The sequence below is a fragment of the Pteropus medius genome, unplaced genomic scaffold (assembly GCF_902729225.1).
Source record: "Pteropus medius unplaced genomic scaffold, Ma_sr-lr_union100, whole genome shotgun sequence".
NCBI classification, from domain to species: domain Eukaryota; kingdom Metazoa; phylum Chordata; class Mammalia; order Chiroptera; family Pteropodidae; genus Pteropus; species Pteropus medius.
The window spans coordinates 2825684-2897772 of record NW_024344437.1 but is presented as its reverse complement, the minus strand read 5'-3'; the positions used below and the strand labels follow the sequence as shown (position 1 = coordinate 2897772).

Sequence of the window (72089 nt, the reverse complement as noted above, 5' to 3'; positions counted from 1 at the left end):
TGTTCACTCTCACCATTTTTATTCAATATAGTACTGAAAGTCCTACCCAGAGCAATTAGGCAAGAAAAAGAAATAAAGGAATCCAAACTGGAAGGGAAGAAGTAAAATGGTCTCTGTTTGCAGATGACATGATATTACATATAGAAAATTCTAAAGATTCCACCACAAAATTGTTAGAACTAATAAACAAAGTCAATAAACTTCCACAAAAATTAGTTGCATTTCTATACACTAATAATAAACTATCAGAAAGAGAAATTGAAAAAAAAATCATTTGTAATATCATCAAAAGGAATAAAATACTGAGGAATAAATTTAACCAAGAAGATGAAAGATCCTTATACTGAAAACTACAAAATGTTGATGAATGAAATTAAAGACAACACAAATAAATGGAAAGATATTCTGAGATCGTGGATTGGAAGAATTAATACTGTTGAAATGCCCATCCTACCCAAAGTGATCTACAGATTCAGTGTAATCCCTATCAAAATTCCAATGGCTTTTTTTTTTCACAGAAATAGGACGATTTTAAAATTTGTATGGAACCACAAAAGACCCAGAACTGCCAAATCAATCTTGAGAGATAAGAAAAAACCTGGGGGTATCACACTTCCTGATCTCAAACTATATTACAAGGCTATAGTCAAAACAGATAGTACTGGCATAAAAACAGATAGATAAGTGGAACAGAACATAGAGCCCAGAAATAAACCCATGTATTTAAGATCAATTCTTTTTGACAAAGATACCAAGAATATACAATGCGGAAAGGATAGTCTCTTTAAATGTATTGGGAAAACTGGACCGCCACATGTAAAAGAATGAAGCTAAATGCCTATCATACACGATACAGAACAATCTATTCAAAATGTACTAAAGACTTGAACATAAGACCCAAAACTGTAATCTCCTGGAAGAAAACATAGGGGGCAAGCTCCTCTTACTGTGTGATTTTTTAAACACTGAAAAATAAGCAAAAGCCAAAAGCAAAGGGAACAAAAATGAAGAGAAATAAGTGAGATTCCGTCAAACTAAAAAGTTTTTGCACAGCAAGGGAGACCATCAATAAAACGAAAAGATAATCTATGGAATACGAGAAGATACTTGCACATCACATAGGCATAAGGAATTAATCTCCAAAATATATGAGGAAATCATACAACTCAATAGAAATAAATAAATAACCCAATTTTAAAAATGGGCAAAGGACCTGGACCTGAATAGACATTTTCCAAAGAAGATATGCAAATTGCCAAATTTTAAAGGTAAATTATAAAGGTACTCAACATCACTAATCATCAGGAAAAAACAAATCAAAACCACAATGAGGTATTACCTCATACTTGTTAGCATATTATCAAAAAGACAAGAAATAACAAACGCTGGCAAAGATGTGGAGAAAAGGGAACCATTGTGCACTGTTGGTGGGAATGCAAACTGATACAGCTGTCACTGAAAACAGTGTGGTGTTTCCACAAGAAATTAAAAGTAGAACTACCATACGATCCAGCAACCGCACTTCTGGGTATGTATCCAAAGGAAACTAAACCATTATTACAGAGATTTCTTTACTCCCATGTTCATTACAGCATTATCGGTGATAGCCAAAGTATGGAAACAACCCGTCAATAGATGACTGGATAAAGAGTGTGTGTGTGTGTGTGTGCGCGCGCGCGCGTGCACACACGCGTGTGTATACACACAATGAAATATTATCCAGTCTTTAAAAAGAAGGAAATCTTGTCATTTGCAACAACATAAATAAAGCTGGAGGGCATTACACAAAGTGAAATAAGCCAGACTGAGAAAGACAAATACTTCATGGAATCATTTACATGTAGAAAAAAAAAACACACAAGAAAAGTCAAGCGCATAGAAACGGAGAGCAGAGGCTCTCTCCCCGGGGTTGGGGCGAGGGTGTGGAGGAAATGAGGAAAGGTTGATAAAAGGGTAAAAACTTTTAGTTATAAGATAAATAAGACAGTCTGGGGATCTAATATATAACGTGGTGACTATAGTTAATAACACTGAATTGCATAACAAATTTGCTAAGATAGCAGAAAAGTGTCCTCACTCATGCAGAACCGGTAACTCTGTGAGGTGACGAATGTGTTAACTTGATCGTGGGAACCCTTCCACAACGCACATGTGTATCAAGTCATCACGTTATACGCGTTAAATATATTTCAGTTTTATTTGTCAATTATACCTCAATAAAGCTAAAACAAACAAACAAAAGATGGTAACATTTTTACCAAAATTGATACCTGCCAAATTGATCACGATTAATCTTCCCCTTAGTTAAGGAGGATATTGCCATGTGGAAACAGCAGATGGAATTGCTTCTGATCTTAATCTGAGATTGCCTCAATTTTTGGAGTCCGATGGAGGCTCAAAAAGCAACTCAAACTTACGCAATTTATTTAAATGCTTTACCCTATAACGCGGAAGCTGAGGATTACCCGCCCAGACGTCGTGTGTGGCGGTAACCAGCGCGGGGTTCGCCCCAGTCTGCCCATGACCTGCCACTACAGCCGTGCTTCCCTCACTGTCTCCCTGGTCAGGGAAATAAAAGTAGGAGAGAATGACAGGGCAGCTGGGTGGCAGAGGCAGAAACGTCTCTTCCTGGGAGGAGTGTTTTACTGAGTCATAACCCGCTCCCCAGCCCCAGGGGCAAGAGGCGAACATATTACCTTGATAACCTTTGGTTTCTAGATGCAAAAGCAGACTGAAGGAAATTGCCAGGCACTGGCTCATGAGCTGCAGGTAAACCCGGGGCACGAGCCTTTCTCCTGGATGATGGCGGCGACTACTAATCACTGGCCACCTAAGAGTGACGGCAGAGGCTGCAGGGGCTGGGCACCTGACGTCAGTTCCAAGGGCGGAGGTCGTGACTAGGTCACCGCAGAACAGGGGAGGGTTAGGCCGTGAGGGATCAGCAACCTGGCTGATCAGCGCGGTAATCAACCTGTGCTGCACTTTCTGCCAGGCTCCCCAGATGGAAATGGCCTCTGTGCCCTCCTATGTCCCCATCAGGGCCTCTTTAGGCTCCTTCTCACTCAGAACCGGGCTTATCAGACTCCACGGCAGCTGCTCACCCGGCCCCGCCCCCGCAACATGCAAAAGGTCTGTGCGAACGCAATAAGGGGACGCATATTTCCATGCGGGAATTCACGCCGGACGCGATTTTCACCACATGATTGAATTAGGTAAATACAAAATACTCAAAGCCTCATACATAAATAGCTTTGGGGCTTTAAATTGTCAAAGTGAGTTATGACTTTCCTGACTCCACATAACATTATACCTACCTACGTTTCGAAGAAGTAGAGAGAAAAAAAACAGTCGTGAATATCTTAGACTCCATGTCATCAGGCCTATTAATTTACTCTTCTCTTACTCATCAACACAATTGGCTTCATCTGCGCTTCCCTGGGTATCTTTCTGCAATTAAGAGTCTCTGGAAGGAAGAATGGATAAAATGCAATCCATGCCGGTGTGAAAAACAAGGGTTACAAGAACTCGTGTTAAAAAAAAAATAGATTTAGGTTCCAAAATTCCTCAAAATACCATACTTTAAAACAAATGAAGAAGTTTGTAATGAGAAAGCAAAAATGTGTTGACGATAATGAATAAAAAATGAGACCTTAATTTCTAAGACATAGGCTTTCCGTTTTAGATCCTCGAAGAAAACTTAAGAAATTTTACAGAGTTCGACATTGGCCTTTTGCTCACAGGCGTTGACGGCTGAAGCAGGTGCCGGTGAACACGGTGCCATTAGGAAGGGCAAGGCCTCTTCGGTCACAAAGCCTTTGAGCAGTGACCTGGGTGAAATTAGCCAAGCAAATTTCTGGAAGAAAATAGTCATGCAGAAGGAAATGCAAATGCAAAGTCTCTGAGGTAGGCTGCTCAAGGACACCCAGGTAACTGCTGAGATTGGAGCGGAGTACGGAGGGGAAGACTCGTCAGAACTGGTGGGGAAAGGCTGCAAGGATCAAGGTCATGCGAGGTCTCTTAGACCCATGGTAAAGCATTTGGTTTCACTGAACGAAATGAGAAGCCATTGAAGGTTTGCAAAGGAATGACATCTGATTCAAATATTTAAAAGGTCACTCCGGCTACTGTGTGGGAAAAACGAAACAAACAAACAAAAAACCAGGTCGTTTCGGGGTGAGGGTGGAAACGGGGAGACTACTTAGGAGACTGCTGCGCCCCAGATGGGAAATCCTGGCAGCTTGGACCTGGATGGGTACAGTGGAGCGGGGCGAAATGCTCGGGTTCTAGCTTTATTTTGAAACTTGAGCAGACAGAATTGCTCATCGATCAAACGCAGGGTATGCAAGAAAGAGAGAGGTCAAGGAAGAGAGTTTTCCGGTGTAGTGAGGAACAGATTTGCCATTCCCCGAGAGAGAGGTAGAGGAAGGTTCTGGGGAAGGTACTTAAGACTGTGGCTTTCTTTTTGCTTTTATTCATAGCCCTCTCTTTAACCCAGTGTCTTTTCACACGTTCATTGGCCCAACTTCACCATCTTCTCCTGATCCAGCTCCTTCCCGTTTCCATGATCATTGTGCATCTTCTCATTAAGCAGGAAACATTTGCCAAGTATTATTTTCAGAAGTTGGTACCATAAGAACATTGGGATTATTCTTTTTTATTTTAGACGTCGGCCACTGAGAAACACTGCTCTCACCTGAGCAATTCCGGTTTCTACGCAGGTTCTGATCTGCTATAGAGAAAGGAAGAGAACTTTAAGACTCTTTGGAGAGAAACTCCTGGTCCCGCAGGAGGCCGAAGCTGAAAAGAAAGGCCTGCGACACTTGCTGGGAGCCACCGACAAACATTCCTATCTTCCTGTAGCTCCTGGTGTCACTTTTTAATCATATCAGGCCGAGAAAGCTGCTTGTTAAAATGGTGAAGAATGTCCGTGGGAGGTGTCAAAAGTCACTTATTACTAACAATAAAGATAAGCTTACAAATTATTTTTTTGAAAAGTGAATTGGAGCAAACTAAAATGTATTCCTATGTTAATGTCACTCTCCCTTGCATTCTAGAGAGAATAGGGTCCAATTATAGCCGGCTCCTGTGCTGGGAATGTCAGAACCTTGAGCATTCCCACGAGAGCTGGCGCTCATGTGAATGGCAGCCATTGTGTGAATCGCATCAAAAAGACTGAGGGCTGCTGACTTAGCTACCTAAGGACAGCAGTGTGCAGGGACTCAGAAGAAATAGAGGGACAACCTACCTGTCTTTGCAAAGCTTAAAATTTTATTGGAGACTCCAGATGTAAAGAGACAAAGGCCAGTTTCATGCTAGCATCTCCTACATCTGTGCGGTGCTGGGTTTATAGACCTGCCACTGCCTTTTCAGTGATCGCTCCCATCTCTTATCACCTCCCTCCCCTTGCCTCATCTCACACACAGGAGCAGCAGCTATCATCAAAGTTATTGATTGGTGCCTGGAGCAGGCAGGAAGTCAAACAAAGCAGTCCGATAAAGAAGCAGAGGCAGCTGCTTACCCAGTAGGATTTGTAAGGAGGAATTTATGGCACAAAACTGATTTGCCCCCAACTAGCCTCAGATGGGAACCACAGTGACATCATCATCAACGATAATAGTAAAAGTTAAAACATAAAAAATGGTTACCGTGTGCCGGGCTCTTTCTCTCATTTAATTTTACCACAGCCTTGAGAGGCAGGTTCTCTTCACTCTTCATTTTCACAGATGAGGAAACCAAGGCATAGAGGGGTAAAATAATCTGTTCATAGTCACCCACTAGTAAATGAGGGAGCTTGGACTTCAAGTTAGGTGTGTCTGACAATTCAGTGTGAACATGTAAGCTCTATTCTCTTAGCAAATTTCAATTATACAACACAGCAACTGTCAACTATAATTGCCATGTTACATATTAGATCCTCAGACCTTATTCATCTATTACTAGAAGTTTATACCCTTTTACCACCCTCTCCCCACTTCCTCCTTCCTCCACTCACCCCCACCCTCCCTCGCCCCAGCAACCACTTTTCTACTCTATTTCTATAAGCTCGATTTTTTTCTTCTTCTTCTTCTTCTTCTTCTTTTTTTTTTTTTTTAAGATTCTACATATGATGCCATGCAGTATTTGTCTTTCTCTGGCTTATTTTACTTAGCATAATGCCCTATACACAGAAGTGGAATTGCCGGATCATATGATAGTTCTATTTTTAATTTCTTGAGGAAACATCACACTGCTTTCCGTGGCGGCTGTATCAGTTTGCATTCCCACCAACAGAGCATAAGGGTTCCTTTTTCTCTACATGCTTGTGGGTGTTTGTTATCTCTTGTCTTTTTGATAACAATCATGCTAACAGTGAGGTGATATCTCGTTGTGGTTTCAATTTGCCTTTTCCTGATGATTAGTGATGTTGAGCACCTTTTCATGTACTTGTGGCCATTGGTATGGCTACTTTGAAAAAAAACATCAATCCAGGTTCTTTGCCCACTTTTTAATTCGGTTGTTTGGGGGTCTTTTTGCTATTGAGTTGTCAAGTTCCTCATATATTTTGGATATCAGCCCCTTATCAGATCCGTGGCTTGCAAATATTTTCTCGTGTGTTGCGATTTCATTTTTAGTTTCCTTTGCTGTGTAAAAGCCTTTTAATCTGATGTAGTCTCATTTGTTTATTTTTGTTTTTGTTGCCTTTGCTTTAGGAGTCAAATCAAAAAAAAAAAATCAATACCAAGACCAATGTCAAGTTGCTTACCACCTATGATTTCTTCTAGGATTTTAGGGTTTCGGGTCTTAGGTTCAAGTCTTTATCCATTATGAGTAGATTTGTGTGTGTAGTGTAAGGTAGGTTTCTGTCATGTTCCTGGATTTAAAATCTCCCGTTTCAGCCTCATTTCCTGCCCAGAGTGCTGTGAAAACCAACGCAGAATCAAATATTTAGATGTGAGTAAAAAAATGTTAAAACTTCCATTTCAACCGAGTCATTTAAAAACACTTGTTACCAAGGGGAAAAAAAATCTTTGTAATGCCAGAAGTGCTAAGAATAACAAAATTAAATGCAAATAGTAATGCAAAACCTTACAGCTGGAGAGTGTTACCATATGTCACTCCAACATGTATGTCCAGACAATCCATAGGTTTAGCACTGCTTATCAATTGCCTTTTGATGGATCATCACCGTCCCATCCTTTTAAGCTTCTCATGTCAGCCTCCCACCATTACATCTTGACATCACCTATTTGGACCCAATCTCCAACCCTACTCTGAACCCAGCTAAAATTGGTTTGGTTTTCTGGCCTTGAGCATGCTTTTTGTGTCTGATGAAGTGTTCCTTTTAATACTTCAAAATTTTGAAACTTCTATGTATTCTCAGCCATAAATTATCCTATTTGAATTTATAAAATTACAGTTGCTTCCCAAGGCTATTTTTGTTGTGAGGTTGTTATTTTCTGGGCCTAAATTATGATAGCTGGCCTAATTATTGCAGGTCCAACACTGAGCTTGATTTATTATTGCTTTGTTTAGCTCCATTGAGGACTGACCTCAAATGCCTTTTCTTTTTAAAGCTGGAGAATTTAACAGTGTGATTGGATTGTTGCAGTAGTTTTTACCAGTGTCTCTGCCTTCATGTCCATCCTCACCCCAACCCCCCCCACCCCAACCCACAGTCTGTTCTCAAGGGAGCAGCAGAAGTGAGCCTTTGGGACAAAAATTATATCATGTCACTCTTCTTCTGTTAAAATCTTCCAAGGGCTTTATTTCACTCAGGAAAAAAAAAAAGGAATAAATCCTTAGACACTATCATGCCCTATGCGTTCTAGCCCCTGCTACACACCACGACGTGAATGAATCTCACAAACGTAATGTTGGGCCAAAGAAAACACACAAAAAATACACATGGTATTATTCCAAAGGAATTTTTCAAAAACAGGCAAATAATGTGTGCCCTGGGGGTTGGCACGTGGTATGCTCACTCTGTGATAATTCACGGTGACTTGTGTACCTACTCTTTGTGCTCCTTCCAGTAAAATGTTTTACTTCAGTAAAAACGCTTGCTAGAGAAAGAACAGGAGGTGAAGAAGTACAAAAGTAAAGCATAAACAATTCTTCCAAAGAATTTTACTCTAAAGGAGAAAAAAAAATGGAGCAGTAACTGGAAGGAAGTAGAGTTAAAAAAAGATTTTTTGGTTTAGTTTTTTTTTTAAGTGGGAGATACTAAAACATATGTATTGTGCTACGGGCTCTGTCCTATATAAAGGAACTATTCAGTGTTTGAGAGAGAGGAGAAAATTGCTAGAGGAATGTCCTTGAGTAGTTAAGAGATGAGACCCAGGATGGGAGTGCAGGGGTGGGCCCAGGCAGGAGCATAGTCTAAAGGATTTTGCTGAGCATGACTGAATTCCAGGAGGAGTCTGGGTTCAGAGTAGGGTGGGAGACTGGGTCCAAATCGGAGATGTCCAGAGCTGCAATGGTAGGAGACTGACATGAGAAGCTTAGACTGCTGGTGGTGACTGAATTAAAACAGGCACGGAAACAGCGACTGGACTAGCTAGTCCCCATGGGCTTTTAGGGGAAATTGGGCATTTATAAATTATAGCCTCTTTGGGGATTAGTCTCTGCTTATAGTGGTGGGGCTGATTGTGTTGTGATAGGAGGAAGGAAAAACAATGGCTTTCTCCGTGGCCCTTATGTCACCTCTGGAGGAGGAGGAGATCTTGAACTTATAATAAATCCCTAGACATGGAATTGTGGAGTTAAAAGTACGTACACTTAAAATCTTGATGAATGCTGCCAAAGAGGTGATGCGAATTTAAACTTGTATCCACATGTGTCATAGTCGTTCCCCAGGCCCTTGCCAGCACTGTGGTAAAGTTCATAACGTTGGCCAAATCTAGTAGGGGGAAAATAGCTAATTTTTTAAATTTGTTTTATCAATGAATATTGTAAACATCTTTTCAAGTTTCTTTGTGAAATGCTGTTCATGACCTTTGCCCATTTTTCTTCTGGGTGTCTGTCTTTTCCTTGTTAAAGAACTCTTTGTTTATTAAGGAAGCAAGCCATTTGCATCATACTAATTGAAAATATAGGGGGTGTGTGTGTGCGCGCGCGCGCGCGTTTGTGTTTAATCACAAGGTCTGGGTTTCATTGGCATTCTTTAAAAGAAGTCATCACTTCATGTTTATAAAATTATATTATTGGTTTCCTTTAATGATTTTTGTTTTTTAATTCCGAAATCTTTGCTATATCAGAAATTAATTTTGTCGAGTGAGATAGGAATACAGCTTTATTACTTCTATTTTTTTCTTCCGAAGAGGAAGCAGTGGTTCCATCGCTGTTTCTGAAAGAATCTGTTTTTCCTTAACCTACTTGAAATGCTAACTTCATCCTCCCCAGTTTTAGATGCTCCTACGTTCGACTCAGGAGGAGGGTCCGTCCGCGCCCAGGCACGCCCCGTTGCTCCATCACCGCCTCCCCCTCCGTGCGCTGGGTACTTGGCGCTCGCTCCAGGGTCTGAATTGTGCCTGGGGCTACATTACCGAGTCTCTTAGTGCATCTGTGTCTCTAATACAGTAATTTCCTACTGATTGCTGTTGACTGCAGATAAACGAGTGATCAGCAAATAATTAATGAGTCTGCTTTCTACATCCGTTATAAAAACAAATTTATTATCATAGGAACACTCTCTTAAGTCACTAGAAACAGTTGATCTTTGAATATATTCGCCGATGGCATATTCTTAAAGTCCTCACACATCCTCTCACTCTCTTGTGCTTTTTCTCTCTCTGTACATTTTCTAATCAAGTGCGATCTTTCTTAGTAATATCACTGAAGCTATTCAGTTAACTGACCATTAGAAAATGTCTATCCAAATTATTAAAATACATGTTTTAATGATATGTTTTCTGGAATAGTCACATGAATAGGATTCTCAATTGCCGACGAGGCTGGATAAAGGAAGCCTTGCTGTAGTCACTGGTTTATGCGTTCTCTCAGTCACCTTGTGTGATCACATCGTACTTTTCCACAAAAAAGGAAGAACACCTGCAAGGTTATACCAACAGCAGCACCCACTCACACCCACACGCCGAGTGTCCCGCTCTCTGACCTTTACACCCGATCTTACCCCCTGCCTTATCCTAACTTCTTATCCCTCTGTCCCATGCTTTGATGCCAATGATTTTTCAGCCACACAGGACCGAGACCTTGATCTGCTGCCCCATTACCCTGCTAGCCACAATGCCCCAATTCTTCACTATCGCGACTCTTACACGGCCCTCGGCTTCCTGGCTCTATCTTCTTTGCCCAAAGTGCTCAGTGAAACCTTAGTTAAATCTTTGCCTATTCAACACCAGCATCCAGGCAGCTGAATCTGCCTGGAAAAACACACACAGACACACACACACACACAGACCGCACACACACACACACACACGGTCTGACAGGTCCCACTTCAGGTTCATGACCACGTACTTCAAGTGAATTCATGGGCTCCACAGCAAGCCTCATTGCCATAGCTTATTCGCTCTCCTGCTCTCCTGGGCCATTATTTCAAACTTTCTCCTCCCTTCTCCAAGCTTCCCTAACTCCCACCATCACGGCTGCCATTTCTCCTGTGTCTGAGCCGTGTATGCTGCCTTCCCTCCGGTGACGGGGATGGGCTGCATCTGCTCCACGACCCTCTGGCCTGCTCGAGAACATCGCTGCGGCAACTGCCTTCATCTCTTTGCATTATAAATCTTTCCTCCTTTACGGGATAATTTCCATCAGCATACAAACATGCAGAAGTTACTCCTACCATAAAAACACCCCATTCTAACCCCACGTGCTCCCAGCAACTGCCCCATTTCTCAACCCTCGTTCATAGCAAAACTCCAATAAGAGCTGTTGATTCTTGCTGTGTCCACATCTTCTCCAGTTCTCGCTTGGACCCCTCCAAGCAGGATTGTATCCTCACCGGGCCACCAAAACCATTATTTTCAATAACTGCTTTTCAGATGCACAATGAAAGCACCACCGTCAGTTGCTTAGATTACAGAGTTCTGATCTCTCTGCTTCTGGTCTTGTTCCCCACAGTCTGTGCTCTGCCCAGCAGGCAGACTGGTCCATTCAAAAGGTCCAACAGATCATGCGCCTCCTCTACTCTGAATTCCTTCTGGTAAGAAACCGAAGTTCTCACAGTGGCCTCTGAGATCCACATGGTACTGTTCCCCATTCTCTCCTCCCTCACTCCACTCCAGCCTCACTGCCCTGCCCCCGCTGCCGCTCCACGAGTGCATCTAGCTCATTCCCACCCCGGAGCCTTTGCAGTCCTTGTGAATTTTACCTGGAACGCTCTCTTCCTAGATCACCGAATGGCTTACTCTCTCATTTCAGTCAAGCGTCTTCCAAATGCTAACTTCTCAAAGAATCTCCTCCGGCCGATCTCCCTGTCTAAAATAGTATCCAACTCTACCCTGCCCCTGCTTCCTTCCTTCCTTCCTACCAGGAGAAATTTGTTTGCTGAATATATCATGCGGATATATTTTCATAACTGTGCAAAGATCTAATTATGATGTTTATTGTAATATTGTTTACAAAAATTACAAAATAAAAAAACAATCTCTGATACTGGGAAGCTAGTTAAATACATTTTAAAATAGTCTTAAAATAGAACACAATGTCGTTAAAATGAGTGAAGTCTTGACATACTGATATGGAAAATGTCTACAAATAAGTGGGGGGAAATGAGTGCAGAATAAAATGATCCCAAATTTTGTAATAAACCTAAATGTTTCTATATTTGCACAATATGCTTTTATATTCATAAAAAAAATCTGGAAGAAAACACACCATTTTGTTAAGTGGTCACCTCCAAAGAGTGGGATTTCAAAGGAAGAGTTTTTTTACTTTATACAATTTTGTTCTGTTTCAGTGTTCTAAACTTCCATTACTTTTATAATGCAAATTAGAATCTTTCAAAAGATAAAAAGATTAATGTTGTTTGTTGATAGTGCCTATGGGTCTGAGTAGGAGGCAGCGGCAGAAGTAACGGGATGAAGAGTGGGACGCTGTGTGCTTTCAGCGAGGAGACAGCAAAGCTTGTGCAAACAGGAGTAAGCAAGTTTGATGAGCAACGTGTGCACGGAGCCCCTACTGTGAGGAAGGACGGCCTTAGTAACAGGTGACACACGTTTTCCAATCCTCAGAACCGACTTGCACTTTAGGCATTAGCTCTACATGTAAGAAACACGAGGCTCAGAGAAACCAATTGCTTAAGAGCCCTGAGCAAAGACCAGAAGCAATGAAGCTGGGGCACAAATCTACACGCTGCTTGTCACACGAACGAGCCCCATCGACGGGGTGGTGATGGCAGAAGAGAAACCCTGGACCTAGATTTCCAGCCCAGGAGTGGGCTCCTTAGCAACCCCAGAATCACGTAGAGAACCCATGCAAACTGCTTATTCCCTCCCTGCTACAAAAATGCTTCTGCCTGACTCTGGTTGGGGGTGTGAGGAGTGGCGCTGGGTGGGGAAAAGGGTGTCAGATGCTAAGTGTTCAGCTCTGCCGGGCGGACAGTCATGAAGGGAAGGAGGCAGCTTGTGCAGGACTTAACAAGTCACCACTAGGGATTAAAGAATCCCAACAGCTCCTAGGAACCAAGGCTCCCGCACTGTTTAGGTTCCTACAAAGCCGGGATGAGTGACATCAAATGACACTGAGAACCGTGATCCTTTTTCCTCCTGTGCAGACAGGTGTCCTGGTGAGCAGAGAGGCCATGGGAAGGAAAGGCAGTAAGATAATAGCAGCTACCTTTTGAGGAGGATCTACTGCATGCCAGGAACTTTATAAACATTACCTTAATCTTCAGAACCTGAATAAATAAATGAATGCTGTAACCATTTAACAGAAGAAACGGGTGCCAGGAGGCAAATCATTTACCCAAATGTATGCAGCTAATGAGAGGTGGCACTAGGCACCAACACACCGTTCTGACTTCTGACCTCATGCTATTTCCAAGACACATAGCTGCCTCTGTGCGTAGCTTAGGGGCCATGTGTAAGGGGCCAGGGCTGAAAAGTGAGCGAGAGCATCAGGCACTGATGATGAAGAGTTAAGGGCCAGGGAAATTTAGAACAAGCAGTATTGGGACATGTTAGGGAATGCCTGGACTGGCCATGGGAAGAAGTCACCACTGGCTTTGTCCTGCCTTTGTGTAAGTGGTAGCAGAATATCCAAGGGTAGACAGTGAAAAATAATTTTCAGTGGGGAGGTTGCCATGTCTAATTTGGCTTTGCCAATGGAATCTGATTAGTATTCTTGAGCTTTCATTAGCATTTGAAGGAAATACTCAAATGACACAAAGCCAATTCTAGTAGCTGAGATTTAACATTTTAATTCAATTTCTCTAATGTAGTTAACCTGGTTAGGTGCCTTTTCACAAACTATTTTGGGCCTCAACAAGCCAACCAGTTATACAGGCACCTTCGCGTTCACCTCCACCGCACCAGGCCAGAGGACATGTCTCCTTGTAGAGTGAATTTACATCATTTGCTGCGGGGCTGGAGAACTGGAAGTGTTTTTCCCAGCTGTGGCTGGACCAGAGCCATGGTTGTAAGTGCAAACCCCTTAACATGATCCCCCTGTAACTGCCCCTTGGGCTGACACAACCCTGCCCCAGAGAGGAGCATTTTATTTCATCCTTGTAGATTTTCCATTTTGGGGAGAATTGATAATGATATTAAGTATAAATAAACACATTCCCTGCCAGTCAAGTTTGTGGCTAGGTTTCTCAAAAAGAGCTGCCAAGCCTTGTGGCCAGCAATAATATTTATATTGAAATTCAGCTCTTGCTTCACAGGGTGAGGGCAGTGATGGTCACAGAAGGAATTCCCTTCCCCATAAACAATTCTTTTCACACGACTCAAGGAAGCAGGGGAGTATTTTGAGCCCAGAGTAAATCGTGAAGTAGTTTCTCAGTTGCCTAGAATTAGGATCAACTCTTTAAAAACTCTTCTTATGCCGAGACACTATGTTCATAGTCAAATTTCTCCAAACTATTTTTCGTTTCTGAAGAAAAATAAATAACTGATACCTCAGCTTCCCTTGACTATTAAAGGCTTAAGTGCATTTTTGTCCAGGTCTTGATTCATTAACCTTATAAAAGAGTTGAACTTCTTGTTACACTGAAGAAAACAAGTCTGGACTTTTAGCAAATATTTAAAATCTTTAAAAGTCTCCTTTAGCAAATATTTAAAATCAGTATTTTACCAGTTAAATGTCATAAAAGGTAGTTCAATTATCGTGTTCCATTAAGAGATCAAAATCAGTGCTTAAACCACTCTTTCTTTTTGATAATAAAATCTAAAACTATTAAACAAGTATTATCCACGGGGAAGTGAACCTACGGGTTTTCATCCATACCTAATGCTTTCTAAACTGTAGGTTCAGGAGTATTAGAATACCACAGCATGAGAGAGCCAGGATTAGTCCAAAGCAGCAAGAGGAAAAAAATCCGTGTTATTCTTGTTTCTGTGCACCTACCCTGACATATACATGGCTATGGAAAGTATTTTCTCCTTTCCAATAGTTTCTAGTTCAAACCTGAGATCAACTTTAGGTCTACAGTGAAAATAACCTGCAAGTTTTCCTAGTGTTTGCAATATTGACACCTATTACTAGGGCGTGAGATGGGCACGGAATCGCTTAAGTCCTACGTCACAGAATTTTTAAAATTTGGTTATTACTTGAAGGACACAGAACATAGCCTGAGACAGGATGAAAGGAGGAATTCAGTGTTTCAGAAAATATACCATTCCCGACACTCTCATAGAGCACTGACAATTTTGGGAAAGGAATAAGTGGAAAGGAATATTTCTTAGCAGACTTCTTGGGATACACAGTCTGGCAGACCACTTTTCAGAACAAGTTTATCTGTGCATTTGAGAGATCTATTTCCCCAAAGTCTCTCCCAGCAGTGCCCAAGCCCACCTAGATTATAATGTAACTTTTTGAAATCTTTGCTTTGAGCATAACTGAAGAATGTTTTTACTAGAGTCTGATGAGTAAAATTCAACAGCATACAACTTAGTATGTAATGAAATTGTGTGTGTCTTCCTGCTTTTTGTTTTCAGAAAGAACATTATTCTTGGATGTAAAACGACCTTGAAAAGTACACTGATAAGAGACTTCTCTCTTTTCCATAGAAGTGTCATGTTTCCATTGGGATAAAACCAGCTTTTGATGCAGCCAGTTAACCAGGGTGCTCCGTGGGCTTCCTGCTTCCTCATTCCATGTACCAGGGAGACAGGCGGAGGGAGAGGAGAAACCAGCAGCCTGCCCGATAATGACACAGACGCCAGGAGGCTCGGGTTCCCGTTTCAAAATTTTATGAAATATCAATGACAAGTATTCAGAGAAATGGCATATTTTTCTGATATTATTTTGCAAAAGTGACATTTTGCTTTTAGTAATCCTTTGAGAGTAATTTTATAAAACATGAAAGATTTAACAAAAATGAGAAAGCACCTTCCCTCACGGAAGCCGTTTCCACTGCCTCTTTCTTGGTTTTCACTCATCTTAGTCACTCTTTCTAAACTCCCTGGGTCTGTTCCCACCTTTACATTTCCCTGCAACTATACTCTGCACACAGACGTTTTTACCTAATCATCTCTGTAACTTACCAAAGCAGTTTCTGCGACTCACCTCCTCGGCAAAACCTGCCTCCATCAGCCAGCGTGGATGGAATTTTTCCCTCCATGCCGAGCTGTGGCGATTTAGGACTGTGCTCCCGGTGCCTCACCTCTTGCTGTCAGCCCTTGCCATGCACGCGATTAGCATGTTATGAATGACCAGTGGTTTCTGAACCTGGCTGCACATCAGACTCATTCTGAGCGCAGCACTAGGCCCCTTTCCAGGACTATGAAATCAGAATCTCTGGGATAGGGTCCTGATATGCACGGTTGGCATAAATCACTCCTGATGCCGGGTTGGGGAGCCGACGACCGCGGTTGCAGTTTGTGCCTGTTCTGTTTTGTGTCCCTCATGGGAATCTGCATCCACTTATGTGCACTGGGTGTTTTTAAGTAGGAAAATCAGATAACTTGCAGCACATCTGGCTGTATCTGTTAAAGTGTGGGTTCCCTGGCACAAGCCCAGCTAATGATCCTGTGGCATACGACCTGGGAATCTGCATTTCAGCATGCTACTGCCCACCCCCATGTGACTCTCCTGTATAGGAGTCACTAGAATACCTATGGGGCCCAGGCAAGTCATGTCCATGAATGAGGCAAGCTGGGTGGGAGTGATTGGAGGGAAACTAATGTCCCGTATAAAGAGATAGGCAATACTTGAGTTTGTTACCATTTTGCTGTACTAGAAATAGATCCGGTATTGTCTAAGTTTTGAATTTTTCTTAAGCTAGTAATCCACAGAAATTCAATTTCTCACAATTCAAAAAAGCAAAAAAACAAAAAAACAATAAACAAACACAGTGGCCACGGGCAAGCTGTGCCCTCTGCCTTGAGGGGTTCACCAACGCACCGCAAATCCCTGGTAACTAATTGGTAACGTCATATGAGACTAGGGGTCTGACCAAGTGACTTACGATGAATTACAGTGGAATTACAGGTTTAGAAGTCCATTTATGTCTGAATGCCCCACTTTAAAATTCCACCCACCCCAAGGTGATGACTCCCCAATCCATGTCGTCTCTCCTCCAGATCTCCTGCCTGTGCTGCTCAAATCTGAATGTATTTCGGCTACCTCCACTAGGATGGAGGTAGCATGCCCAAATGCAGCATGTCCCCAAATACAACTGTCATCCAACGCCATCCATTCAAATGCTCTTTTCTTTGTTCTCTCAGTGAACATCGATACTATCCGTCCAGCCTCCGAAGCCAGACACCCGGGTGTCATCCTTACTTCCTCACAGCCCTCTGTTGGATCCACCAAGTCCTGCTAATTCTGCCCCCTTAACATTGATTAAATTTGTCTACTTCTCTTCATCCTCACTGCCAATAACTTATTTTGGGCCAGCTCTTGCCTGAATTCCTAGAATGGCCGCCCCTCCCCCCAGCTGGTTTTAGCCCCCTTCAATTCATTCTGCCTTTAAATTCACCGAAGCCACAGTGGTCATCCTGAAATACAGATCTGACCAAGTCGATATCATGAGAGCAATGAGGCACCATTAGAAGTTCAAATAGGGCCATATCACGTGGCTTTTGCCTGTTTCTCTCCACTCCTGCCTATCTTCTCGCTTCATTCTTCCCCATCCCACACCTAAACTCTGTGCACAGCCGTGTGGAGCTACCTTCACTTCTTCAAATGTTTAATTCTGTCCTGTCCTTGGTATCTTTGCAAGTGCAGTTCTTTCTGCCTAAAAACTCATCTCCCGTACCAGTCCCCAAATTTCTACCACTTGGCTTAGCTATGCCTACTGGTCCTTAAAATCTCAGCTTAATCGTTATTACCATCATCACATAATTATAACTAACATGTATTATAACAATTACTACGTGCTGGGCACTGTTTTAAGGACTTTGACACATATTGTCTCATTGAATCTTTACAACAACCTTAAGAGGAAAGTATTGTTATGACCAGTTTTAGGGATGAGGACAGCTATGTCACTAATCCCCAAAAGCTTCGTGTGAATCTCCAGAATGGGGCGAATGGTGCTTTTAAGAACTATAGTAGTATTTCATATTCTCCCCTTTCGTAGCTCTCAACAAACTCTACTGCAATTCTGTTTCACTCATCTCTTCCAGTATACTCTAAGCTCCTACGTATAGAAAGTAAAAAAGACTACGCCTTATAGTTGTATTCCCAGCATTCAGGACAATGCTGGTCAAATAATCACTGAACAGATTAATATAATAAATGATATTTGAGTTGGTCCACATCTGAGTGTTCTCCATTGAACACACATTTTCTTTATAAACACTACCAATTACTGTCATGTCTGCCGTGCTGAGGACCATCCAACTCATATATTAGAAAAGCATGGTGAGGGGCAAGAAATAGGTATAAAAAGATTGACACACATTGATAAAAACTATAATGATGGTCAAATATTAACTTTCACTCTTCCCTCTCTCTTGACTCCAATTAAGTCCCTAAGTGCTTAACTATGTCCCCTGCTCTCTGTCCTCAGCCATCCCCCAAAGTCAGACCCGTTCTTCCTTTTGGCTCCCCATTCACTCAGGTAGCCACCTGAGATTCTGCACACCCATCCATCCAACCAGAAAGATAGCTGAAATTGAGAATACAGAAATGAATAAAGCTAAGTCCCTCTCCTCAAGGAAATGTCTACTAATTTTCCTGGGCCACAAAAAGGGCTCAATAAATGTTTGTTTTGGCCCCTGTTCCTTGTTCAGAAAGGACTGTTATACCACCCGTGTGAATCCTGCAAGCTGTTACCTTTCTAGGCAAACTGCTTGGACATTTTTCATTGTGACAATAACACTACAACTGTCTCATTACTGGATGACTTGATTTTATAAAGGAAAATCCTGCTCTTTTTCTGCAGCCTGGGGCCCAACTAACCTTCCCTCCTTGGCTGAGAGCTGAACTTACTTGGAAGAGCATAATTTATTAAAAAATGAAATTTTAGTAGGAAAAATGAATTTGGACATTGCATGAAGTTCATGGGAACCACCTTTGAAAAAAAAAAACAGATCTTAAACAATAGATCTGGTGGCCTTCTCTTCATGTCGAAAGAAAAAGGGACCGAGACTAGCAAGTAGACGGGGTCTATGGCTCGCACTCTAGAGTCCCGCTGTTGAATCATCAGCCGCGAGCTGTCTCTCCCGGTCCACGTGTAGATCTAGAGAAACCTGATGCAAAGCAAAAGTCCCAGTAGCAAAAAAGACCAGCTGTGAGGGCAGTAAGTTGTCTCAGTGCCCAAAATACCTCAACGGGTTCTTTTACAATGTCAAAGCAATTACTCCTGAAAACGAGAGTAGGAAGAGTCAGCACGCATTTGTAGTAATAGGCATAGGATCTTAGAAACTTCTAGTTCCTTTATAAAGTTTGACAAACATCTACAGATTCCATCATCATGACATCCTCCAAGGAAAGTTATACAATTTAACATGAAAATCAGGCTATGCCTAACCTGATTTTTAAACTTTTCGAAAATCCAGTAAAATTAAATTCTCTACATAGTACTACTAAAAGAGGGAACACATATTTATTAAACAAAACAAAAATGAGTTACTCAGGGTCAAAACTGAATATTTAACAATAAAATGTATTATGCATAAGAACATTTCAAGGGAGTATAAAAGAAATATTTTTCTCCCCTTATTTTCAACAGCCTTTTCTAATACCTATAGGAAGGAAGAGATGAAAACCAAATGCCTGCTAGTCTGTAACTAATGATCCAGAAAGAAAATTTACCTATTAGCTATTACTTTACTCAAGGGATTATGAAACACAAAACCAAACACGTCAATTTATTCATTAGTAGTCATGTGGGGAGGTGAGCACCTCTCTCAAACTAAAGTATCTTAGTTTGAATGGTGAATAACGAAGGAAGCTCTCTAAAATGCCAAGTCTACCAAAGAAACCACCTAGAAATAAGTGACAGTAACTCACGGTGATACTCAAAATAAGAATCAAGTTATAAGGTCTGTAGTCAGTGACATCAGAGTATCGGTGTACCTCCCTAATCTTATAAATTGTGGAATATTTTTTGAGAAAAAGAAAAGTCTGGATCACCAAGGCCGTCTGTTCTGTAGCTCTCTGGGTGGGGGAGATCCAAGTAGTGTAAAGATAAGTGAAGGCACGTGGCTAGCACTTTTGTTGCCTGTCTTTCTACCCACAGAAGCTTTTAGCACTTTTATCAGAAGCCATGCGATGCAAACTCTTTTGATGTTGGTCTCTGGATGTAGCTTTCAAGATCGTTCTTTGTTCCATTTCCCAAATTGTCAAAATGAGCCCAATAGGTGGTCTAGAGTGTGACTTTCAAACGTGTTCTATTAATATGCCCAAAACTGTTGCTGCAAAGGGGAAGAAAAACCACATCAACTGAATCCTGGCCTGTTCTTACTCATAATGTCATAAGTATATTTCCTGTGTCCTAAAGCCATATAAAATGATTTGCAAAACCATGTGAAATCTTCAGGTGAGTAAACCTATAGCTTTTAAAATACATATTATTTACCATTATTAAAAGACATTTTTTTTTCTTACAACAAAAACTACATACAGTAAGTGAAGGTGGCAACATCTTTTTATTGCTGACCTTCACTTACTGTATTTCTCTGGCTTTCCTGCAGCATCCTGACGACCGTGAGCAACAGCAGGGCATTCGTAGATCCTTCATGTGTTAAAACTTCTTTGTACTTCTCTAGAATATTTTTCTCATAAATTTTTTTGGCAAGGTCACTGTTATTCCCATTTCATAGATGTCGTATGGAAATAACAATAATACCTACCTCGAACGATTATTCCTGAGAGTCATCAGATCATCCACATTAAGGACATAATTGTTAGGCACGTTCTTTACTGAGTGCTCAAACCATGTCAGTTGTTATTAATATGCAAAAGTAGCAGCAACTATATTAAGGTTATTAGAAGTATATTTTAAGCAGACCCGTCTGGTTTGGGACTTCCTCTAGAACTGGACAATTCTAAAAAATGAAGACACCACTATTTCCATATGCTGATCCACACGCCTGGAATGCCTTCCTCTCCCCCATTCCGATCCCTACCCGCTCTACCGGGCTAATTCTGACTCTTCAAGCCCTAGCTTAGACCGCATTTCTTGCTGGGGTGAGTTGTCCCTGACCTCTCCCAAAGCTGGGGTACAGCACACCCACTGGAGTGCTCCACTGGGTATCACAATCGCTTGCCTTTAGGCCTGCTTCCCTATGGCATTAAAGCTTCGGGAGGACAGTGACTGTGTCTGTCTTTACGCACACGCTACATCCTTAGCGGCTGGCGAACTGCCAGAAGATAGCGGGTGCTCACTAACTATCTGTGATGTGATGACACCCGGGGCCTGCAATCAGCCTGGCCAGTGTCGGCAGAACAGGCGCTCCCCAGAGTGCGGGACTGCCAGGCGAGGAGATGGAACAGCAGCGGCCACTGACAGGGCCAGCTGAGCGTGAGGCTGGGAAACGGGATAAGTGTCTCAAAAGCAGAGGGGCCACGGGGAGGGGGTCCAGAGGAAATCAGCTTCTATCTGATCATGTAGGGTGGCACCAGCAGAGCCACATCCAGATTCACTGATTCCGGATACACAGATGCCAGTCCTGCCGCATGAGGAATGGGAGTCTGGGCTAACTAGACCTGGCCCCAGCCTTAGAGATTCCTGAGCAGAGTATTAGCAGCAAAATGCGAAATCAGCAGCCTTGCAGCTGGAATGACAGAATCCAATGTCACCAAGACCCCAGAGGACTTACTTACCAAACAGTTAGGATGTGTTGGGCACGTCTGGCCCAGCACAGAATTGCAGTGCTGAGGAAGAAACGTTGAGACTTTGGGCACAGCTGACGGAAAATGAACGGAAATGTTCTGATTTGTTATGGCAGCTGCATCACAGGAAGGGATGACTTTAGAATAGTATCTGATGGCATGGAAGGAATTGAGAGAGAGAGCTGTGCTGGGAGCTCGAGCCTTGTACGTATCACCGATAGCATTCTCTGAGGTGGAGCTGGACTGACCTTTAATAAAAAGGAACACAAATATCTGTCAGTGGACACCACTCTGTAACTCTGAACTCCTGTATTTAAAAGAAATTGTTCTCTATTTCATTTCCTTAGGTTACAAACTTACACTACTGCTACATTTAAATGCTGTTGGAAAAACAAAGTGAACTTTTCGTAGCAACGTTTAATTCAATACACATACTATAAATTCATGTTCATGTGTCATTAAAAGATAGAGATTTTGGAGAAGCATCAGATCTCTGTGCCCTTTTGTGTGTGTGTGTGTGTGTGTGTGTGTGTGTGTGTGTGTGTGTCTCTTCCATCATAATCAAAATTGTGACCGTCCCTATGAAGCAAGGAAGAATGTCAGAAAAACTCCATTCGCCTACAAGTAAAGTTTGGTCGATTTTCTATTGGTGAACTGGGTTACGTCATTACATATCTATACCCTCTACACTACCTAGAAGGCAGAAAAATATGTAAAAGTATATAATGAATGTTAACAGCGCCATCTCAGCACTGTGAATACCTACGGGGCATTAATAGTAATAAAAGTAAAGAATTTTATTTTTACTTTAAATACAAATGTTATCTGGAATATTGGTGAATATCTGCATTAAAGCAAATGTGTACAGAGATTTATGGAAAAGGACAAGCAAAGGCAACCTAATGAAATCTAAACTCAACCGGATCAGCATTTCTGTGTCACAGGTCAGACTAGCACAGAAGCCTTGTGACTTCAGGTGGTCCTTTAACTTCTTCAGCCTTCAATTTACTGACCTCGGTGATGAGAGTGAAATTCAAAAGACTTAACTGATTTCAACTGTTCCACTCCTCTTTCAAAAACAACTTGGCAACATGCTTTACGAGCTCTGTATGTCCTCATGTCCTCAAACCCATTTGTCACCGACTTCAGATATCCAGCCCAAGGAACAGTCCAGAATATAGAAAAGTCTACATGTGGGGAAATATTTCCTATCATATTGTATATAAAAGCACTGTCTCCATAAAACTAGAAACACTAAATGTGGGATGGCTAAGAAAATTATTCTATAAATTGTTTTATAAACTCCTAAAATAATTAAAATGGTGATGAGGGCTGCACAGTAAAAAAATTAAAGTATATATGACACAATGTTAAGCAACAAAAGCAGGAGACAAAATCTGATGTACAATATGATTATTACTGCAGAAAAATATACAAAGAAAAAGACTTGAAGAAAAAAATGAACAGTTATTAGCTGGGTTAGTAAAGGACTAATACTGCTTTTCAAATGGGAAAATGTATAAATTAAAATTAAAATGGGGGTTTTGACTCCATGATCTCTAAGCTCTCCTCCAGTCCAAACGTGTCACAAGTCACAGGTTCTAGGACACCTGTGTTGTCCCAAGAGCAACTGGTCTAGGCGATGCAACACCAAGAGATGCTGGGGCACAGAAAGGCCTGGCCCCACTACCCTGGAAAGAGGATTTCAGAGTTTCTGCAGAATATAAACAGTGAGTATGCAGAATGTGTCCTGATCTCTTAGTCTGGGAAGATTTAATCATCCAGTATAACATCAGCCACAGCTACTTTAAGGAGCTCAGCCATGGCTCTTGGCTACTTTTTTTCCATTCTCACTCCCCTCTTCCCTAAGGCAGGAGAAAAGTCTTAACTGACTAATAAAATACCTGAGGCTGATTTGATTATATGAACAAGAAGGGCTATCTTCTATTCTTGGCCCCCTTTCTCTTTTGACCTTGAACAACATCCCTGGTCATTTGAGCCCTTGGCTTCCACAACATCTGCATAGATGCATGGTATCGCCATAACAGCACTCAGATGACTAGAGGAATCGTTATTTTGCTGTTGTGACCCTCTCTGCTACTAATTTGTGAGCTCCATAAGAACAAGAACTGCACCTTGTTTGTCCCATGTCCCCATCTGTGAAGCAGGGACGTCTGAGCCAGAACTAAGGGACAAACTGGGAGTTAAGCAGGCACAGTGCGGGAAAGGCCACACCCGGCAAAGGGAGGTGCTGAGGGAAAAGAGCAGAGTCCCTTAGAGACGTCAGCAGAAGGGTGACCCCAGACTAGGGCACCGAGGAGATGGGTGGGGCATCGCCATCCAGGGCCTGATGTGCAGGGCAGGAGTCCAACATCTCGCTGGTTTGCCACCGACCAGTGACCTACGGGAATAGCAAGTACAGACTGGGGCTGGCGTTCTCTCGCTCCGGCTCTGCTCTTTGCCATCTTATTTCGGCAAGTGCGTGGGCATGCCCGGACTATATGGCACAGATGACAAAGAAGCCTCATGGCGGGTCAACGCTTCACAATGAATATGCACATCATGGATCTTTCTTAAGCACCTCCTGTGAGACCGTCATTGCACTAGGTACTAGAAATACAGGAATGACCAAACCAAGCAAAACATTCCTGTCTTCACGGAGTCGATATATTCTAGTGGGAGAGGTCAGGCCATAAACAAGCTGTGCAAGCAGAGCGTATGAGAAGGCGCTGAGCAGGGAATGCAGCAGAGAAGGTGGGTGGGGAGCCCCAGCACGGTGTGCCGCTGGGGGCAGAATGCACCTCCAGCTGGGCGGTTGAGAAAGTGTCCCCAAGAAGGGGACATTTCAGCAAAGACATGAAGTCAATAAACGAATGTGTTAGATGCTCGAGACATAGTTAGTACTGAATTACTACAAATACTTCCCTTCCCTTTCAATCCGAGTCACATAAATAAAGTCACCAGTGTGCTTATCATCTACCCGTAAAGGTTGACCTGGTGAGCCCTATCTCTAGGATAACACCCTGTTTGTGTACTGAAAGCAGACGATGCCAGAGGGCTCGTGGGGACTCTTCAGCCTCAATCCACTGCAGACGTGAGTATCAGCATGGCCTGAGGGGCCAGGTGGGGCTCACCTCTCATGGCGTCTCCCGAGGGGCCCCCTGAGGCAGGAACAGGGTACACATTCAAGTACTTGTTAGTCAGGAATCTGATCCCTCTCACTGGTGAGTAAGTGTTTGCCAATATACTGTTTTCCCTTAGAAGGACAGAAAAAAAATACACATTTCTCAAGAAAGACAGTATGAACATTGCTGAGTTCAAGTGTTCGTCCATCATCCAAGTTCTAAAAAATGTAACAGAGCCTAAACTATAGATTATTTACATACAAGAAAAAATTGTTGAAAAGGATTCAGAGTGATTCTTTAGGAATGATCTGCTTTTCCTCGATCATTTTCCTTTGTTTACATATTCTAATAAATTCAAATAGGAAGTGTTCCTTTGGCCTGCCCTGTTTGCAGTTTCTTTTAGGACCCCCTGCTGAAACAGGGCTGGGCTGCTCCAACGCCTGGGAGTGCCTGCATCCATCACGCCCCTACTGGGCTGCCAGTCACAACCATCACTCCTGGTAATGCCCCATTTTAAGATCCTCAGAAATAACAAAAGGAGAGCAAGGCAGATGATGACAGGCTCATGGGCCTGAGAACAGCACATATGTCGTCACTGTCGTTAAATGATACACATCAGCAATGGGAGTAGCTCACTGACTCCTGGGTGTTCGTTGCCAGTGGGTTCTGGCCTGTCTACACTTCCAGCACCAGCACTGGAGAAAATAACAGGCGCCCTTATCATACCTCTGCGCCATGATAGTGCCTGGGAGGGGGAGCTGGATGAGCGTCTGTTGTTTCTTACAAAACCTCCTATTGCTCTGCAGTGCTTCTGTAATCTAAAATACAGACAGAGATCTAGTTAGATTTTTTCATATATACATACACACATACATTTCCAATGATTAAAAAAAAAAAACAGAAAGAAAGAAAGAAAGAAAATGTAGCATTAAGGCACTGTGTATGAGGATAAAATTCAAGGCTTGGGAGCTGAATACCTGGCCCATAACGGCTGGAGGGATTTGCTCCCGGATATACTTCATATAATCCACTGTTGCCTCAAGAATGGAAGCTGCGTCATTCTTTCTCCCCTTTATACATGGCAATAGAGTCCGCAGCTGCTCACAGCAATACTTGATTCGTTCTCTGAGCAGGGAATGGTAATAAACAAGAAATAATTAGTCTCATTTTTTTCCTTGTCCGCAACTCTTCCTCCCGGTATCCCCTTCAGAGGAGGCCTTTTCCTCACAAGCCAGCAGCCCCAGGACCCCGGGGTCCCGCCTTCCCGAGGGTGCCACTCACACTGCTCCCAAGAACACTGTGCTGGTGGCAGCGCCAGCTCGCTCGCCCCAGGCCTGCTGCAGCGCACACACGCCCAGACGCTGGGCGGCACACGGCCGGGCTTCGTCTGTGGTTTCACTTTCTGCACTCAACCACGGTCCAAAAATATTAAGTAAAAAATTTCAGAGTTAAACAATTCACAAGTTTTAAAACGCGTGCTGTTCTGAGTAGCGTGAAATCTCACGCCTCCTACTCTGTCCCCTCTGGGACACTGCGAATCGTCCCTTTGTGCAGCGTATCCGCGCTGCATGTGCTGCTTCCCAGAACTTAGCAGTCATCTTCGTTATCACAGCAGTTGTGAGAGAGAGACTACATTCACATAACTTTTATCACAGTACATTATTATAATCATTCTGTTTTATTTTTATTAATCTCTAACTGTGCCTAATTTATAAATGAAGCTTTCTCATAGGTATGTATGTATAGGAAAAAAACAGTATATAGAGGATTTGGTACTATCTGTGGTTTCAGGAATCCCCTGGGGGTGCCCGTGGATAAGGGGGGATGACTGTACACATCCCCACTGCCTACGGAAACCTAGAGATGACTCCTCACTCAGAGAAGAGAATCACACATACATAAATAAATCCTTTTGCAATTCATGCTAGAAGCCTAGAAGGCAAAGAGTAGGCAGAATATTCATGTCACTGTGACCTGGACCACATTTCCATCGATAGATCAGTTAGCATCTTGTAATGCATGGGCTTCACATGTAACTGAAGCGGTAGGTAAGGACAGAACAAATAAACCAATATGCAAATGAGAACAACATCCAAGATAGTATCAGAAGGAAACTAACCTCGGCGTTTCATAGTTCTAACAGGAAATATATAGGAAATACAAATCTAAGTCAATCTAAGCTTTGGTACCTTCATATTTTCATGTGTTCACTTAATAAACATTAAGCTCCTGCTTTGTGAATACTGCCTCGATGTATGAAGTGTCCAGTGGTAACTCCGCCCGTTATTAGCTAGGACCATTGACAGGCTACCAAATTTCTCTGAACGTCAGAATGGCAAGAAAAAAAAATAATTAAAAAATTTAGTTTGATATATAGCCAGTAAATAACTAAAATAGTCTAGATTAGCAGTGCTTTAATTAGGTTTTGAGTTCTGGGGGGATTCTGTGAAGGTGTCTTGGGGACTATTCTGAAAAAAAAAAAAGGGATGGAATCGTCAACAATTTGACAACGTATATGAGGGGCTTTGGGACTTTTCACACATTTTAACATGGTACTTCCACTTATGAGGGTCTAAAACGCAGAACAAACTTTTTGTTATCTATTATGTTATAGTAGTATAACAGTAAAATATGAAAAACGATCTGAACACGCAAAATAAGTGGCCGCTTAGATAAGCTATAGTATATTAGCTTAGCACAATATTACCTTACAGTGGAAATGATGTTATAATGCTTACTGAAAAAAGATAAGATATTTTTAGAGGATACAAGTATAAGATATAAGACAGCAAATAAAATATGGACCTAATCATTAAACAAAGCAAAAATAAAGCATAGAAAAAAAACTAAAAGCAGAAACATCAGCTAATAATTATTTCTGGATGGCTGAGCTATGGAAAATGTTATTTCTTCCTTTTATTTTCTATATTTTCCAAATATTTTTGCTGAGCATGTCACTTTTATAGTGAAAAATCATATTAAATATTTTTCTAACCTTTACTAGGAAAATGTTCAAACAGAAAAATTGAAAGAATTAAGTATTCTGAATTTTTAAAAATTGAAAGAATTAAGAATTTGTATTGGGAGTACTTATATACTCACTACCTAGAGCCTGCGATGAACATTTACTGCCCTTGTTTTTCACATATGAATCATCCCACTGGCCACACATCAACTCATTTTATTATACTGAAGCATTTCTAAGTTAAGTTGTAGACTTCGGTACACTAAACTCTGAAACATATCATTAGCTAGAGTTCAAATTATTTAGTTTCAGGTAAAGATTATATAAAATAAAATATGCAAATCCTAAAGGAACTATTCTATAAGTTTTGACAAATGTGCAAAGCTACATATCCGCAAACCCTAACCAACACTGTCACAACCCCTGCAAGGTCCTTACGCTCCTTCCCAGTCAATCGCATTCCGTGTAAGAGGCAACCACATTCCTGATATTTTTCCATCCCACATTAGTTTTGTCTGTCCTTGAACTTCACATATCATTCTTACAGCCCGTCCCCTTTTATGTAAGGTTTCTCTCATTCAGCGTAATATTTTTGAGACTTATCCATGTGGCTATTTATATCAGTAGTTTGTTCCTTTTTATTAATAGTATTCCATAATACAAACATGCCAGAGCATGTGTGTCCATTCGCTTATGGATGAACACTGGCTGTTTCCAGTTTTTGGTCATTATGAATAAATCTACTAGATCATGCTATATATCATTTTGTAAATGCAGGTTTTAGTTTTCTTGGGTAAATGTCTAGGAATAGAACTAATGGTTTATTTTATAAATTTTGGCAGAAATTTTTCCCCAAATAGTATCATTTTACACTCCCACCACCAATATATGAGAGTTCCTATTGGTCCAAATCTTTGACAACATTTAATATTGTCAGTAGTTTAATTTTAGCATTTTGGCCTTTCTGAGGTATATGTGGCTTTAATTCTCATTTCCATGACAAATTATGTTGAGCACTTTTTCTGTGCTTATTGGGGACTCGTATATCTTCCTTTGCAAAGCATCTGTGCAAATGTTTTACCTACACTTTAATTGAATTGAAGGTCTTTTTATAATCCTAATACCCATATGCTATATGTAATCAGTATATTTGTTTTGCAAATACTTTCCCCAGTCTGTGGCTTGCCTATTTATTTTCTTAGTGCTGTCTTTTGATAGTAAAAGTTTCAAATTTTGATGAGTCTAATTCACCCAATCTTTCTTTTACAGTTATTGCTTTCCGTGTCCTAAGGCACAGTTGCCTACCCCTCAGCTTCCGAAGACATTCTCCTATACTTTCTTCTAGAATTGTACTGTCCAGTGTAGCAGCCATTAGCCACATGAGTATTTAAATAGAAAGTAAAATTGAATAAAATTTAAAATGTATTTCCTAAGTTGCAATGGCCACATTTCAAATACTCAGTAACTACATGTGGATAGTAGCTACCTATTGGACGATGCAAATACAGGCCATTTCTAACACTGCAGAAAGTTCTATTGAACAGTGCTATTCAAGAAGCTTTAGTTTTAGCTTTTTAGTATAGCTCTAACTACACTCCATCTTGAACTAATTTTTATATGATATAAGGGGTCAATGTCATTGTTTTTCCATGTGGAAATGCGGTTGTTCCAGCATCATTTACAAAAAAGCCTTATTTCCTAATTTGTTTACTTTGGTGATTTGTTGAAAATCAAATGACCATACATGTGTGGGTCCAGTACTGGGCTATTGTGTTCCATTGATCTGTCTGTCAACCTTTATGCTAATGCTAGTAACATACTGATCATAGCTGTACACTGAGTCTTGAAGTTAGATAGTTTATCTCCTCCAACTTGGTTGTGCTTTTTCAAGACTGATTTATTCTAAGTCCTTTTGTATTCTAAGTCTTTGTCATACATTAAAAATAAGATAGTTTTTACCAAGAAATACCTACTAGGATTATGGTTTAGATTCAAATAAACATATTTCAATTTAGTGAGATCTGACATCTTCACAATAGTGAGTCTGTCAATTCATGATTATGGCATAATGCATTAGGTTTTCCTTAATTTCTCACAGCAATATTTTGAGTCATAAATGTACAGATTTTGTGTATCTTTTTGCATATTTGTTCCTAAGTATACTAAGCCTTTTTTTTTAACTTTACCATAAATGTAATTTAAAAAAATTTTATTTTCCAATTGTTTGCGGCTTATATAAAAATACAATTGACTTTTATATATTGACCTTATATCCTGCAACCTTGCTATACTCATCTTTTAGTTCTGGTAGTTGTTTTGTAGGTGTCTTAGGACTTTATATACATAAACAATCATGCCAACTATAATTAAGAGAGTTTTGCTTCTTCCTTTCTAAACTGTATTTATTTCTTTTTCTTATCATTAGGTAAGAAATGCAATGGCTAGGAAAACTTCTTCAATGATAAACAGAAGTGGCAAGACTGGACATCCTTACTTTGTTCCAGAACTTACGGAAAAAGTGGTCTAAGTTACATCATTAAGTACAGTGTTCACTATAGGTTTTTCATAGATGACCTTTAACAGATTGAGGAGATTCTCTTCCATATTTAATTTGCTGAAAGGTTATTTTATTAAATTTTGAAAGGGTATTGAATGTTGAATAATTTTTCGGAATCTGCTAGTCATGTGGTTTTTCTCCTTTATTCTGTTGAATGTGAAGAATTACATTGACTGACTTTTCAACGTTATATCAGCCTTGCATTTCTGGGATAAACTTGGTGTGGTCATGATGGAGTACGTATCTATACATTACTGATTTGATTTGCTAAAATCACATTAAGTATTTTTATGTCTTTTATTTTTATGTTAATGAGGGATACTGGTCTGTGATTTTATTTTTTTATAATGTCTTTATCAGGTTTAGGGTTATGCTGGCCTCATGAAACAGGTTAGCAACTATTCTCTCCTCCATTTTCTGGAAGAATTTGTTTAAGATTGGTATTACTTCTTTAAATGTTTAACAGAATTAATCAGTAAAACCATCTGGCTTGATGTTTTATCTTTGGCAAGGTTTTTGATAGCAAGTTCAATATCTTTAATAAATAGTGCCATTCAGATTTTCCGCTTCATCTGGTATCAATTTTGATAAATCGTGTTTTTCAAAAATTTGTCATTTCATCTCAGTTGTTGAATTTACTGGCATATAATTATTCAAAATATGCCATTTTACATTAAAATGTTTATAGGAACTATAGCGATAATCCTCTTTCTTTCATTCATGATACTGGTAAAATATTTTTGGTCTCTCTCCTCGCTTACCTGCCTCGCACTCTTTCTATTTACTTTACTCTTCACTTTACTTTTCCTACTTTCTTAAGATGGACCCTACGATTACTAATTTTTAGACCTTTTACCTTTTCTAATATAAGTATTTAAAATCATAGTATTCCATAAGCTTTGCTTGAGCTGCAACTCACAAAATTTGAAATATTCTATTCTCATAATCATTGTTTGAAATATTTTCCAATTTTTCTTGCAATTATTTTTTTACCCATGGATTATTTAGAAGTGTGTTTTTTAATTTCAAATATTTGAGTTTTTCTTTATATCTAATTTGATTTCATTGTGGTCAGGGAACATATTCCTTATGAATTTAGTTCTTTTAAATGCATTAAAATATATCATATCCCTAGCATAGTTTATCTAAGTGAATGTACCAAGTATCTTTGAAAAGAATGAGTATTGTCTATGGCTATGCTACCCAGAACAAGCCTGAACCAGTCTGATCTCAGAAGCTAAGCAGGGTAGGGCCTGATTAGTACTTGGTTGGGAGACCACCTAGGAAGACCAGGTGTCGTAGGCGTAAAAAGATAAAAAATAAGGGATTGTAAACTGACAAGGTCCTTGCAATCTGTGAGGTCAACCAAGGGTTGCCTTGTCTAAAAAAAGAAAAAAAAAAGAAAGAAAGAAAGAAAAGAAAAGTATGAGTATTATATCATAATTGTTGAGTATATCGTTCTATAAATATGTTAGATCAAGGTGGATAATAGTGTTCACATCTTTTATAATATGATTTTTGCTGTCTAGCTGTTTTATCAATTGCTGAGAGAGGGATGTTTAATCTTCAACAGTGCTTGTAGATATTTGTCCCTTTAATTCTGTGAATTTTTGCTTCAAATACTTTGAAGCTTTGTTATAGTAACATACTATCTGTGATTTTTATATCATCTGATAAGTTGACACTTTCATCATGTGAAATATCATTCTTTACCTCATGACATTGCTGGGCTGAGGTCAAGTTTGTTTGATGTTAACAGACTATCTGGTGATCTTACACTTAGTGCTTCACAGAATACATTTTCCTATTAATTTATCTGACTATGCCTTTAAAGTTGGTCTCTTACAGACAGCAGACAGATTAGTCTTATCTGCTTTTTATTTGTTTTTATCTATTCTGACAGTCTCTGCCTATTAGATATAGTTGGATAAAGGTCCACCATTTTATTATTTTTTCCCCTATAGTCTCTTTGGCTTTTCTGTTCTTCTGTGCTTGCTTTCCTAACTTCTTTCTGAATAATTTTTAAAATCCAGTTTTAATTTGTGTATTGGCCTCATAGCTATGCCTTTTGCAAATCTCTGCAGGGCTGCTCTAGGGATTACCACATATATCAGTATCTTTTCACAGTCCATTTAGAGTTAATATTTTATGACCTCACATAAATATAAAAATCATGTAAGTACATTTATCCCACTTATCCTTCATGCTATAGTTGTGAAATGTATTATATCTACATATACTACAAAGCCCACAATACAATGCTATAATTTTTACTTATAATAATCTGAAGCATTTTATGCATTAAAGACTTAAATGTAAGATATGAAACCATAAAACTTATAGATGAAAACATAGGTAGGAAGCTATTTGACATGGGTCTTGGTAATATCTTTTTGAATATGTCCCCTTGAGTAAGGAAAATAAAATCAAAAATAAGCAAACGAGCTTCATCAAACTTCTGCATGATGAAGGATACCATCAATAAAACAGAAAGACAAACAATCGAATGGAAGAATATATTTGCAAATGAATATCCAAAAAGGGGTTGATATCTAAAATATACAAGGGATCATAAAAGTCAGTAAGAAAAACTAAACAATTTGATCAAAATATGGGCAGAGACATGAGGAGACATACAAGTGGCCAACACGTGAAAAGATGGTCAACATCAATAATCATCAGGGAAATGCAAATCAAAACCAAAATGAGACACTACCTCACACCAGTCAGGATGGGGACCATCAAAAAGTCAACAAATAACATGTGTTGGTGAGTATGTAGAGAAAAAGGACTCCCTGTGCACTGTTGGTTGGGCTGCAAGCTGTGCAGCCACTATGGAAAACGCTATTGAAATTCCACACAAAAAAACTAAAAACAGATCTATTATATGACCCAGTAATTCTACTCCTGGGTATTTCTCTGAAGAAAATGAAAACACTAATTTGAAAAGATATATGAACCCCTATGTTCATTGCAGCATTATTTACAATAGCCAAAATATGGACGCAATCTAGGTGTCCATCAATAGATGAACGTACAAAGAAGATGTGATATGTATATACACAATGGAATATTACTCAGCAATAAAAAAGAATAAAATCTTGCCATGTGGGACAACATGGATGGACCATGAGGGTATGATGCTAAATGCAATAAGTCAGACCGAGAAAGACCATATGGTTTCAGTTATATGTGGAAACTAAGAAAACGAAACAAATGCACAAATAAAACAAAGCAAAAACAGACTCACAGAGTGATCGAACTGATGGTTGCCAGATGGGTAGGGGATGGGTAAAAAAGGTGAAGGAGAATATGGTGAACAATATCATGATAAGTTTGCATGGTGACAGATGATTATTAAACTTAGTGTGAACATATTGTGAAATATATAAATGTCTGATCACTACATTATACATGTGAAACTAAAATAATGTTGTATATTAAGTATACTTAATGAAAAATAACCTAAAGTATTTTAAATAAAGAGGAAACATGTTTCTTTTCTAATATTTGCTCACATATTTAGCATTTCTGATGCTATTCAGTCCTTCCCAGAGATCCGGTTATCCATTTTTCATTCTCTTTAGCCTAAAGAATTTCCTTTAGCTTTCTTACCCTGCAGATCTGCTAGTGTCAAAAACTCTAAGTTGTCTTTTATCTAAAAACATCTTTATTTTACTATTTTCTTGGGAAATAATATCTTATGGAAATATGATTTGAAGCAAAAATAATAACAATGTGAAGTTGATAAGTGTAAAAGTAAAATGTATAACAACAAAAAATAGGACAGAATAAGTAGAAATACTATTGTTAAGTGTCATAATGTCAATTTGAAGTAAACTATAAGTTAAGGATGTATATATTATAACCCTAGAACCACTAAAAAAACCAGTTTTGCTAAAAAGCATGTGAATGGTGGCACGTGAATCAACAATTGTCTCAAAATAAATATTTAATTAAAAAACCACACATACATGCACACACACACAGCTGGTTACTCACAGCTCCCCAGAGGATTGGCACTTCAAACTCATGGCCACGTGGGGACGCCCTGAGTGGCATAATGTACCCCTTCTCTTATAACAATCCATCTTTTCAAAACTCATCAAACCTTACACACAAACACATGCAACTTATCTCTAACACTAATTTAATCTGATATCTATTAAATGTAACTCTTTTCCTAAATTCTCTAATGTTCCTGAGACTATGAAAGGTATTAGTAAATATTATGGATCCATAATGGAAGCTTTCTTCGCTGCTTCTCTATCTTTCCCGTCTAATATTAAGGGCAAGAACATGAGGCTAGGACAGGGCTGGGGAATACATGACCCGTATCCTTAAGTGGCAGTGGAGAAAATACATGAGTAGAATTTTCTCCTTTTGGGCATAACTCAAAGTGACCTCTTGAGAGCAGAATTTCATTTGAGTCTTACGTATTAGCTAAAAATATGTATATATTGACACATGATCTGAGAGAAGATATTTGCACTATAAATATTTGGCAAAGGGTTAGTATCAAGAATATATAATTAACTTCTAAAAATCAATAAGAAATATAAAAACAAAGACAGAAAAACCCAATAAGAAGGTGGACCAAAAAATGAACACTTAACCAAAGGAAATTAAAGAAAAACCATACACTTAAGATTTCATTGTATGTTAATTATGCCACAATTTTTTAAAAACTAAAAAACAAACAAACAAACAACAAAACAGAAGAAAGGAACGAGGAGCAACTACTTAGCGAAACTTCTGGAAGGACGTTAACACTGTTCAGAGAAGTAGGCTAACCAGCGGCAGGGGCTCCCATGGCCCTGCCTTTTTTTTTCCCTTTGCGTATGGAAGCAGCAATAGGCAACAACAGGTCAGAGTGTGTTTTGTCTTCCTCATTTACCACAGAAGCCATCTTGGTTATGACCCAATCCACACAAATCAGGAAAAGAACCAATTTGGTTTCATTCTTCTCCAGTTAACAGTGACTGAAGAGGCTGACAGAGATCTGAAGCCAAAAGTCTTGGTCCAAACTAAGTCCTCGGGTATCTGCTCTTTACAGATGTGTCTCAAGCAAACAGGAACTCAGAGAGAGAGAGATCTCTAGGTCAGACCCTCTGAAAACTTCCTGTTCTACCTTTCTTGACTTTCTAAGGCTCGATGAGACCAGGAAAAGCCTTCACTTGTGAGAAACTGTGGTGAAGCTCACGTTCACTTCTTTGCAAGTGAGCAGACATCCTGAAAATTACTAAACCACCATTATTTGGACTCATGGACACACAAACAAAATGATGGCATCACTTGAAATGCACACACCTTACCAAGATGAAGACATACATTTCATGTTTTTAAACCATGTATAATGAAAGTGATTTCACAAAGACTTAGAATTGGGTAGCTAATTTTTATTAATCTGTTCTGATAAAGAAAACAGATGTTAAGAGAAGTTTTAAAAAGAAATTCCCAACCACAAATATTCAAAACCATTAGCTGGGACCATTATTTCCTTAACACTAGCAAACATCACGTTGCCCTATGCTGCTTAAAACAAAACAAAGTGAAACTAAAAAGACAAAACCATGTGTCAAGCAGCTGACTGGGAAGAGGAGCAGGAAGGGGAATGGACTAGAAGTTTCTATCTGAAGATTCACAGGCATAATCAGAAGGGTTAAGAGGAAGAAAAGGCAAAACCAAATAATTATGGATGGTTGTTTACTTGCTGGCATCTTTTAAGCAAACCTCTAAAGGGCAACAGAGGGATCCTGGTTACAGCTTTTCTTTTGGGGAACAAAGATTTCTAGCCCTTGAATGTCAAAGGGGTGGACACCCTCCAAAGTATTGTTTTAGTCTACTGGATGAGTAGTTCTCTGATGTTAGTTTTCATCAACCATTGAAATTAAAAATAAAAACAATGCAGAATTTTGCAGGACCAATCAAGAATTGCCGTTAGCTCTAGACATAAAAAATAATGAATGTTACCATCTCCCAATAACATTATTTTGTAATCATTTACTAATATCACCACAATTTTAACAACAATTAAAGCATGGAAAACACAACCTTAGGATATAAATTATATAATATACAGCTTTAAAAATAATCATTGCACTGTGTTTTTCTCATTTCACTGCAGAATGGCGAACTCTGTAGGACAGCCCTGGACAGAAGGCCTAAGTCTTTACTTGGTCAAGGCAGCAGACATGTGGGTGAAGGCCTTTTGAACTAGACAAAGCCATCCACCGGCCTGTTTATCAAGCCCAAACCCCACCATCTTCCCACTAATCTTCAGCAGATAATGAAAGCCATTTGGCAGAACTTGCTCAACTTTCTACCCATCTCTGGCCTCCATCAAAAGACGCGTCTTTATCCACACTCAGTTTTAGCTCCTTCCCTCCATTTTCAGTAGGAAATGGTTCTGCTTGGTTCCATAGCCTTCTGACTTTTCAGGGATGCTAAATCCATCACTAACACCCTTGTCAGCTGTAGGGGATTAAAATTCTTTGACATTCCCCGAGAGGTGGAATCTATGCACCCTCCCCTTGAATCTGGGTAGACTCTGTGACTGCTTTGACCAACAGTATTTGTCAGAAGTGGTGCTGGTCCAGTTTCTGGTCCCAGGCCTTGAGAGACTGACAGCTTCCTCTTCCTGTCTCTTAAACACTCTAGGACTTCTGGGCTGCCCCAGAAAAAGGCGACAAACCCTGGGACTACTCTGCTAGAGAAGCTTCATGGCTCTGGTCACGTCTTGGACGCTCCTGACTAGACCATCCACCAACTGAACACTAACAAGTGACCCCAGTTAATGTCACGTAGGCAGAGGAATTGCCTAGCTGAGTTCTGCTCACATTGTTAACCCATAAAACCACGTATTGAGCCAATGGATTTTGGTTTCTTTTTTTTTAATGCAGCCACAGATAACCAGACCATGAGTATCTTTGAGACCTCTGTTACTCTTCCAGCAATTTTCTTTTGGAATACAAATATAAACATATTCGAGTCTGGCTCAGCCTTATCAAAATTTCTCATTTTACCCTAAATTTTACCTTTTACATACCATGCACCTTCATTTTCTCTTTCATCTATGCTCTCACCTTTCACTCTCCATCTTTCTGCAATGGTGCCTCCTCCCTAACCACGCAAGCAAAATTATTTTTGCCAAGGTCAATGATGTTTAGGTTTTACCAAATACAAATAGTGAATTATCAGTTCTTACCTTACTTGAGCTCTGAGTCGTGTGATGCTCCTGAACACTCGCTCCTTTAGGAAACTCTCTGCTCCCCAGGTCTCCACACCGCTCCCTCTTGCTTTTCTTATCTTCCTAGCAATTCTTTTTCCCCCCGATCTCTTCTCAGCTGCCTGTGCCTTAAATATTGAGATTTCCCCCGAGGTTCTTTTCTCTACTTGTCTCTTCCCTATCTGCTTTTCAAAGTCATCCAATCCATCCTACATTTGTGCTTCAAATAGATCTGTATCTTGATGGCTTCAGAGTCTATATTTGTGGCCTAGATCTTTCTCTAGAACCTCAGGGCCAACTCCTTCATGGACAGCTAGCTCCATTTAAACCTGGAGGCATTCAAACTCAACAATAGCAAAATTACCCCCACCACCACTGGCCCCCCATTCCACTGTCCTTCCTAGTCAGTCGATGGCTCCACCATTTACTTGGAAGTTACACTTGACAACTCCTTCAGCCACGCGCATAGTGATTCTACCTACTTAACACATCTACAGTTGGCTTACTCCTCGCCATCTCATTTCAAGCACCATAGTTCAGGATTTCATAATTTCTTATTATGGACTCCTCTGGCCTTCAGATTCAATCCACTCCATTCCAAGGCACCAATCTTATCCTGTCACTTCCTTTGCTAAACCCCTGGCTGACCTCCCCAGCAGTTCAGGTTAACTTTAAACTTCTTGATGTGACATACCCAGCCCTCACCGATGACTTCTCACCTCTTGCCTCTTTCCACTTGTGCCCTTATAGCCAACTATACGAAAATATTTGCTGTTCCATGAATTCACTGTACCTTCTCATACCGCCAGCCTCTGTTCCTGCTACTCCAGCCACATAAAACACCCCTCCCTGACTTCTAAACCAAATTAATAGTAACTTTTGGTTTAAAGCTCAATCTAGCTCTCACTTTCTCAAGAAAGCCCTCCCTGCCTCGTCGTTCTGTCCTGGGTAACTTTCCGAGCATGCTTTTTGTGTGTTCCTCTCCATCATGACGTATTAAAACAGTTTTCTATTTAGCAGTTCTTTATTTAAAAGTCTGTCTGAGCGCTAGACTAAGACTTCTTTGAAGGCGAGGATTTTTTTTTATTTTTTATCTCAGTTCTCCAATTATGTTCTGGCACACTCATAGCTATTTGTTGAATGACTAAATGAATTAATGAGTGGCATGTGTTTAGTTGCCAGATTTACTAGTTTCACATAGACTTTTAACAGTACTACAAAAAATTATGAAATTCATTAAAGTAATTTCTTTCTACAAAGGAATAATGCTAAAAAGGGCTGTATCAAAATTCACCTTCTCAGCTTTTCCTTGCTTGAATGAAGAAGAGAAATCTTTTTGCTTTTCTCGAAATCAGACAACGGATCCCTTAATTCAAGCCCACTGTCATTTCTTAGAGAGTCAGAGCTAGAAACAAGAGAAAATCACACGATGCATTTAAGAAGAAAATTGTCAGATAACATTAAGCAACAAGCACTAATACACGAATCAATAGCAGCTTCTCTAAGTCTCCTGCTTCAAACTAAGGTGTAGTAAATATCAAAGCACTTTACCTTACTCATTTGGTACAGAATAATTTATTTCAAAATTTCAAAATAATTTATTATCAAGGGCATCATAAATTCAATGACTGATCAAAATTCTAAAATATACTAATTAGGAATAACACAAAATAATCTGACCTCACTGGTTACAGCTATCCCAAATTATATAATTTATCTAAAGGTACATTACAGGAAAAAAAGAATAAAAGATTAGAGGGCCAAGATACACAATTCCATCTTTCTCGGCAAAGGGCAGATGGCCTTCATATAAAAAATTTTCAATTAATGGACTTTTTTCTAGAACTTCTCCAGGCATTTCGATTGATTTGATTTTTTAAAAATTTCCCTATGAAACTTACAAACTAATATTATCTCCTTTATCCCAAGGGACACAACTTGATTTGAAGTTTTTCTTTTATTTTCAGTGTTAGTATTCTGAGTAAAAACAAAGATTCAATGTGAGTGGGGCTCAAAAAGCAGTTGTAAGTAATATAAGAAAATCACAATCCAAAACCTTTCCCAACCTTACATCCCAGATAAGGTTTAATACAGTGCCCTTTGAAGCTAAAATGTTAAATAAGATTAAGAAGCTGTTGATATCTCCGCACTACTTCAGTGAGTGCATCTTTGGTTTAACCACATTTACTGGTTGCCAAGTCTCTTTGTTCAAAATAGTAGACGGTCACATTTCTACAAATAGTGGATGGTCACATTCTACAAATTCCAGAAGTGACTGACTCACAACTCTCATCAATATTGCCCATGTCCTCAGCAGTTGTGCCCATTGTTTGTAGCCCTGTGCTCTGTATTAAACTTGCTTGAAAATCAGCTAAAAGTGAAGGGAAGAAATTCATGAAAGCTGAATCAATCTAAGCATACAATGCTAGCATTTCATTAGAAGGGTCTGCCGCCCAGTTCAATTGCCTATCCAATGCAGGTTTGAATGCCAGTGCTAATATCTCTGAGATGAGAGAAAGAGAGGAGAGAGGGAGGGAAGGAGAGGGGAGAGAAGGAGAAGGAAGGGAAAAGAGAAAGCCCGAGACCTTTTTAAGGGTCATTTTCAATAATTGGGGGGGGATAGGTTACTAAGTTCAAAAAAGACATCAGAGAGATTAGTGGTAGGTAGAACACACCTGAGGCTGCTCTTATCTGTTTAAATGTTGGGGTTTATGTAAAATTTTTATTTGAAACTGTTTTTAAAAAGTTTGAACACTGCTGCTATTATTTAACTTTGATTAGTAATAATCCAGACTCTAACATGTCCAGCTATAGGGAACTTACTACCTTACAATCCACCCTACTCCCCGTGGACAATTGTGATTGTAATAAAGTGCTCCCTTGCATTGAGCTGCATACTCTGTAACGTGTACCCACAGTCCCAGCTCTGGAGTCTGAAATACAGAAGTTGTGTCCGTCTTCCACAAAATAGCCTCTTCTTTTATATCACTCCCAGCACGTGAGTTAGCGTTTCACAAACAATAAGTTCTCTATAAATCTTTTAATGAAATGTACACAATAAAAATTGGTGTTTTGAAAAAGTGAGGAAAAAAAAAAACTAACCAAGCAAATAGATCAGTAGAAAAATATCCCAGGTGTTCACTGTGGGACCTCTGCAGGGGCAATCCAGATTGCTCAGGCTTCATAGAGTTTTCATTCTTAACTGAAAGTTTTAAAAGGGGGACCATTGTAATTCTAAAATCACTGGTGCTAATTAAGTTAATCACACATACACACCCTAATCAACAGCAGCTGTCACTTTACTCAATAGATTTTACAAAGCAGTATTTTTAAAATAGAAAGCAATTTCTAGATCTCAGCCTGTGAAGCATAAAACCACCCAGGTTAGAAATCAAAATGAAAATACCACATAATATTTACCCCAGGACATCCTCTTTCAACTGGATTTTGGAAACTTAGTGATTGGTTTGCTTAAAACACATTCAACTGAGTTTAGTTATTAAGTTCTTATTTATATACAAATGGCAGAGAGAGAAAATCTGTATGAGTCTTCAGTAAGCAGCTGTATTATCAAAATGTGGCATCTCACAGTGTTTTTGTTGTTGTTATTATTGTTGCTGTTTTGCAGCTGCTCATCCTTGGAGCAAAGATGAAGTTGGAAGACATGGTTATGACCAACCGGAAGGGGGCTGGACAGGTGGCAATGAGCAGCTGCTCTAGGTCTACTGAGAATCAAATAAGAAGAGGTCACAGAAGGAACTTTGGTCACCACGGTGAGCCATTCCAGGAAGAACTCTGAAACTGCAGGGGCGGGGAGCCACTGGAATGTTACAAAGCAGACTCACTAATCTTCCCTGAATATTAAAAAAGAGGGGTGTACGGAATCCTGTTTCATCTGAAGTATGAGCTTATACAGGATAATCCTGAAAGAGTCTTTCAGGCCCATTTTAAGAAAAATGCCACCTTAATTGTAAAAGATTTCCTAGCTAGTATCCCAAACCTAAAAAAACCATAGTCACAGACCAACAATTATTCCAGTAGAACTTAATTTCAAAAACTGGAGTCTGCCCTTTTACAAGCCAAATTAAAGCTAATTTAATTGGCTTAAGTGCATAGATGCTGGCAAAACAATACAAAAGAGGTGAAGAGTTAGAAATGTGAAGTCTAATTGAAGCGCTGACATTATCTGTATCTAAAAATCTGAAACAGAAAGGATAACTACTCTATTAAGAAGTAAGATAACTTATATGCACGTGTTTTGCCAAGCAAGAAGTATGACAGGATCCAAGGTTAGTGGCCTGGCTTTTAGATAATCATACAAGGACACAGCACAATTAGTTCCATTTTGATGACTGAGAAATAATGGTAGTAGCTAGGCTACAAAAACAGAGTAACAAGTTCACTATCAAAAAATAACCCCTGTGCCAAATGTATTGGTCCTCATACAATACATTTTAATTCCTGGAAGACGTAATTTTCTCTTCCCAGGTAGAGAACATGGTTCTCTTTATTTCAATTACACTTGTTTTCTTCAGACTATGATTCAGAAGGATTATGTGTTCTTACAGCAGGGGTCCCCAATTCTTGGGCTGTAGATTGGTACTGGTCCCTGGCCTGTTAAGAACCAAGCTACACAGCAGGAGGTGAGCGGTGGGCAAACAAGCAAAGCTTCGTCTGTATTTGCAGCTGCTCCCCAGCGCTGGCACCATCGCCTCAGGTCCGCCTCAGCTCCGCCTCAGCTCTGCCTCAGATCATCAGATCATTAGATCTGATCATTAGATCAGATCATTAAATTATAGGAGCACTAGTCCCTGGTGCCAAGAAGGTTGGGGACCGCTGCTTTACAGTGCACAGTATACAGTTAACCCTTAGCAAATAAAAGGCAAAAATGGAAAAACAACTTTAAAAGGTATAAATATAGTTTTCCTAGTATTTTAATCAGAATTTTTCAAATCTTTGGTAATTTGTTTTTACTCACCAGTATTTGAGAAATATGTTTTCCAGTATTTTACCACAATACTCAGTTTCTCCATTGTCAGTGGTTCAGTTAAAGTAATATCAGCTCCGTGCCCTGAAATACAACCTAAGAATCTCTGTATTATATATTGACCTATGGTTTCTATTTAGAGAGACAACAAATAATATATCCAGTGGGCACTTACCTTTAAAAATTTCAGGGATTATAAAAACAAACAGTAAATGTGTATTTTTCTTCTTGCCAAATCTGAGGAGAAAAAAATGTTAAAGTGAAGCAAAATCATCATTCGAAAAACTGAGATTCAACAGTTTAGCTTGTTAGGAATTAAACTAGGGTGATTTTCTGTATTTCTTTAGAATTTAAAATGGCATTAATATAGAAATTTAGTAGAAGTAGCATCTCAAATCAGTGAGAAAAGATGGACCACTTTTTCTTTTAACTTACAAGGAAAAGTATTATATTTTTATTTCATATAATTATATAAAGAGAATTCTGAAGTGTACAGCTAGGGTGGATGGTACAATTACAGATTTTTGAGAAATACAGGGGAAAGAGATACTTTGGTAAAACTAATATTTACTCTGTTTAATGCTTGGCTTTTAGGAGATGCTTAAGCTTCTCTATTTCAGTTTAATGGGCAAGGAAATCCAAATCCTGAATCTTTAGTCAAACCCATGGCTTCTCTGAGCAGAAATTCACTGTTAATAAGAATAGTCCTTTTATGATTCATATCTATGGCAACAACTAGTGCCTGGTTCTTTACAGCTGGGGAAGGGGCGAGTGAGAGAACAGATGACTTTGTAAAAATAAACCTTTTAGAATAATTTTATATATTTCCAGAAAAACTATGAAAATAATAAAGTGTTCCCATATATTCCAAACTCAATTTCCTGTATTAACATTTTATATTAGGATGACATATTTCTCACAATTGACAAGCCAACATTGATGCATTATTATTCATTTAAGTCCATACTTTTGTCAGATTTCCTTAGTTTTTACTTATTGGACTTTTCTTTCCTATCCGAGGATCTCATCCAGGATACCACATAACATTTAGTCATCAGATCTGCTTAGACTCCTCTAGATTGTGTACTTTCAATGATTTTTTTTTTTTTTTTTTTTATGATCTTGACAGTTTTGAGGATACTGCTCAGGCATTAGAATGTAAAATGGACCACTTTCATTCTTGCTTTAAAAAAAAAAGAGCCTAAATATTATCCAGATTCTTGATCTAACCACCAGTTTATAAGAAATTTAAGGAAAATAATTTTTAAAAGAATATTATGAGGATCAAATGAGCAAAATCCAGAATGTGAGAAATTCTATAAGAAAAATGATCCTTTTAAAGACATACGTAAATAAAGAGCAAGACAAAAAAAAATAAAGGAAAAATTGAATCCTGATTTGTACAAACTCACAGTTTAAAAAAGAAAGCATAAGATAAACAAGAGGAATTTCAACACTGATCAGATATTTGATAATACTAAGAAACTGTTATTAATTTTTAGGTGTGATATTGGTATGGTGGTAATTTTTTTAAGACTCCTTATCTTAGAGGATACTTATTAAAGTATTTATGGATGAAAGAAAATGATGTCTTAGATTTATTTTAAGATAATCCACCAATGGGTGGGGTGGAGGGTGGGAAAGGAGGTGTGGGAGACAGGAAGAGGAAACAAGATTGGCCATGTGTTGATGACTATTAAAGCTGCATATGGGAACACAGAAGTTTGTTATACTATTTATATGCTTGAAATCTTCCAAAATAAAACTTAAATTATAGCATTATTATTAACTACACTTAAGAGTTCAGTAAATTGGAATTTCTGATAATTTGATGAACACTAGAATAGTTAGCACTGACGTCGGCTAAAAAAAATTTTTTTCCAAGGAGAATATTACGGTAAACTCAGCTTTAAAGAGAATAGCTAAAACTGCCTCAGAAAAACAAACTGTTCTTAAATATGAAACGCATCATTTACGACTTTGTGGTTTTATACAATAATTGTTTATTCCTTAAAACACGACTCAGAAGAATCCCCAATGCATAATATTGTTAGATTATCTTATATACGCATGTGAAGGTAAATAGATATTATTCTACAGTCCAAATTACATAATAAGTACATTATATATCTGAGTCATATATACAGTATTGAAAACCTACTCTGTGCCAGACTCTGTGCTAGGCTCTGGGGGATACTGTGAATATGCAGAGACAGACATAGTCATTGCTCTCGTGGATTTAATAGTTTCTTGGGGAGGAAAGACACTGAACCAGTTACTGTACCTAATTAAGTAGGTGGGCAAAACCATGCCCAGTGCTGTGAAGGAAAGCTGCAGGGTCCAATGGGAGCATGGACCTGGGCACGAACCAGCTCTGCAGCCTCACGGAGGCTTCCAGACAGAAATGCCCCACGGCTGGCTAGGAGTTAGCCACCTGAAAGGTAGGGGTTGGGGGAGGGCTGGAAGCAGACAGCAAAGTACATTCTGGGCAAAGAGAACAGCAGGTGCACAGGCCCTAGGGTGTAAAGAACAAGTCAGTTTGAGAAAGCGAAAGAGGTCTAAGGTGACTCTAGCACAGAGCATGTGATTGACAGACACAGAGATGAGACCAGAGAGGTAGGCAGGGCCTAAGTCTGATTATAGTAGCCCTTTTAGGTCAAAGCGAAGATTGGTATTTAACTGAGATGAGCAATGGGAAACTTTTAAGAATGGGAGCAACATGGTTGTATTCGCATGTTAGAAAGACCTGCTCTGTGACGGATGGCAGAGGGTGGATTTGCGAGAACAAACTGCAGTTATCTGGGCATGAGCTGACAACGGACCAACGCAGACATGCCCCAAAACCTTCTTTAAACAATAACTCATAATATTTGCTAAGTTAATGACTTCAAATAACTAGAATGTTGCTAAAATTCACCCAGGTGAGGTCTATTCAGACTTCATTCTATTCTATGAAATCTGACAAGTTTGGGCTGAAAGAGAAGAAGAGAAAGCAGGTGTAGCTTCCGTGAGGAGATGAGGATCTCAAGCAGAAGAACAGCCGTCAGCACAGGCACAGGCGGGCGGGAGGGAGGCGAGGACTTGGCGAGCAGACAGGGCGGTGAGAGAGGCACGTTAGTATATTGGCGTGGAAGGGCGTGGTGGAAACGCAGTGGGAGCAGGGACGCTTGCCGCAGTGTAAGCATTTCGAATAGATTTTAAGAGATGAAAAATGTGAGGTATAGTGAAGGTATGGAGAACAGGGTGAGGAAGCGAGGTGGGAGGGGAAAATGTACTGAGCAGAACTGGGACCACTGGAATAAACTTATTGGGCAGCTTAGTTCAACTTTTGAAATAAAAAAAGCTTTTCAGATTCACAAAAAGTAAATTATCATAAGTTAAATACTCTAGAATTAGATCATTTAAAAGAATAGGTTCTTTGCTTTCAGAAATAATCTTGTATCTATTTTTTAATTTTATAAACTGATTTTACTGACACAAAAATAGGTTAGATTTGGATATATGGATTTATATGCCCTGATGACATTCAAATTTCAAGCTTTACATCAGACAGTTGGAATTCCTGGATTTCTGTCATTAGCACAGAATCAGTTACCAACCCAAACACTTCCCCCACCAGTGAACCCCTAACTAACACTGCACAGAACTCCAGCCATCAATCGAGTTCCCAGAATCCAACAATCTGGTCATAAGCTGAGCTGCCCATTCACATTCTACAAATCAATAGTTTCTAGTTTCCAGGATCACCAAAAGAAATGCTTTTTCTAACAAATGATTGTTTCTTAAAAGAAACACCCCAACTAAGACTACTTCTTCCATATACCGAAAGCTAATTGTGGGTTCTGAGACCTTACAAGTATCTTCTCAACTGAACTCTCTTGGGTTTTAAAAATCTGTAATTTGAAGAACTGCTTAGAGTGTGAAAAAAAAAAAATGGCATAGATGATAGAGGCTCTGTTCATCCCTCTGGCCACCAAATCAAAGTTGTGTTGGAAACAAGGAGCACCAGCAAGGAAAAAAAATCTCCTGGGATGAACAAGCCATACAACTAGGGAGAAATCCAAGAAAGCACCCTGCAACAGCAAAAGGTAGGACTGAGTGAGGACGCGGGGCTGCCCAGTCCCAAGCGGCTGAGTGATGAAGGCTGCGGCAGCGGCAGACGCCTCTTAAAGGGGCCACGTCTGCGAGTGGATTTTCACAGTGATGGACCTGCTCACTCTGAGCACCAGTGCCGACCTGGCTGTGCGCAGGGGGCACCAGGGACTTACAGGGGGACACTGTCAGAGTGAGGGCCAAGGGGACACTTGCTCGGTACAGAAGTGTCGGCAGTATCCATCGTTCCTCTGTTGAACCCTCCCCCATCCCACTGCACCAGGTCAGCTCACCATAGCTGAGATGTCATAGCCCAGAGGATTCCCTGAAACCTCACCTCCCCCAACCTAGCCCCCACCCAAGCCACATCCAGTGTATCCTCAGCGAGTCAGGTGCTCCTTGCTGGGCAGTGACTAGACTCACACTAGTGGCCTCGGTTTCTGGTGTGGCCTCTTGAGGCAACTATAAGCACAACATCTGTGGATTCCTTGCTGAATCTTAACAGGTGGCCTCAGAGGGGTACAGGTTGGGGCTAAATTTGGCCTGCAGTTGAACCCCTCTCAGAAGCCCACTTGACACCTACATCACAAATCCATGCTAATAAGACTGGGAGACTTAGGAGCTTTGCTTACTACATAGAAACAGACACAGAAAGACAGCCAAAATGGGAAGAAAAAGAAGCAGAAACCATATGACAGAACAGAACAGAGATCCAGATATAATGGAGTCAAGTAATTTAACAGATGCAGAGTTCAAAACACAGGTTATAAAGATGCTCAATGAACTTTTCAGAAATGTAGAGAACTTCAATAAAGAGATTAAAAATAAAAAAACAAACAGAAAAATGGAAATTATAAAAGGGAACCAGTCAGAAATGGAGAACACATTATCTAAGATGAGAAGTATATGAAATGGAATAAACAAAGTGAATAAAGAAGAGGATCAAATGCCCTATCTAGAGGATAGGAAAGCCAAGGACATGCAATCAGAATGGCAAGAGATAAGATGCCAAGACTTTAAAAATAATTTAAGGAGAATATGGGACACTATTAAGGGTCCAAATATCTGTCTGATCAGTGTAACTGAAGAAAATCAAGATGTTGAACAGCTGTTTGAAGGAATAACAATGGAAAAACTTCCCTAATCTGGTGAAGGAAATGGACATAAAACCCCGGGAAGCTCAGAGATTTCCAAAAATCAGGGATCCAAAGAGGCCCACACCAAGATACATCATAATTAAAATGCCAAAGGTTAAATACAAAGAAAGAATATTAAAAGCAGCAAGAGAAAAGCATATAGTTACCTACAAGAGAACACCCATAAGACTGGCAGCTGATTTCTCGAAAGAAACTATGCAGGACAGAAGGGCTTGGCAAAAAATATTCATCAGGATGAAGACCCTGGATCTACAACCAAGAATAATTTTTCCAGCAAAGTTATCACTTAGAATTGAAGGACAGATAAAGAGCTTCACAAACAAAAATAAGCTAAAGGAATTTATCACCACCAAGCCAGTATTACAGGCAATGTTGGAGGGACTCCTTTAAGAAGAAAAAGCACGTATCAAAGACAGGAATAAAGAATGGTAACAACTACATTCCTATCAATAAGCACCTTAAATGGAAAAGAATTAAGTGCTCCAACCAATAGATACAGTGATAAGATAAGAAAACAAGAACCCTACATATGAAAAAGAAGGGGATGGAAAAAGATATTGCTTTGATGGACCTAGAAGGTATTTAAGTCAGACAGAGAAAGAAAAACACTATATGATTTCACTTATATGTGGAATTTAAGAAATAAAAAGAACAAACTAATCAAAAACAGTCTCACAAATATAGTGGACAATTTGGTGACAGTCAGAGGGGAGGGGTTTGGGGGGGGGAGAATAGGGAAGGGTTAAAGAAGTACAAATTAGTAGCTGATGCATGGTCATGGGGATGGGGAGCACGGCATAGGAAATGCAGTTAGCATTAATATGTTGGCTAGGAGGAGGGTCAGGGGAGGGAGGAAGTAATTGGGGGGATCGTTTTATAAACTATAGAAATGTCTACCAATGTACTGTATACTTGAAATGAATTAAAATAAATTTTAATAAAAAGAAAAGAAAAAATAAAATAAAAACCTGCAATTCATTTCTCCTGAAGAGACTCACAGAATAGACTCTTTAAATGTCATTCATGATGGTTCTTGAAACTATACTCCACATACCAAATTGGATACTGATATCCTAATATACATTTCTATGTCTGTCTCTAGTGTCTGCTGGAACCGGAGGCACAGACTGCAGCAGTGCTCATCCCCAGTCTTGTTCCATCCCCAGCTCTGGTCCCTGGTAGCTGAGGGAAAAAAGATCATATAAAAGTCTTTGGAGCTAAGTCGAACACTCTGCTAACCAAAGAACCTCAGAAAAACCTTGGCCACTAAAAAGAGTTCTTATAAGTCCCTATGAAGCTGGGAGAAATTGCTAAACTCACTTCCTTTAGAGCCACAAGGGCTTCAAGGGACAAAAGCCAGTGTCATTTTTGGGTTGTGGCCTTCTTGAATACAGTTATCCATAATGCTGTCCGTGGCCTAATGCAGCCAACTCAAACTGGCAGTGGCCTATTTGGGACTTGCAACAAATAATGTTCCTTGTTAATTACTTAAACAACTGTTTTCAGTAAGAAAATTGAGTTTTACTATCAGTTTGAAAGTACTGAGTTCATTTGCTGCTAACAGAGTACCTGCTGTAGAATGTAGTAAAGTTCTGAGAGTTTATTCTGGTGGGCAGTGAAGGCTGGCATGTCCGCTCCCACGATGCTGCTGGTCAGGAGACTTTCCTGTACTGAACCGCCTAGGTTGGGTTCACCACATGACATGATGCCAGAATGATAAAGGTCCAGAACTACCCTCAGTTCCTCTTTGCACCCATCATCAATTTATAAATAATTTTTTAGTAAAATCATTAGATGTTTGTGGTTATTGTGTTTACAGTCAAGTGCTCACAGGACTAACGTCATGAAAGCTGATAAAATGTACTGAGTTGCATCAAGTCCAGGATATTTTGGATTCGGGGACATAAAAGAACAACTTCTTAGATCCCTGTGGCTCCCAGGATTGAATATTCATAGCGAAGTAATAAGCTAATGAATCAGATAAGTGAAATTACATGGGGAAAAGTGAAATCAGAGCCAAGCTTCATTTGCAGACTGAGCAGATGGAACCGCGTTCTGCAGCCCTTTCCTGCTGCTGAACTGCTCTGAGCTCACGAGAATCACAGAATTTTAAGAATAGTAGAGACGCTTCATGGAATGGAAAATCAGTTTCAGACAGTATCCAAACAATGTTGATGAGTTTGAAACACGTTTTAATTTTCTATACCTGCCTTTGGAAGATAAAGTGTCAGGATGTGTCTAAATGATCAAGAATCTGCTCTTTGCATGTGGCACAATTTTGAGAACTGACCTAAGCCAAGAGTCAAATATCCCTAGAATTCTAGAGCCAACCACATGAATCCTAAGACTATCTTAAACTATTTTTCCATTGAGTAGTGTCTGAGTTCATCTGACTCAAAAAACAGATATTCATGAAATCTGATTAGGGAGCACTATAGGGATGTGAACCTATAACTGATATGTACCATAACTCTTGAAAATGTTGGTCTATAAAGTACTAATATTTTTACGATTAAAATTGATCAACGATTAGCTCCAAGTTGAAAACAGAGTTTTTCTGTAAGAATAAATTTAAGAATCATTTTAAGGAGGCTTCTTACGTTTTATTCTAAAATAAGCCTTCATTCTCATTTTCAACGGAAATCTGTATGTATATCTCATAGATACACAGATTTATGATCGTGTGCTCTAATTCTTAAGTGTGGGTACGCCTGCTCTCTAGTAAGTTCCTCATTCACTGGTGAGGCACAGAAAGTGCTTAGACAGAGAAGCGTAAATAGTTGTATAGGCTCCAGCTTTTGAGATATTACAAAACAACATCGAAGATCTAAAATACAGCAGAAGGAAAGGTAAACCAAGACTCTTCATTTTGGTTTAGTCATTAAATGTTAGTGCTTTAGGAAAGATGAAGATTTAAATGCTTTGTAAACGGGGCAATATATTTGTAGAGCTCATTACCCTAAATTAAGCAAAAATATAGATCCAAAAATACAAATACACTGTACAAAGGTTTAAATAACTCATAAGCCATAAACTCGTAACAATTCTGAGGGCAAGAAAGGGAATTTCAGAGACATTTCTAGCCTCTGAGCCATCATGAAAGGCAAAGCTTCCATGAAGAAAGCTTTGACCCTTTGTCAGAGAGGAACGCCAATGCTAGAACTCATTGCCTGCACTAGAATGGCATCTCTCCCACGCGTGCACACGCTCACTCAGTCACACCTGCAGCAAAGTACGAACACCTGCCATCGGTCAAGACCTATACTGGGAACAGCATAACAAGAGACAAGAAAACAAAATACACACGTATTCCACAAAGCTTTCTTTCTTTTTAAAAAATGCATTTAGAGCAAAATAGTAGAACTATCATATGCGTGTTTGTACAGTTAGTACTTTCATCTACCGTCTTTACCCTGCTAAAAAATCTTAAACTATGTTATTCAGAGGAAGAAAAGCAGCGGTGGAAGAACTCACAGAGGCGAGTAGCAGACAGGAAGTTCTGTCCCCAAACCCCAGCTTTTACTTACTGATTAGACATAAAGCTTACTCCCTAACAGAACTCTATTCTTAAATGTAGCTTCGATAATGAGCAAAATCAAAGCCTTTACTACATTCGGAGAGGCATAGCTGGGATCCTACTCCAGAGAAGAGAGCGATCAGCCCTACTGATTTGTCTAGTGCTCTTCTAAAACCATATAGATGTTTAGTTTATACTGAGTTTGGCACATACTGAATCTCAGAGGTATAAACGAAGGGTCTTCAATACAGAAGCCAACTAATCACAGACTTTTAGAAAGCACAAGAAGGGAAAAAGTTCTAGTTTAGGTTGTATGACAATAAGCCTTACAGTCTCTGGCAAGTACCCTCAGCCTCTGTTTTCTCATCTGTCAGGTAGGAATGATGAAACCCTGCTCTATATCTTCATAAAGCTGTTGAAAAAATTTAAAACTGCTATATAAATGAGATATTATTATGAGTCCCAACCAGGGGAACTCTATCTTCAGGGCTTTTTAAGGTATGTAATATCTTAAATCAGGCATATCTTCAGAAGGAGGACAGTTAACAACAAGTTTTGAAAGTGAAATCCACTATGAGGTGGTTTGCCTGGTTTGTCTAGAGTTCATATTCCCAACAGAAAGCAAAAAAAAAAAAAATTGCAGAAGACAACTGTTCTAACAAACCCCAGGAATAATATCTGTCTGTCTCTTTAACAAGTAACTCAAAGGCTTTGGTTTCTTGATATTCCAACTTTCTTTCCCTGTAACATATATGCTTGCTCTTCGATTCAGGATCACAATATTGTCTCTGAACTTTCTCCTTTAGTTAGAAGGGACTGTCCTTTAATTTTGAGAAGTCCTTGTATATTTGAATATTATCTATAATTACACTTTCTCTATCAAGTCTTCTTATAGGTCAGAACAAGTAATCCTGTTTTTAAAAGCATCCTAAATGGCTCAAAATCCTAGGTAGTCAGGCAAGGAAGGACATACCACCCCCATGACCAGGCTCCAGGAGCAGAGCAGGTCAGGCAGAAACAGAACTTCTAGAGAGCTATGGGATGAAGCCACGATACCGGAGGAGGATCGGTCTGGACTCACTGAACCCAGGAGCCCAAAGGCTCCGTCATGTCAGGGTGTCTGAGAGGGACACTTCAGTCCACAGCTAACATGACATGGAGCTAAAGTGCTCACCTGCCTTCTTATCTGTCATAACAATTAATGAACTCTGAAGAGATAGGCCATTTTAACGACATAGTTATTAAAAAAGGAGTACCTGAGTGATTAAGCATTATATACCAAATAAATTTCTATGAACAATTAATTCTTACATTCTCACCCATATCTACTACTTTTTAAGTTAAAATCATAACCCTCATAATAGTGTGTCAAACAGGCAAAAATAACAGCATGTAAGTAGATTCTGCCCTTAAAAATATCCTTCATCTTAAAAATTAAAGTAGAAATAGTATCATCTTTTAAGGATTCTATGGAAATAGGTTTTAACGAAAACTATTTCAAAGGTACAGAGTTAAGGTTTTGGAGTTTACCTAATTAACTTGACAGCGTCCAGCTCCCCGGGGGTTGGCGAAGTCATCTTCAGGAAGACCACGTTGAATGCACGCTCATCCAGGAGCGCGGCTGCCTTCCTCACATCGCTGACGGTTATGGTGACTTCCGCTATTTCTGAAAATAATTTCTGTACAATATCAGCCAGATACTGAACAGTGACATCTCCAACTAACAAGAAGTCTATCTTTGCCTGAAAGAGAAGGAAAAAACAAACAAACAAACAAAAAACAGAAGCACTGCATAATTAACATCTGGGCACAGAAAAAATATCATACATGAGAACAAGTAAAGGTTACAAATAACACAGTGAATGACTGTACAGCTGGAGTGAAGGACCTGGAGGGCAGGCGTGACTAACTTCATGCCCTTGGCATCCAGGGTAGCGAATAGGTCTGAAGCTTATGCGACTTTTAAGTTTTGCCTACAAATATTCTCAGAGGTTTTCCTACAAGTTTCTCTCTCATTTGATTAACAATAGATAGGATTCATATGGCCTAGTTTCCCAATCAACTATTATGCTGGAAAATCTGTTTACTTATGAGAGAACCAAACTGGTGACTCTCCCAGACTATTCTGATGAAACACACATTCCATAGAACAGAGAAAGATCTAAAATCCTAAATCCTAGGAAACATTCAAATAAAGTTCAAATAAAGTCCTTTTTTTGAATGGAATATACATGCCATTTAAAGCCCAACATTAGGAATCAAAAACTTCCTTATTTCCATTTGGGAATATTTTCAAGCACAATTGGGGAAAAATATGATTTCCATCTTCACCTTCTATTTCTGTATGTTTTATTCTCTACAGCTATTGAACACAATCCACGGAAAATGTCAAAGAATGGGATGCTTGAATTAATGGAACAGTCAGTAAGCAGTTGGAAATGCCAGGCCACAGGCAGGTCACAGGAGAAAACAAATTTGGGAGTTGACCAGAGTTGAAGCCAAAAGAGGAGGGTGAGTTAGAAAAGAAAGGCAGCTTGCCAAAGACACAGCTCCTCAGGACAGGATGCTGATGTAGGTGGCCCTGGTTTCCCAAGGGATACTGGGAAGAACACGTAATGTGCAAGAAGCTAGGTGAGTTCAAAGGAAGCAAAACTTCTGCACTTCTCACTTCTGTCTGCCTTCCAATTTTCTTCCTTCTTTTGTTAACCAAAAAAAAAAAAAAAAAAAAGCGAGTCTTCCTTTACCCATATCCATATCCTCATTCAATTCTCTCCCTAGAAGCAACAACTGTCAACAGTTTAGTCTGTATCCTCTCAGACAATTTCTTTGTCAAACATATAATACACATATACAGCTTTTTGCATAAATGGGATATTTTTTAAAGTAGGTTGCTCTTCTCACTTAACAATTCCTCGGAAATTCTGATTCACTGGGAACATGCTCATTTTCCCAGCTGTTACAGATTTATTCTCTTAAAGAAATGTTTTCTATCGTCTGTTGTGATCTGGGAGGGAAGGAGTACGTGAGCTCATCTGGCACCTCCATCCAGCATCTTTGTTTATGATGACGGTTTACTGAACTGTTCTCCTAATGTGGAATCTTGATGTTATTATAATGCGGTGCTGAATATCTTCGTAAATATGTCTTTGTACAAATAAGCACATATCCTATAGGCAAAACTGTAAGAGCAAAAGGGAAATCTTTGCTTTTGTTTTTCAACTTAAGTATTGCCAAACTGCTCTTCCCCAAAGATGCAAAAATTTACACCCACACCAACAGTGTATGAGTCACCATTTCCCAAACTCTTTATTAAGACTGATAATTCTTAATCTTATTTTTCTCATTTTTGCCATTCTTGTGAGCCAAAAAAACCCTCAATTTTCTTTTTCATTTGCATTATTCTAATTAATAGTGAAGTTGTGTATCTTTTAATTTTAGTGACAATTTCAATTTCTATTTATTACATATTCAATTTATTATGCTTGCCTATTACCTTTGTTTATCTTTTTCCATTGCTTTGTAGGTGTTCATATATTCTGGATATTAGTCGAATATTTTTTCTAGTCTGTCATAGCTTTTAATTTTGATTATAAGGCTCTTGCCACAAAAATATATATAATATTTAGTAACAAATCTACCAACTATTTCCTTTAGGACTTTGGTGAATTTGGTCTTGCTTTCAAAACTATCTCTACTTATATTACAAAGATAGGCTTTTCCTAGACAGGAAAAAACTAAAGAAGTTTATTACCACTAAACTAGTATTATAAAAAATATTAAAGGGACTTCCATGAGAAGATCAAAAATGTGAAAAATACAGGAAAAAAATTCTTGCTACCAATGGCAAACACATGTAAAAGCAGTAGATCAACCAACTGTAAAGCTAGTACAAAGGTTAAAAGGCAAAAACAAAGATCATGTGCAATTACAACAATAAATTAAGGGATACAGACAAATACATTCACAAAAGAAAAAAATGACAGAAATATAAACGTGAAGGGGATGAGTAAAAACTATAATGACTTTAGAATGTGTTCAAACTTAAGAAGCCAGCAACTTAAAATAGACTGCAATAAACATAGCTTGGTATATAGGAAGTATACGGTAACCACATACCATAAATCTACAAGATATACAAGAAACAAAGGGAAAAGAATTCAAACAACACTATAGAAAGTCATCAACATATAAGTGAAGAGAGCAAGAGAATAGGAAAGGAACAGAGAACAACTATAAAAACAATGAAAAAAACAATTAATTAATAAAATGGCAATAACTATATACCTATCAATAATTACTTTAAATGTGAAATGACTAAATGCTCCAATCAAAACATATAGGGTGGCTGAATGGATAAAAAAACAAGACTCATACATATGCTGCCTACAAGAGACCCACTTCATGTTGAAAGATTGACATAGACTGGAAGTAAAGGGTTGGAAAAAGATATTTCATGCAAATGGTAATGGAAAAAAATGCTGGAGTGGCAATACTTATATCAGACAACAGAGACTTAAAAAAAGGCTGTTACAAGAGACAAAGTAGGGCATTTCATAATGATAAACGAATCAATCCAACAAGAGTACACAACTCTAGTAAACATCTACACACCCAATTAGGAGCACCTAAATATATAAACCAAATATTGACAAACACAAAGGGAGAGATCAACAGTAATACAGTCATGCTAGGGGAATTTAACACCCCATTGATATCAATGGATAGGTCATCCAGACAGAAAATCAGAAAGGAAACAGCAGCCTTAAATGACACATTAGACCGGCTGGACTTAATTGATATTTTTAGGACATTTTACCTCAAAGCAAGATATACATTTTCCTCGAGTGTACCTGATACATTTTCTAGGATAGACCACATTTTAGGCCACAAAACATGTCTCAACTAATTTAAGAAGAGTGAAATCACATCAAATATATTCTCCGATCACAATGCTATGAAACTATAGGTCAAATACAAGGAGAAACCCGAAGAACACACGAACACATGATCACTCCACAAGATGCTACTAAACAATGAATGGGATAAGCACAAGATCAAGGAGGAAATCAAAAGATATCTTGGAACAAATGAAAACTAAAACACAATGACCCCAAACCTATGAGACACAGACAAAGCAGTTCAAAGAGGGAAATCTATAGCAATACAAGCTTACCTCAAGAAAGAAGAAAAATCTCAAATAAACAATCTAACCTTACAGCTAAAGGAACTAGAAAAAGAAAAACAAAGTGAGTAGAAGGAAGGAAATAATAAAGATCAGAGTAGAAATAAATAGAGTAAAAAAAATAATACAAAGATCAATGAAACCAAGACCTGGTTACTTGAAAAGATAAACAAAATTCATAAAACTATAGCCAGACTCATCAAGAAAAAAAGAAGACCCAAATAAATATAATCAAAAATGAAAAAGAAGTGATAACTGATACCACAAGGATTATAAGGAACTACTATGAACAATTACATGCCAACAAATTGAACAACCTGGAAAAAGTGGATAAATTCCTAGAAACAAACAATCTTCCAAGGCTGAATCAGGAAGGAACAGAAAATCTGAACAGATAAATAACTTCTAATGAAATCAAATCAGTAATCGAAAAGCTCCCAACAAACAAAAGCCCTGGACCAGATGGCTTCACAAGTGAATTTTAATAAACGTTCAAAGAAAAATTAACACCTATCCTTCTCAAACTATTCCCAAAAATTAAAGTAGAGGGAAGACTCCCAAACTCATCTTAATAGGTCAGCATTACTCTGATTCCAAAGCCACTAAAGACAAATACACGAAAACCAAAAAGAAAACTAGTCAAGATCCTTGATGAACATAGATGCAAAAATCTTCAACAAAATATTAACAAACTGAATTTAGCAATATGTTAAAAAGATCATACACCACGATCAAGTAGGATTTATTCCTGGGTTGCAAGGCTGGTTCAATATCCGAAAATTAATTAACATGATATATCATTTAAACAAAATGAAGGATAAAAATAATATAATTGTATCAATAGATGCAGAAATAGGATTTGACAAAATCCAACATCCATTCATGATAAAAACCCTCAAGAAAGTGGGACTAGAAGGAACATTCCTCAACACAATAAAGGCCGTATATGACAAACCCACAACTAACATCATACTCAATAATGAAAAACTGAAAGCTTTTTAAGATTAAGAACAAGATAAGAATGTCCATTTTTACCACTTTTATTCAACTTAGTATTGAAAGTCCTAGCCACAGCAATCAGACAAGAAAAAGAAATAAAAGGTATCTGAATTGGATGGGAAAAAGTAAAACTGTTATTTGCAGATGACATGAGCGAACCCTAAAGAATCCACCGAAAATCTAACTAATAAATGAATTCAGTAATGTAGCAGGATACAAAACTTATATTCAAAAAACAGTTGCATTTTTATACACCAATAATGAACTAATGGAAAGAGAAGAAAACAATCCCATTTACAATGTCATCAAAAAAAAAAAAATCCTTACGAATAAATTTAACCAGGGCAGTAAAAGACATGTACTTGGAAAACTATAAGACACTGAAGAAACTGAAGATGATACAAATGGAAGTATATACTATGCTCATGAACAAAAATTGGCATCATTAAAATAGCCATATTACCTAAAGCAATCTATAGGTTCAATGCAATTCCTATGAAAATATCAATGGTATTTTTCACAGAACTAAAACGAATAATCCTAAAACTTATATGGAACAAACACACACACACACACACACACACCATACCCAAATCAATCTTGACAAAGAACGACAAAGCTAGAGGTATCAAGCTACCTGATATCAAACTACACTACAAGACTACAGTTATCAAAATGGCATGGTAGTGGCATAAAGACAGGTATGTCGATTAACGGAACAGAATAGAGAGCCCAGAAATAAACCCAATCCTGTATGGTCAATTAATCTATGATAAAGGAGGCAAGAATATACAAGATAAAGACAATCTCTTCAATAAATGATGTTGGAAAAAGTGTGCAGACACATACAAAAACATGAAACTAGGCAACTTTCTCATACCATATACAAGAAGAAACTCAAAATGATATTAAAGACTTAAACGTAAGATCCAATACCATAAAACTCCTAGAAAAAATATAGGCAGTCATCTCTTTGCCATAGATCTTAGTAATACTTATTTTTTGATCTGTTTCCTCAGGCAAGAGAAATAAAAAATAAACTAATGGGACTACATCAAACTAAAAAGTTTTTCAACAGTGAAGGACATCATCAACAAAATAGACAACCTATGCAATGGGAGAAGATATTTGCTAATGCTATATCTGATAAGGGGTTAATATCAAAAAAAAATGTAAGGAACTCATACAACTTAACACCAATAAAACAAACAATCCTATTTAAAAATGGGCAGAAGACCTGAATAGACATTTATCCAAAGAGGATGTACAGACTGGTAATAAACTTATGAAAAGATGTTCAACTTCACTAACCATCAGGGAAATGCAAATTAAAACCACAAGATACCATGAGATTGGCTGTCATCAATAAATCAACAAACAAGTCTTGGTGAGGATGTGGAGAAAAGAAAACTCTCATGCACTTTTTTGGTGGGATTGAAAATTGGTGCATCTTCTATGGAAAACAGTATGGATGGTCCTCAAAAAATTAAAAGCAGAACTACCATATAACCCAGCATTCCGCTTCTGCGTAGTTATCAAAAGAAATCCAAAACATTAATTAAAAAGACATATCACCTATATGTTCACTGCAGCATTATTTATAATAGCCACAATAAGGAAGGAATCTAAGTGTCCAATGATAGACAAATGGATAAAGAAGAGGTGGCACATATATACAACGGAATATTACTTGGCCTTATAAAATGAAATCTTGCGATTTGCAATCCAATGGATGAACCTACAGGGTATTATGGTAAGTGAAATAAGTCAGACAGAGAAAGACAAATGCCATATGATTTCACTTACATGTGGAATCTAGAAAACAAAATAAATGAAAAAACAAAACAAACAAACTCAAGGATACAGAGAAGAAATTGATGGTTGCCAGATAGAAGGGAGGTTTGTGATTAGATGAAAAAAATGAAAGGATTAAGATATACAAATTGTCAGTGATAAAAACAGTCAAGGGGATGTAAAATATAGTGTAAGGAATACAGGCTATAATATTATAATTACTATATATGGTGTCAGACGGGTACTAGATTTATCAGGGTGGTTACTTCATAAGTTATATAAATGTCTACTCATTATACTGTACACCTGAAACTAATATTGTATGTCGCTATAATTGAAAAACAAAAAAAAAATTTAAAGATATGTTTTAATAGTTTATGCTAATATTTTTATGGTGCTTTTACAATGATCCCATCTGGAATTTATCTGGTAATTAACATGAGGTAAGTAACTAGTCTTATTCTTTTTGAAATGCAGAGTTAATTACCTCAAAGAATTATTGAACAGGCTAAACTTCTCAGTGTTTTCTAATTCCATATTATATACATGTATGTATGTATGTATGTATCCATGCATGTATGTATGTATTTCTGGGCTTCATTCTGATCTATTAATCTATTTCCCTATTCCTGGCTATACCACACTGTTTCATTTCTAGCTTTTTATAGTATGTTTTGTATTTGACAGAACATATGATTCCCTCTTAGCTGTTCAGAATCTGGTTCTTATATACTTTCCCACAATTTCTCTCCCAGTGGAATTTTAGCATCAGCTTGTCAAGTTCCATAAGGAGCCCTGTTAAAATTTTGATTATAGTTGCATTTAACAATTGAGAAATATCATTATTGTATTAAATCTCTCTATTTAGGAAGTATGACTCAGAGAATTCAGGCCTTTTCTTGTCCTTCAGTTTTATAGTTTCTCTCAGATTTTTCATGTGTCCTCATATATTTATTCCTAGATATTTCAAGAGTTTGGAGGCATTGTGGAGAGGTAGCTTTTTTCTCTCACTATATTTTCTGATTGATTATAGCTGATGTAGAGAAAAGCTATGGATTTCTGTAGAAGGAATTTACCTCAAGTATTTTGTTACTATCTATTTAGTTCCAAAATATTTTATGATTCTTCCGAATTTCCTAGGTAGATGATCATACCGTCTTCAAAATGAACTTTTTTGGCCCGTTTCCAGAATTTATTTATTTATTTATTGATCTTAAAGCACTGACTAGATCATACAACTGAGAATAGCAGAAGTGACAGTGGGCATTCTTGCTTGTTTCTAACTTTAGTGGAAATATTTCAAACGCTTGTACCACTAAATATGATACAGAAGGTTTTTGTTCAATACCATTTATCAAGTTAAAGAAGTTTCTTTCTACTTGGAGGCTAAGAATTTTAAATCAGAAATGAGTGTTGAAATTTACCAAATGCTTTTTCAATAAACAACATGATCATTTTTTTTCTCCTTTAATCTTTCAGGTATTGAATTACATTAACAGTATGTCAAGTAATATCAAGCCATCACTGCATTGCTGGGATAAATCTATACATAATATGTAATAAATTCGATTCGTTTATTTTAGATTTTTGCATCTATGTTTGTAAGTGAAACCAGATACAATTTTGTTTTATTGTACGGTCTTATCTGGTTTCTATATTAGGATTATGGCCACCTTAAAGAATAAAACAGAAAGTGTCAATATTTCTCTATCATCTCGAATATTTTATAATACATAGAAATTACCTGCTTCTTGATGTTTAGGTAAAACATATCTAAAATATGTGCCTGAGCCATTTTGAGAAGTGGGTTTTACTACCTTTTATAGTTCCTTATTATTATAGTAAATTTAAGTATTCTACTTTATCTTAAGTAAATTTTGCTCATATATTGTTATAAATGCATTTCACATATCTTTTTTAATGTATTAACTTTTAAAAGTATATAATATATATTACTTGAATGGAGTTCATCTTGCTTCCTAACTAGAGATTAATATATAGTTACATTTTTTTTCTATCTTCTTTTCCTGGCAATGCTTTATTAGAGACTATAGACCTGTGTGGTCCAATATGGTAGCCACATGTGGCTATTTAAATTCATGTTAATTAGAATCAAAGTTTAAAATTCAGTTCAGTAACACTAGACACATTTCGAGAGCTCAATATCCCCATATGGGAAGTGGCTACCATATCAGACGGCATAATTACAGAACATTTTCTTTACTGCAGAAAGTTCTATTGGATGACAGAGTCCCCCACATCCCAATTTGTTGCATCCTACAGACTTTGCTCTATATTGCATTATGTTCATTCTTTGCTAGTTTGTAATTTGAGTTTATATTTCCATTTTAATGACCTAAGAGTTATATTAAACACCTAAAGTTTTTAATTTTCAAGAGGATAATGTTTCTCTTTATATACATATATGTGTGTGTATACATGTGTGTATATATATGTGTGTGTGTATATATACATATACACACACACACACACACACACACACACACACACACACACACATATATAGGCTATTGACTAGTTGCTTATTATTTTAGTGCATTGTCAACAGTGGATGTACCCCATGACTTCTACTTTTTAAATCTGTTGATATTTTCTTTGTGGCCTAACACACAGTCAATTGTTGATGTTCCATGGATACTTGCAAACAATATGTATTTTCTGTTGAATATATATTCTCTATATATCTTTTAGATCAAACTTGTTCATTGCTTTCTTGCTTATTTTATGTCTACTTGATCTTTCAGTTTAGGAGACAGATGTATTAAAACCTTCTCTCCCTAATTATGGTTTATAAATATATCTTTAACTACAGACTCTATTGCTAATAATAGGTATATATAGGTTCATAATAATAATATTAATATTTAATAAGTACAATTATTGATAATTATACATAAATAAAACTATGTGTATATGAAATATACATTGTTCTTTTTAATCCTTTTCACCTGAAATTTTACTTTTTTCTGATACAAATCACTTAGTTTCATATCCCTTAACTTTGATCTTTTCTATTTCATTTTGATTTTGTGTGAATTTTGTAAATAGCATATATTTGAATTTTTAGTTTTTCTTCACAATCTGAGATTTCATTTTAATATAGAAATTTAAGTTATTTACATTAATGGCATTATCTAATAGCATTAATATTAAACAAGTATTATTTGTGAAACATTTACAACTTAGTGTGAAACATTCCTTTCATTTGTTATTTCAGGTTTCCCATTTACTATAATTTTGGTTTTTGCCCATGTTCCCTGTTAAACTGATCAAATTTTTCCCTTTTCCTTCCTGCTACTCTTAAAATATTTTGGGAGTTAAACCCCTTATTTCTGTTCTTTGAGTGGCATTAGGGCTCACAACACAGTGCTAGTTTTACCTGATAAATACTTCTTTGGTCAAAATTTCTTTGTCTCTGAAATTTGAGAACTCAGGTCATTTTGTTCCAGCATCCAGAGTTTCTGAAGAAAAGAATAAGCTGCTTTGTTTTTCTTTTGGTGCTTTTCTCTCACATTGTGGGTTCTGACAGTTTTCTAGGGTGTGGATCTTTTTCATCCCACTTGGCGCTCGGTGGATATTTGGCTCTGGACATTTCCTCCTAGTCTGTTTGATTATTTCCTCTTGTTCCTTTGTATCTCCTTGCAAATCTTCGATTAGATGCTAGACATCCTAAATTGACCCTTTATGTCTCAACTTCCGAGAGACTTCCCTAACTTTATTTTTCATATCACCAACTCAGTCTTCAGTCCTTCTAGAGATTTTTACAATTTCGGTAAATTTAATGAGAATTGCTCATTTCTAAGATTTCTGGTAATTGTTCATAACCAGTTATTTTTAGAATATGATGTCCACTCGGAGGATAAAAGTTAAAATTGTAAATATTTTTTCTATCCCCTTAATAATCCATCTCTGGAGTTGTGTCTCATGTCTGTGCATTTATGTCTAGCTCTGTTAATAACCAAGTGATCTTTGGTTATCCAAACGTGAATGTGAATCAAAGACTAAGGCAATGGGTATCAGCGGTTTCCCCTGAAGTTGGGGTGATCTGTTTCCCCAGTGACTGCTTACTTTAAAGGGACAATGACCATGGAATGAGTGGGTGTGGAATGGCTAGCTACTTGTCAAAAAAGGCAGGCTTTACTCTAAATACCAAGCCCTTCACTTCCCTCCTGGACAGATTTGTCTTTCCTTTAATCCTTGCCAGTTATACCAGGAAGCTGTGTCCCACGTACAGCTCATTTTCCTTGGAAAGAGCAGTTCCTGGTTTTCATCCCGGGGTTACAAGAACCATGGCTCCAGCTGTAGTAGGAGCGAGCTGGGAGAATCCAAGGACTAAAGAAATCCCCGGACCAAGTGGCCCAGGTGTTTGGCATACAGCTAGCTCATCACCAGGTGAGCACACTCTCACCTACCGCACCTGTCTTTCAGCTAATCTTCCACCTGGACTGTCACTAGAATTGTTTTACCTCTGCATTTCTTTTATTTTCCATGTCTTTTAAGCTCCGGTTTTTCTACTTTTTTTTTTTTAGTGGCCATTTGATCCCATCTGCTTTCTAAATTTCAAGTTTTCCTGTGATTTTGTTTTTGTTTTTAGTGTTCAGTGAAAAAGCTGCATTGTTCAAACCAAGATTGTGCTAAGGACTATGCACTGCATTTGTTTTCTTTTTTTTGTCTCCTCAGAACTTTTAATTTAGAATTCCCCCTTTTTTCCCATGATATATACTTGCTGAAGGTATCAGCACATTTTTAAGCATCTCCATGGAGTCTGGGGTGGACCAGGACGTTGACAGGTGTGCTCAGTTCACCATCACGAGCTGATCTCACTCACCTGCGGTGCCCTGTTTTCAACAGGATAAAAAGTCAAACTCCTGAGCATGGCATTTCATGGCCAATGTCGACCTGGGTCACCACCCTTATTTCCTTCCATTACCCTCAAACAACCTGTGTTCTAAGATGACAGCATAACACTGGCAAGTGAGCTTTGAAATTTGGAATTTCTACAGTGCCAGTGCAGGACCCTTGTAGACTGTTTCCTGTCCGTAAACACACCTCACTGCCAATGGCATGTAGGGGCAATGTGGGACTGAGCCGCCCTGGTGCTCCAGTGCAGACTGCGTGTCCCCACAGCAGCACAGGTGTTCTTCTAGACCAACACATTCCCTTGTGAACCAAGCACTGAAAACAGTCATTAACAAGCAGCCATCGAAGGAGTGATTGTAATTTGGAATTAACTTGGTTAACTGAAGCAACCCATGAATGTCCAAAAATAACCTATCTGCTACAGACAGGGTGACCACTGAAGTTACCTTCCGAACAAGACACTTTTGAGAATGCAAAGGCGCTATTAACAATTACACTAAACTAATATGTATACATCTGGTATCCTCAGCTAGGAATAACTTGTAAAACTATTAGAAAGGTTTGTTTTCTTTTCCTTTAATACATCCTGTACTTTGCATCTGCTTAAACATGGCCGATATCTATTTGTTCTCTCCAGATATTTATTGAGCTCCTGCTACACAGCAGATGCTGTGCTGGGAATACAAGGTGAACAGACAAAGTCCCTGTCCTCATGGGGCTTACATTCAAGTAGTCTCTTTTTCTGCTGATAAGATGGCTTTCAATACTTGGACTCCAAGAACAGTGTATGAGCCCCAGTTCTACCACAGCTGTTACTGCTGTTCCTTTTTTAACAGCTGACGCAGTGGGAAGAGAACAAAGGCTTTCAAGACACCCAGACCAGGCTCTCTTGCCCTAGTTCAGCCACTTACTACTACTGGCTTTGAGTAAGATACTCCCGTGATCTTCATTTGGGAGATAATAATACATCGCAAGACTATTATAAAGAGAATTGTACAATGCCCTCTAGGTGGTAATTATTGCCATGTTTTCTGAAGTAATACCAAACTTGAGCACAAAGAGTACAGAAAATGTCAAAATAACCTGGTAGAATTAGAGAGGGAGATGTGTTCACGTCAGGCAGTGATAACAGCCCCCAATCAAACTGCTCTCTGCATTACTTGAGCCATAGGGCTTGGAAACAGGGCCTACTGAGGAGCAAAGGTAAGTTTTGACTATCAGACATCAGCTGCTAACCTGAGCCCTTTCCTAGCTAGTCCTGGTGCTTCTGGCTGCAGTATGCCCCTCAGGGTCTCAGTTCCCAACTTCCCCAGAATCTTTCAGCTAGTCTCGTGGAGCAAAGGGCAAAACACTGGTCCTACATAGTGGGGAGAAATACGAGAGATGGGAAAGGGATCCAGAAAGATGAGGAAGTGCAGCACCACTAACCAGCCCTCTGTGCGGGGGTCTAAAATTCTGCACAGTGCCCTGCACCAGGACACAGAGGGAGCATGAAATTAAGCAGCTTTAGAAAAAAGTGATTTGCTCTCCTGCCAAGAGCTTCTGTCCTTGCTCTACAGAATCAGTGCCAGTATACTCGGAATGTTAATAACTGGACAAATTAGAGCCCTGTCCTAGCCTACTCTCACAAGGTAACTTGAATTAACGAAATAGCTTCTAATCAACTTAAATTTGAATATTTATTCAGTTAAAAATATCTTGGTGGTGGTGTAATATGAACACAGGTGATGAGAAGGACACACTGATAAGAATAATAAAATGAATAAAACCCCTTAGGATATGCTGCTGTGGAAAAAACTGCCTTGTAGTACAATTAAGATTTTCACCTGTGAGCACTACAACGTGAACCAATGCTAGGCTTCCCTGGGCAGATTTTTTTTCTATTTGAATTGGTGTCTGCACCTTTTCTTTTTTTTTAAGCAATACATATTCATTGGGAAATACTGGAAAATTCAAAAAAGCATAATGAGAAAATAAAAAGCATCTGCAATTCCGACACTCAGGGCTAAATGCTACTAACACCTTGGTTTAGATCTTTAAAGTGCGGGTAGTTTTTACAATGCAACATCCTCATCACAAGTGCTCTTGGTCCACTCCCTTTGATTTCTGAGATCACAGCAACACTCAGCCCAACGGTCTCTACAATTTTTAAAACACTGGATTTCCATTTGCAGTCTGCCGCAAGCGAAACCCTTAATTAGTAACAGCAGGTGCTGAAGTGCTTCTAGCCAATCACTCCTACATTTTAGTGAGTAGTTATTTATGTCACTCTTATCACCCAGAGCAGGGAGCAGCCCTGACACTCAGTAGCAGCTGTAGGGGATGATGTTCTCACAGGGCAATTGTTGGCCTCCATTTTCCCCAGGAGTCAAGGGGCTTAACCAGCTTTATCTGGAGAGACTGAGCAAGCTGCTCCCCAAATGCAAAAAAAAAAGGTTCAGTTGGGGCTTCAGATTATCTTTAGGGTTTGAAAGCCACAATTATTTATTACTAGATAATCAGATATTTTACTCAGAGTTCTATTTTGTTCAGCTTTGCCTAATCCTGTCCCATTAAATACTGTTTTTCCTTTGAGTTTAAATAGGTGCCCCCACTTCAAAATAATTAAGGAAATTATTAAATTGGTCCACTTTAAAGCCGTCATAATTCCGTTTCAGAAAGCTTGCTCCGAGGGAAGGAGGAGATTTAAGAATGCAGAACATTACGCAGACCCAAAGGTTTCCCCCTCATGAGATGTGTGAACAATACGTTGAGAAGCAGGCAGCACACCCCTTGCCTTGCTTCCCGGGGCGTGTGAGGTTTCGTTTACGCTTTCTTCATGGCGGCTTCATTTTTATCGAAAACAGCCTCAAAAGTGATAGTGTGCTTCTGCTGAGGGGGTGAATAAGGCACTTTCAAAAGGGGCCAGTGGGCCTTGGCTGGCCACGGGAGGTGGGAGGGTGTGACAGGGACAGGGGCCTCCTTTCCACGCGCACCTGCTGAGCGGCCAGCCGAGGAAGGCCGCCCAGGGGCCTCTGAGGACGCCATGCCAGGGAGCAAATGGAGAAGGGCCCGCCAGGTTGTGCAGAGACGAGAACGCTGAACATAAACCTTCCTACGTTACAGAAACTTCCCTATATTCAAATTGAAAACTCATTCACGTTTCGACAGGCCACCAGCTCCAAATATGTACTAACTTCTGCTCCTAGGTAAACTCTACCCACGGCTCCTGCGTGAGAAACGGTTCTGTCAGGCGCCACGGCTGGAGCGGGGCGTCTTTGTAAATCAGACCAGTCCGCCTTGCCCCTCCGCCTCCTTCGGGGGATTCGGCCAGGTCCTCAGCCTCGAGGGGTCCGAGGCCCAGGGTGGGGCTCCAGGACAGCCTGGGAGGCCCTGTCCGTCCTCCCGGCCGCGAGCACGGGCCCAGGGCTCGCGCGCTCCCGGGCTGGCCCGGAACGAGGGACGCCTGCGCCGGCGGGGCGGCCGCGGGGCCACCCCAAGCCAGGACGTGCGTTACAAACCCAGCTGCCTCCCCTTCCCCCTCCTCCGCCTCTTACCTGGCCGGAGATTTGGGCCAGCTCCTGGCGAATAATTGAGGCCGCCATGGCCCGCTGCCACGTGTGGGGCGCTGGGGCGGCCTCCCGGCAGGAGGAGCTCGCCAGCCCCACGCGCCGGGCGCCCGCACCTGGGGCCGCGCATGCCCCCGCCGCCCTTAAAGTGGCCCTGCCACCGGCCTGGGCCCCTGGGGGGCCGCAGGGGGATCTGCGCTGCAGGCGGGGAGCTGGGGGGCAGGGGCAAGAGCTGCTGGGCAGGGGCTGCCTCAGTGCCCTGGGGGCATTCAGGAGACCCTGTCGCCCACCCAAGGTTCCATCCCATCCTGTATTCTCTGGCGATCACATAGGCCTTAGAACGGCCACGGCCCCGCCTGGAGAAATGGTCGGTTCAGGTTGGTCTTAAGGGTATCTTATGGAAAATCGAGTTTAAATATTACGAATTAGCAAACAGGTTTTTTTTCCTTTTCCTAGGTAAACGTATGTACAGGATAAGGAAGGAGAATGCGGTTATGGTGCTTTCTTTACAAACCACTAAGAAATTAAAAACTTTATAATTGTTCATTTTGGCCCATGATTCAACACACATTGTCCCCATTTTCTCAACGGAGAAAGTAGGGGCAATAAGAAGTCTGGAGTCTGAATAAAATATATTCAGAGAGTGCTTCAAAATGGCATAGATGATAGAGACTCTGTTCATCCTTCTGGTGACCAAATCAAACTTATGGCAGAAACAAGCAGCAGCAAGGAAAAATCTCCTGGGATCTGGATGAACAAGCCATACAACTAGGAAGAAATCAAAGAGAGCACCCTACAACGGCAGAAGGTAGGGTGGGCGAGGGACGCGGGGCTGCCTGGTCCCCAGCAGCTGGGTGAAACGGAGGCTGTGGCAGCAACAGACGCCTCTTAAAGGGGCCGCGTTCGTGGGCAGATTTTCGTGGACCTCGCTCTGAGCACCAGTGCCAACCTGGCTGTGTGCAGGGGGTACTACAGATTTACAAGGAGATATTGTCAGAGAGAGGGTCAAGGCGAGACTCACTCGGTACAGAAGTGCCAGCGGTATCCACTGTTTCCTGTTGAGCCCTTCCCACTACCACTGCACTGACACAGCACCGCCATAGCCGAGAAGTCATCAAACTGCATAACAGAGGTTGCTCCGCCCAGAGGATTCCCTGAAAGCCCGCCTCCCCCAACCCGAGCCCCACCCAAGCCATATCCAGGTCTGTCCTCAGCGAGTCAGGTGCTCCTTGCTGAGTAGCGCCTAGATTCACACTGGAGGAAGCTGGCCTAGTTTTATGGTTGGTGTGGACTTTTGAGGCAACTATAAGTAGAGCATCTGAGGATTGCTTGCTGAATCTTGACAGGTGGCCCTGGAGGGATAGAAACTTGGGGTAAATTTGGCCTGCAGCTGAACCTCTCTCAGGATTGTGCTGCTGGACACCTACATCACAAATCCATGCTAATAAGACCGAGAGACTTAGGAGCTTTGCTTATTGCATAGAAACAGACACAGAAAGACAGCCAAAATGGGAACACAAAGAAGCAGAAACCATATGACAGAACAGAACAGAGATCCAGATATAATGGAGTCAAGTAATTTAACAGATGCAGAGTTCAAAACACAGGTTATAAAGATGCTCAATGAACTTTTGGGAAATGTAGAGAATTTCAACAAAGAGAAAAAAAAAAACAGAAAAATGGAAGTGGAAATTATAAAAGAGAACCAGTCTGAAATAGAGAACACATTATCTGAGATGAGAAGCATATGAAATGAAATAAACAAAGTGAATAAAAAAGAGGATCACATGCACTATCTAGAGAACAGGAATCAGGACACTTAAACAGAATGGCAAGAAAAAAGAAGCCAAGACTTTAAAGATGATTTGAGGAGGATATGGGACACTATCAAGGCTCGAAATATTCATCTGATTGGCTTATGTGAAGAAAATCAAGATGTTGAACAGCTGTTGGAACAAATAATGATGGAAAACTTCTCTAACCTGGTGAAGGAAATGGATATAAAACCCCAGGAAGCTCAGAGGATTCCAAAAGTCAGGGATCCAAAGAGGCCCACACCAAGACACATAATTAAAATGCCAAAGGTTAAATACAAAGAAAATATTAAAAGCAGCAAGAGAAAATCACATAGTTACCTACAAGGGAGCACCCATAAGACTGGCAGCTGATTTCTCAAGAGAGACTATGCAGGACAGAAGGGTTTGGCAAAAAATATTCATCAGGATGAAGACCCAGGATCTACAACCAAGAATAATTTTTCCAGCAAAGCTATCACTTAGAATTGAAGGACAGATAAAGAGCTTCCCAGACAAAAATAAACTAAAGGAATTTATCACCACCAAGTCAAAATTACAGGAAATGTTGAAAGGATTTCTTTAAGAAGAAAAAGCATATATCAAAAACAGGAATAAAGAATAGTAACAACTATATTCCTATCAATAAGTACCTTAAAGGGAAAAGAATTAAGTTCCAACCAAGGGATAGAGTGGCTAAAAGGATAAAAAACAAGACCCCTACATATGGAAAGGAAGGGAACGGAAAAAGATACTGCTGTGATAAACCTAGAAAGTACTTAAGTCAGACAGAAAGATAAACACTATATGATTTCACTTATATGCAGAATTTAAGAAATAAAAAGAACAAACTAATCAAAAACAGTCTCACAAATATAGTGGACAATTTGGTGATGGAAAGGGGTGGGGGATTTGGAGGACTAGGAGAATGGAGTGAAGGGCTAAAGAAGTACAAATTAGTAGCTGACGGATGGTCACGGGGATGGGAAGCATGGCATAAGGAATGCAATTAGCATTAAAACATTGGCTAGGTGGATGGTCAGAGGAGGGAGGGAGAAATTGAGGGGATCATTTTACTAATTATATAGATGTCTAACCAATATACTGTATACTTGAAACTAATATAAAATTTAAAAAATATATGTTCACTAAAAGAACACACAGTAAAAAAAAAAAAAGTCTGGAGTCTGCAGCTATGAAATCCACTTTATTCAGCCTTCGCTAGACATTTTACTGAGATCTATTGAGTGCCAGGACCTGTAAGGGATCCTTCCTCTTGTCGGTTTGTACTAATATTGCTGATTTTTCCATTGCTAGAATTTGGGGGGATGGGGCGGGGATGGGGCAGAGACAGAGGATGCTATTAGATAGTGTTTGTCACTTTGGATTTGCCTGGACTCTTGATCTCACTTGAACCACCAGCGCCCCCAATCTCAAGGAAAACCTCTTTGCTGAGCAGGTGGTGGTGTGTTCTGGGGAACTGATTTAGATCATGAGCACATGCAAAAATATTATTGTGGTTCTGTATGATTTTGATGGTTAGAAAGGGTGCAAATAAATTTCTGATGAGATCATTCTGCATTATTTTTGGAAGGACATGTGCATGATTTAATAGACATGAATTTTGGCCCTTTATTGCTTTTTCAACTAATCAGGAACCGAGAGTATCTAGATAAGTGTCTGTGAGGTGAGTGGCAGTTTGCTCATCAGTATAGGACAAAGGTGAAGTCATGCCAAGGCCAACTGTGGAGTATGGAGTGAGTATTTCCCCCATTTAAGGTAACCAGGTTTGCATTGCTCCAGAGGTCTAGATTAGCAATTCTGTTACTAATGGTGACAAAAGCATTGCTGAAACTGATAGACATGGACAATATCCCTAAGTTTATGTGAGAAGAAGTAATCATTCCTGTGTTGGAGGAAGCAAAAAACGATAATAACTCTCCTATATCAAGAATATAAGATTCCACCCTTCACAAGAATCAAATATTTTAATAGTTTTCCAATCTTTGTCATCTTTACCATTCTTGAATCACACATTTATATTATGAGAGACAAATGAGCAGATAAATACTCTTTGTGGTTCCAATGAGTAAAAATATGCTACTTATGCTCTTGAAAACCTGAATACTATGAATTATAAAATATGCCAAGAATAATTCTACATAGAGAAATATATTTTAAAACCTGCACTCAAAATTAACAATTCAAATTGTCTCTTAGAAAACAGTTTTCGAATCACTTAAAATTGGTCACATTCATAGTATATGCTTTACATTATTTCCCCCCAAATTCAGTTATAATTGTATATTTTACATAACAGTAATATACTCTGAATAATTTTACAAGTAATACATAGTTTGTTCAAATGAATTTTTATCAAGAACCTACACTTAAAACATTTGGAAATTTTCCATCCAGCTATTTTATAGGAAATATTATATATGAGCTATCTCCAATATTGTTGCTTACCTAGCTTATTCTCAAGATTACAGAAATTTAGAACTCAATGGGACCCTAGAGATTTCCTAATCGTCTTTCCCTTTCAGAGATGCTGAGGTCCAGAGAATGTTCTCATAAAGACTTGAAAGCCAGAGAATTAACCAATTTTAATCATTTTTACTAACTTTTTTTTACATTTAACAATGCACTATACTCACTATGTAAATGCAAATACTTTAAAAAGTCATGCTTGCACAGTCATTGGAATATTATATCCAAGAATCTACCATAACTTGACTAACCATTAAGTTACATTATAGAATTATAAGTAAGGACATTTTATTAATGCTAACTGAGTAAAGAGACTTTTGCTTCCACTTTTGCCATCTCCCCCTCCTCCTTTCAGACAATTCATCATAGAATAGCCAGAGCAGTCTT

At 39.1% G+C, this 72089-nt stretch overlaps 1 protein-coding gene and 1 pseudogene across 1 annotated transcript; one reads left to right on the top strand and one right to left on the bottom strand.

The window, feature by feature from the left end:
- Positions 1 to 18966: 18966 nt before the first annotated feature.
- Positions 18967 to 67455, bottom strand: SOHLH2 (spermatogenesis and oogenesis specific basic helix-loop-helix 2). Its single transcript, XM_039873092.1, has 11 exons — positions 67408 to 67455; positions 52546 to 52757; positions 42425 to 42486; positions 42241 to 42345; positions 40365 to 40464; positions 38557 to 38667; positions 25490 to 25637; positions 25239 to 25330; positions 24522 to 24643; positions 21379 to 21635; positions 18967 to 19967 (listed from the first exon to the last, which is right to left on the bottom strand). The coding sequence occupies exons 1-11, from the start codon at positions 67453 to 67455 to the stop codon at positions 19947 to 19949; spliced, it is 1278 nt and encodes a 425-aa protein (XP_039729026.1). The 3' UTR covers positions 18967 to 19946.
- LOC120610785 (uncharacterized) lies at positions 31221 to 31339 on the top strand (annotated as a pseudogene).
- Positions 67456 to 72089: the final 4634 nt, after the last annotated feature.

What these genes read in the sequence shown, in the direction of transcription:
- SOHLH2 (XM_039873092.1), bottom strand. Translation starts at nt 67,455, where the DNA reads ATGGCGGCCTCAATTATTCGCCAGGAGCTGGCCCAAATCTCCGGCCAG. An exon ending in TCTACTGATCTATTTGCTTG is followed by an intron (nt 38,668 to 40,364) that starts GTTAGTTTTTTT and finishes TCTTGTTTCTAG; the next exon opens with CTCTGACTCTCTAAGAAATG. An exon ending in CAACACATCCTAACTGTTTG is followed by an intron (nt 19,968 to 21,378) that starts GTAAGTAAGTCC and finishes TCCCCTTTGCAG; the next exon opens with CAACAGTTTTGGGCATATTA.